We start from the raw sequence: 72,089 nt of genomic DNA on the forward strand, positions 1-72,089 counted from the left end.
AATGCACTGTCCCAAAATAGCATGTGAAGCAACTTCATTGACAACTTTCCAAAGAGAATTGGACTAACACTCGAAAATAGGAATATTTCTGCCACTTTCCCCAGTGTTTCCAGCACTGAAGCATTCATAGCTTTTGTCTTTCTCTCAGTGTCACTGCTGTCAATCCTCCCACCAACTACCAACCTCTAACATTTTATATCAGCATTGCGAAGAAATGACTGGGAATGTTTTTGACCTTCCTTAAACCAGCTCATTGAACATGATGTGCAATTTTGGGGATTAGATCAAGTATAAGATCAAGCCTTAACAATGAATAGTGGCACTTAAACTGTGCATAAGGCCATTAGGAACCAAATGGGGAAGGCACATTTACCCTGCTCAATATCATGTGGTCAGTGTTGGAAGAGAGTGCGGTGTTCTGTCAACTCCATACTAGGTGATACATTACAGGGAAAGGAGTAAAAGAAAGATGGGGAGAAGGAACAGACACACAAGAGAGAAATGAGATCTACAGATAGTGGAGCAAAATGGATGTGAATAAGGATGCAGGGAGGAGACTGAGAAGGGCACAGTAGGGCAAAGCTGCTGCCTCACAACTCCAGTGACTCAGGTTCAATCCTGACCTCCAGTATTGTCTGTGTGGAGATTGTATGTTCTCCACACAACCACATGGGTTTACCCCAAGTGCTCCAGTTTCCTCCCACATCCCAAAACAGTGCAGGTAGGGAGGTTAACTGGCCACTGTAAATCACCTCTGGTGCAGGTGGGTGGTAGGAGAATTAGGGCAAAGTGATGGACATTTGAAAGAGAACAGATTACAAGGAAATGGGTGGGGAAATGGGATTGGCTCCAAGAGCTGACCTAGACTCAGTGGGCCAAGTGGTCTCCTAATATGCCATTATGAATCACAATATTGGTAATTGGTTTACTATTGTAACAAGTACCCAGATACAGTGAAAAGCTTTTGTTTGCATGCCATCCAGACAGATCATTCCATACATAAGTACATCGAGGCAGTACAAAAGGGAAATAAACACAATGCAGAATAAAGTGTTACAGTTACTGAGAAAGTGCAGTGCGGGCAGACAATATGGTGCAAGGCCATAACGCGGTAGATTGTGAGGTCAAGAGTTCATCTTATCGTACTGGGGAACCATTCAATAGTCATATAACAGCGGGACAGAAGCTGTTCTTGAGCCTGGTGGTACGTGCTTTCAGGGTTTTGTGTCTTCTGCCCAAAGGGAAGGGGGTAAGATAGAATGAATGGGGTGGGAGGGATCCTTGATTACGTTGGCTGCTTTACCGAGGCGGCGTGATGTAGACAGATTCAATGGAGGGGAGGCTGGTTTGTGTGATGGACTGGGTTCCATTCATAACTCACTGCAATTTCTTGTGGTCTTGGTAAGAGCAGTTGCCATACCAAGCTGTGATCATCTGGATAGGATGCTTTCTGTGGTGCATCTGTAAAAATTGGTGAGGGTTATGATAAAACATTCAGCAAGAAGAGGGCAGAAAGCAAAGAAAATACTGCAGGAGTGGAGAGGGATGAAGGAGAGTAAGAATAACAGGAAGGAACCGAGACGAGAGAGTGAATGCGTATTCATGTAAAAGAGGAAGAAGGGCAAACTTGAGGAACAGCACCCCATTTTCCGTCTTGGAACCTTGCAGCCTAACGGCATGAACATTGAATTCTACCACTTTAAGTAACCCCCACCCCTCCACCATGCTTCTTCTCTTCTTCCTTTTCCTAGCGTCTCTCTCTTTTTCATACCCCCTTTTTTTTCTTTCTCTCCTTACCTTTGACCCATCCCCTGGTGGATCTACTCTCCCCTCCTCCCCTGCACAGGCCTATCACTATCCCTTACCTGCATCTATCTATCACCACATTGTGCCCACCCCGCCTCCCCTCTTTTGTCCACCTATCACTGCTCTGCTTTTCCCTCCTATATATTGGGCTTCCCCTTTTCCTATCTTCGGTCCTGAAGAAGGGTCCTGACCCAGAATGTTGGCTGCCTGCTTTTCTCCACAGATGCTGCCTGGCCTGCTGAGTTTGTCCAGCATCATATTGTTTGTCATCTAGATTCCAGCATCTGCAGTCCTTTGTTTCTCTATTAAGAAGTCAGGGTTGGAAGGAGAACTTGCACCGTTTCTGAGGGGGATTACCTCATGCACTGTTCTGGATGGATGAAGAATTAACTGGGACATGGAGGGAGATCTGTAATTCAGGATAATAATAGGGGAAAACAAAGAGATCTGTGAACACTTGAGCAAGTAAAGAGCAAAAACAACTGAGATACAGAGAGAAATCTGTATCCAGCTATCAACTCAGAGGAGAATTAACAAGGAAATGAAGAGAGATCTGTAATTGAGGAATTACAGTGAACTGGATTTACAGCCACATTAAGGGAGATCTAGATACCATAGACTAACAGGAAATGAGATTAAGTGAGATGCAGGGATCCATAATCCTTGGGCCAACGCACAGAGAAGGATTAACTAGTTTCAGAGAGAAATTAAAAATATAAGGACATAAGGAAAAAGAGCAGGCATGGGTCTATTGGCCATTGAGACTGCTCTACCATTCAATAAGATCATGGCTGATCCACTCGTGGCCTCAACCACATCCTCTGACTTCCTTGAAGTTTAAATATCTGCCAGTCTCATCCTTGAATACACTTAGTGACTCCGCCTCCACAGCTCTCTGGGGTCGAGAACTCCACACAGTCATGGTTCTCCGATGAAAGAAATTCCTCCACGTCTGTCTGAAATGGGCAACTCCTTATTCTGAAACTGTGGCCCCTGGTTCAAGATACCTCCATAAAGGGAACATTCTCTTAGATTGACACAAGGGAGAAATAATTGGGACCAAAAGAGACAATTCCTGATCACAGGCTACCATAAAAAAATAGTTAAGAGAAGAATAAAGTGCCACCTGGGGACAGCTGGAGGCATGAAACAGAGGAAGAATAGCTTGGATAGAGAGAAAATAGATTGGGATGCAAGATAATTAATTGGAACATGGAGAGTCATCTCTGAACCATGGACTGACACAAAGGGATAATTGGGAAAAGAAGAGAGAGGTTTCATCCAGGGACTGAATTTTCCAATTGGATGATAAATCTACTGGAATCAGGGAGATGAAGAAGTTTTTCTGGTTCCTCTGATATTTTCTGTAACTGGAACATGGCTAAAGATCTGTAAGGTGGGGTTTGACACGGAGGAGTATTGAGAGGTATGTAATTCAGGAATTGACATATAACTGGAGCATTCAGGGAGATTAACAATCCAGGGAGTAACATGGAAGGATTATAGTGAATGGAGAGAGAGCTGAAAATCAAATGTTCATTAAGAATGACCAATAATCCAGGAAATGGCATAGTCTGAAGCAGAAAGAGCCTATAATCGAGGGTCCAATAATTAGACATAGAACAAGATCTTTACTGCATTGCTGGACAGACAGATTATCAAAGACAGAGAGAGACCTGTAATCCATAAATTCCCACAGTGGTGTGCTACCTCTAATCCAGGAAGTAATACTAATCAGAATTAACTGGGGTCATGGAGATCTATTAAGTATAGATTGACCCAGGGGGATTAACTGTGACAGGGAGAGACTTCTGAAATACAGATAAAGACTAGGTAGGATATGGAAAAAGTAGCGATCCATGATATGGCACAGGAGAAGACTGAATGGGGCAAGGAGAGTGATCATTAATCCAGGACCAGATACAAATCAGAATTAACTGAGAAAACAGAAAGAAAACTGTCATTTGAGGATTAAGATGAAGAGATTAATGGGCACATGGGGGAAGATCTGGTATCCATGAAGTGAAGCGGATCAGGATTATTTGGGGCATAAAGGGATATGTGATATTGAGACAGAAAGCATTAACTAGGCACAAAGGAGGATTTACTGGGAAATGGAAATAAATTATTAATCCTTAGAGGAGGATTAACCAGGATAGAAGAGTGAGCTGTGAAAAATGGACTGAAAGAGAGTAACAAGAACTCTGACATGGAGGCCAATTTAACAGTCAGGAATAGACAGGAATATAAGAAATGTATTAGTCGATGTACATGTGACTAATAAAGATATCTTAAAGATAAAGATAAAATGTGCCATTGGGGAGCCAAACTAAAGGAAGAAAAATTGTGACTTGGCAGCAGTGGGTAGTTTGAAGGAGATTACGGGGATATGGAAGGTGGTTTGTAACTTCTGGATAAATACAATGGGATTAACAGAACATGAATGGAGATCTTTAATCCATGGTCCAGCACAAAATGAAGACTAGCTAGCACAAGGGAAGAAGTAGCTAATAGGGGGCACAGGTGAAAGTTAACTGGGACCTGAAAGCAGTCTGAAATACAAGGACAGGACCTGCAGCTGGAAGCAGCAGCGAATTGTATGTTCCAGGGTCTGACTCAAACAATGACTGTCGCACAAGAGGAAAACCATAATCCATGACAATAAGGGAGTGAGTGGGATATAGACAGTGCAGGTTACCTGGGACCTGAGCGGGGACAAACACCCAGGAAGATTAAACTATAGAGGAATAATGCCTGTAATCCCTGAGAGAAGAGAGTAACTGGGAGTCAGTGGGCAGTCAGAGAGGATGGTTACCCATGACAGAGAAAGATTAATGCAAGTAGAGAGGAATGTGTCATCTATTTTTTTAATCATCTTCAGTATCTGGCTGTCCCTGGGAAGGACAGCATTTATTGCCCATCCCTAATTGCCCTGGAGGAGGTGGTGAGGAATGAATTTCTTGAATCATTGCGATCCTTCTGGTGAAGGTGCATAAACAGTGCTTTTAGGGCAGGCAGTGCGGGATTTATACCCAGAAGGATGAAGGACCGGTGATCGATCCCCAAGTCAGGATGACGTACGACTTGTAGGGGAACCCACAAGTGGTGGCATTCCCATTCGCCTGCTGCCCATGTCCTTCTTGTGGTAGTGGCAGAAGGTTTGGTAAGTGCTGTAGGAATATCCTGGGGGTAAGTGGCAGAGTTTGCAAATCAGATATCTTATACATAACACAATCTACAGTCACAGTGTGCTGGTTAGTGGAGGGAGTGAATGTTTAGAGGAAATGAAACTATGAACCAAGATAAGGCAAAAGTTCTCTAGCCCATGGTCCAGCACAGAGGAAGTAATTGGAGCACGGAGTATCATCTCCAATGCAGGGACCACCATTGCAGAGGAGTAACTGGGGCATGAAAAAGATTTGCAATCAATTGAAGGGTTCATTGGGACACAGATAGGTGGCTGGCAGAGCTGCTGCTTCACAGTGCCAGAGATTTATGTTCAATCTTGACCTCTGGTGCTGTCTGGAGGGAGTTTTCACATTCTCCTTGTGACAGTGTGGGTTTCCCCCAGGTGCTCCGGTTTCCTCCCACATCCCAAACATGTGCGAGTTGGTAGGTCAATTGGCTGCTGTAAATTGCCCCCAGTACGTAGGTAAGTAGTAGAATCTGGAGGGAGTTGAGAATGTAAGGAGAATGAAAAGCGATTAGTGTTGGATTAGTGTAAGTAGGTGGTTGATGGTTGGACTTTGTAGGCTGACAGGCCTGTATCCGTGCTGTATCCCTCCATGAACCTCTGTATCGAACATGGAGTTCACTAGTCAGTGTGGACTGTTCCTGTGCTAAATGCTTCCCTGAGTCCAGAATTTCAAATTCTATTTTTATTCACTCCTCCTGCTACATTTCACCGACAATTCTTGCCTTATTTGTACTACCATGGTCTCAAGAAAAAAACTGCAAGCCCTCGAGAGTATAATGCTGGCACTTGCTGGAAAGGGGACGAATAGATACACCATGAGTTGAAAGTCTTCAGAACTTGCTGGTCCACTCCTCACTGAAATGGATTTTTGCCTTCAGGCTCCCTACTATTTTTAAGAATAGATTTGCCTACTAATTGCCCATTAAGCTCACCCTAGAAAGTTATGTCCAGTAATCATTAAACTGAATAATTATTACCAGTCCTCAATCAACCTCTCTGGCCCAGAAAGTGAATAATTTCAACCACGGGTTCATTCCTTCAGGTTATGAACAGTTGGAAGTTTTAAAAATGTCAGAAGTTTTTTTTAGTTTCTTTTTGCGCTCTCTTAAACCAGACATCCTTTCCCTCTTTCTTTCTTTTTGTCCCCAATTTGACATACCCCACCCCCACCCCCAGTCCTTCATTTCTCAATCATTAGTTAAGGAAATACACCGCTTGCCTTTATTTGTAAAGATCCCAGATTCCCTGTTGTCCATACTGCATCAATATCAGCTCACACTTTCTTACTACCACAGTCTGCTTATCATCACCATGCTGGCTTCCAGCAGAGCATTCCCTACCTGTCCCATCTCCCCCTCATATTTTCCTGGAACCTTTCTCTCTCTCACATGTATATTAACACCCACCACCCGCGCCCCCCCCCACCCACTCTTCCCCTTGTTCCCCTGCCACCCACCTACACAAGGAACAATTTATGGTAACCAATTAACTCTCAACCTGCACCTCTTTTTGGATGTGGGAGGAAACCAAAGCACCCGGAGGAAACTCTTGCCATCACAGAGAGAACATGCAAACTCCACGCAGACAGCATCTGAGATCAGGATGGAATCCGAGACGCTGAAGCTGTGAGGCAGGTTACAGTGGAAGAAGGTGTTGATTGGAGGGGCTCAGAGGGAGTTCTGATTACTGAGGTATTCAGCTCCAGCAAGATCAGACCCTGTTCTCCAACAGGGGCAGTAATCAGTCCCAGCCTAAAACTTCCGCATTGATCCATTTGCCTTAAACTAAAGCTTGCTGGCAAGATTCTCCCCAGGGAGGGGATGAATGATTGGGGAACTTACTTGTCAATCAAGCCTAGTGGCAACACCACTGTAAGTATGTAACCATGTATGGAACTATTCCCCACTCATTACAGGCTTTTGGAGAAATTAGACTGCTTTTACTGAGAGACGTTGCTGTAGCTTCCTGCTTTCTTAGAAAGTTGGCCTTGTTTATTGTACATAAAACTGTTTGCTCTGAGCTCACCTTACCTCATCTTCAACTCACTAGCCAACACACTGTTACCCCCTCACTATACCATTAGTCAGGGGCGCAGTCCTAGTTCATTGCAGAAAGGCACACTAAAAGCAGCACCAGACACACCTAGAGACGAGACACCAACAAGGTGAAGCTCCAGTACAGAACCACAGGCATGTTAAACAACATGCAACTGACAGATCTGAGCAATCCCACTGCCAACAGATTAGATCAAAGCTCTGCACACCACAAAGCACTCCTCCACCATCCAAAACATTCAGGGAATCAATGGATGTGGAGCTCGTGCAGGAAAGTGGTGCTGAGGTAAAAAATCAGCCATGATCTTACAGAATGGCAGAGCAAATAAGAGGCACTGAATAGCCAGGGTAAGTTACAACACCTCCCAAACATGCAACCTCTTCCACCAAGAAGCACATGTAGCAGGCACTTAGGAACACCACCACCTACAGATTCCCCTCCATGTCACACACCAACATAGAGTGAGGCTACTCAGACCAGACTCAAAAACACCTTTCTCACAGAGAAAGCAGTAAACATGTCAGGAAGTCTTTCCCTTAAAAACCTGTCTATGTACATTTTCCAGCCCGAGACTGATGGATATTTAGTTAGGAAAAATGTCAAAAGAAGATGGATTAGAGGCAGGTGAGCATACAGGGATCAGACAGCTGTGCATTGGTCAATAGGGTTGATGAGAAGAATTCCTTGTTCCTGCATCACTTGGTGTGAAAATATTGCCAGAGAAGGACTAAATACTTTTGGATCTGAAAAGAGGTAGTCATCACTCAAGCAGCTCTGAGGGGAAGTGTCACAATTTGGCTGCAAATTTCTGGGTGAAATTTAAATCTCAGTGGGCTTTTCATTTCATTATATTCTGCTAGCATGTATCTTGAGTATCTAACGCTCCCACCCACAGCCTGAATATCTGTCCTGAACCCACATTGTCTCACCAGAATAAAGAATGTACCACTCACCCGACTCAACTTTGTCCCACCTGAAAAACACTGTCCTGCCTGAACCAACACTGTTCTGCCTAACCCAACCCTGTCCCACCTGAACCAACACTGTCCTACCTAACCGAACCCTGTCCCACCTGAACCAACACTGTCCTACCTGAATCAACTCTGTCCCACCTGAACCAACACTGTCCCACCTGAACCAACACTCTACCGCCTGAACCAACACTGTCCCGCCTGAACCAACTGCATTCCCATCTGAACCAACAGTATCTTAATCAAACTAACATGGTCCCACCCAAACCAAAACTGTCCTACCCAAACTCTCACTATCTCACCCAAACCCTCACTGACCCAACCATAGATCTACCATCCCACCCGAGCCCCACCCATTCTTCACTGTTCCTCATTCATACTGCCTGTTCCTCACCCCAACCCCTCTGAGGCTCACTCCCTCACTCAGTGCTGGACCTGTGTTCCCATGTCACCATCTCACTTGTAGAGAAGCAAGCTGTGGGGTGAATGACTGATTGAAAACCCATGACTTTCACTGGTGAATCTGATGGCCGGCCACCATTCAGGGTGCTTACAGTTGATTATAATGTGCAGTCGGGAGCAAAACCAGCTGGCAGACCTCATTGGTTTGACCTCAACTTCCCCAGCTCATGGTTGCAGAGGGACCACCTCCCACAGCAACAAGCCCAACCCTACTTATATCACATGGGCATCTGAACGTCAGTCTACGTGTCACAAGGTGCAAGCTCCCATCAAATCCTTCAGTAAGATGTTCATTGGTCACAGGGCTATTCCAAAGACCTGGGAGGTAACTTATCCCATGCAATTTTTATTTCTTATTTCTTTTTAGTTTCAAGGTGAATTTTCTCCACGTTGCCTCCCATGCCTTCCCCAGTCTCAGCCAGCAGGATGATGGAACCTGCTCTGAACCCTCTGCTCAGGACCACACTCTATCCCGTGGAAGATATGCGGGATAGAGTGTGGTCCTGAGCAGAGAATCTCAGGACCACACTCTGCTCAGGGTGTGCAGAGCAGCGTCATCACTAAACCATAACGTCCAAGGGAATATGCTGCGTGATTTGGAGAGGAGCTTCTTCTGCTTGTGTTCCTCCTAGAGTTAAGTTGGTGAGCTTGTGCAGGACATTCAGCAGATAGATTATACCCACAGCCACATGGCACCGGTGGTAGAGGGAGTGGGCACTGACTCTTGTGTCACCATAGCATTGCCAGCTTGGGTTAGATATGCTGCGAGAGATACCATCATCTGGCCCCCTGCGCTCATACCTCTGACACAGGCTGCCTCAGATGTTAGTGCTCCACTGGTCCTTACAGTGTCAATGCTCTAAAGAGTCATCCTTGAGCAAGAGCACATAATGTTTTATGGTAGCATCAACACATTGTACTGTGCCTCCAAAATCCATTCCATTAAAGAACTGGAAGGCAGCATACAATACATTGAAGCAACTATACAGCATGCCTTCTCCTGGGTGGACCTCGAGGTGAGAGGGTCTTCATTGCCCACTTTGATGATTTTTGAAACTTCAAACAACTACCTTCTCACCCATGTGTGTTATTTTAATACTTAATGAACAGCAGTGTCTTTACTTCCTGAAAACTCCTGGAAGTTGACACCCCATGACGCCATCACCATTTAGTCAAATCATTTTGACTCGGCTGGAGTTTCCGACATTTTTTCCACATATCTGTGCCTAATTGCTATGTTTTCATGGAAGCCTCCTTATGTGTTCCCACAAAGATCATTAACCACATCCACTTTCCTTTAATCACTGTCACTGTATCCCTCTCCCTCATTAAGATGCTAGTTTATTAATTAACAGATTTAGTGGATCACTGGAATATAATAGCGGCTCATAAATCAGCTCTGAAACATCACTAATAGTCGCTAATATTGGTCTTTATCTTCATACATCAATGGCTGTAATGTTTGGAACCAACTGCTTGCCTCGCTGAGTCTGCATACGGTTTTGTAATGGATGGAAAGTCTTCCAACGATGTTCACTTGGGCATCCAGAGGAGTTAGTAACAAGCAGTTCTGATGTGATGTGGGCTTTTGAGCAGAGACAAAGTATGCTTCCCTATTTTAAGTACCTTGGCTTTGACCCTCCCCAATCCTGTAACTTCCTTAGGTCCTGCAATCTTCCAAGATATCTGCACTCTTCTAATTTTGTCTTCTTTCTCATGCCCAGTTCTAATTGCTCCATCGTTGACCAGCTAGGCCCTCACCTGTCTGGATCTTAAGTGCTTGAATTCATCCCCTTAATCTTTGTCACACTTCCTCCCTTTCCTCCTTAACAGCTTCCTCCGACAAAGCTTTTGGCTAATTGCTCTGATATCTCTATATATGGCTCTATCAAACTCAGCTTGATTACGATTGTGTGAATCTGCTTGCTATGCTATACAAGGTCAAAGGCAGCTTCTGACACTGACTTGAAAATGTGAACTGTGTTAAATGCAATTTTGTTTTAAGTGCAAAAAGCATCAGAATCAGGTTTACTATCACTGACTTATATGACATGAAATCTGTTGTTTTGCGCACCAGTACAGTGCGAAGACATAAAATTACTATAAATTACAAAATAAATAAATAGTGCAAAGAAAAGGAATAACAAGGTAGTATTCATGGGTTCATGGATCGTTCAGAAATATGATGGCGGAGGGGAACAAGCTGTTCCTAAATCGCTGAGTGTGGGCCTTCAGGCTCCTGTATATCTTTCCCGATGGTAGTAACGAGAAGAGGGCATGTCCAGAATAGATAGGTGAAGACCCAGTATGGAGAAAAGTGATAAACTTGACAAAGCGGCGAAAGAAAATGAGAACAAATTTTTGGCATCAGGCAGCATCAAACTTGGGTTTTAAAAGCCCAGTGAAGGTGGGGAGAACAGAGGGAGGTGAGGAATTTTGCAACTTAAAAACCCTGGAATAGAATGTGTGAGAGTCAGTTAGCACTGTGTCAAAACTATTTTTATAAACTGTTTCTCAGCCTTTCCTATTTACTATCACTATATGGTTTGAAAGAGATCATTTGAGACTAGGAACTACCTTCAAAGCGGCAACTGCCAGAAGTTCAGCTGCATTCTCCAGAGTAGATCAGTCAAGTTGATTTGTTAATAAAGAAAGAGCTAACTTGGTCTAGGTCTAATGTACCTGGTCCACCTTGGGTCAGAGTAGGCTCAGTCTCCCCTCCTTGTGTCTGATCCAAAATAGACAGGTACCCTGGACAATGTCTCAAATTAACAGTTAATCAACAACATCAGTAGCTAATGAGGACCAGCCGAGGTTTCGAGGCCTCTTATTGACCCTCCCAGCAAGCCTTTCTGAATATGTTTGTGGAGGTGGCCATTTACGACCTAAGCAGTAAATGAAAATCAAAAAAAAATGAAGATTCATACAGTGTCATCAGAATGAAGATACTTAAGATATCTTTATTGGTCACATGTACATCGAAACACACAGTGAAATGCATCTTTTTGCGTCAAGTGTTCTGGGGGCAGCCCACAAGTGTCACCACGCTTCCAGCACCAATATAGCATGCCCACAACTTCCTAACCCGTATGTCTTTGGAATGTGGGAGGAAAGTGGAGCACCCAGAGGAAACCCATGCAGTCACGGGGAGAACGTACAGACTCCTTACAGACAGTGGCCAGAATTGAGCCCGGGTCGCTGGCACTGTAATAGCATTACGCTAACCGCTATACTACATCTGTTTCTGTCTCTACAGGTGCTGCCTGACCAACCGAGTGTTTCTAGCATTTTCTGTTTTTATGATATGAGCAGATTCACAAGGGCTGAGAGGAGCATATGATGTGGGCAGTTCTATAATTCTAATCAGGCTACAGTTTTCAACAAATGGATATAAATACAGACAGATTACAGCAATTGGTATGAATTAATGATGAAGCAATTAGGGTTCCACTCCCAATAATATATCACTCTTAACATGAAGCATTGTCCCAAAGTTCTTCATTGAGGTACAATCAATTAACAGAAGTCAAATCAAGCAAAGAAATATTTGGAGATTGAGCTGGGGAGGCAGAAGAGTTTAGGAAGAGTTCTAAAGCACGGATTGTTAATGACATTGTCAACAGTGTTGGAACAAAGGAGAAATTGGATGATTTATAAGAGACTAGAGTGGAAGAAAGCAGAGTTTGGAGAGAGGCTGCAAAGGTAAGGGAGACAGACAATGATTTAAACAAAAGGTATTAAGAAGATTTTAAGCATTGATTGAGCACCAGGAACCAAAAAACAAGGACGGGAGTGAGAATCTTGACATGAATCCCTGGAGCATTTTCTGTCTGGAAGTCCCAATTCAAGTCTTTCCATATCATTTCCCTGATATATTCCTCCAAGGGATGTGGTGTGATTCTTCTTCATGGGAATGAAAGCCAATTTTATTGCTCAGTGGAGTGAAAATCCATTGCAGAACAAAAAAAACTGCAAAATACACCTGGGAGATATCAGTTGCACAGATGGCAACTGCAGGGAATGAGCTTGAATTAATTCAAGGCCCACCTAACATTTTCCAAGAAGCTTTCTCACCCATGGTGCAACAGAAGACTTAACACTTGCACGGACAAATTCCAGAGGGACTCTGAGTCACGAGTAACCTCAGAGATGTGGTGGGCAGGGATCACAGAAGAACAGGTGACTTTGGACTAATTGTTCCCTAAACCCGCCACCAATGCACTTTCCCACTGTCCTATCTAGGCCCTTTATAGGTTAATTGATAGAGAACAATTGTTGTGACCAGTCAACCATTCCAATATCATTGCATCAAGGAGTTAGAAAGTTAGAACTTGTTCCCTTCTCATCCAGCAGTTCCCATATTACCTCGGCAGCACCCATTTCCCTCCCACACCCAACACCCAGGCCTGAATTCAGTTCAGGCTGATAAGACAGAAGACTTTTCCCTCTGCTGTCTCTCAGGGTCCAATATTAAATGAGCTGGAGGCTGTCTCAAGATTCCTGTCGGAATTGCTGAATCGCCGAATCGCCAACAGAGATCCCAATCGGGGGCTGAGTTTTCAATGTGTCACCCTGGATAGTTTTAGTGGATGTAACCAAATGAATTGGAAGTTCAGCCACCAACACTTTATGCACATTGAGTACAAAATGGTGCAGCCAATTCCTCAGCTGTAATGGAGTGAGTTTTGAATTCTAGAGATGTCCTACATGAAAGTATGTGTGCAGATTGCTCTTATTGGACCACATCCCAGATATCAATGAAATTTAAAGCACCTTACACATGTTTCTCAGAGACACAAGAGATTCTGCAGATGCTGGAATCTGGAGCAACACTCAATATGCTGGAGGAACTCAGCAGGTCAGGCAGCATCTATGGAGGGAAATAAATAGTCCATGTTTCGGGTTGAGACCCTTCATCAGGACTGGAAAGGAAGAGGGTAGAAGCCAGAAATAAGAAGGATGAGGGAGAGGGAGGAACACAGGCTGGCAGGTGATAGGTGAGTCCAGGTGAGGGGGGAAGGTAGGTGGGTGGGGGAGGGGGGGTGAAAGGGAGTGATGTAAGAAGCTGAGAGGTGATAGGTAGAAGAGGCAAACGGCTGAAGAAGGAATCCACTAGGAGAAGGCAGTAGACCATTGGAAGATAGGGAAGGAGGTGGGGAATAGATCAGCATGTCATGAGGGTGGGGGAGGGGAAAGAGAAGGGGTGAGGAGGCCACAGGAGTGAGTGAAGACAAAGGAAAATGAGGGTTGGTTGGTTGGAGGAACAACACCTCATATTCCACCTTGGTAGTCTCCAAGCTGACAGCCTCAACATTAATTTCCCTAACTTCCGGTAACCCCTCCCCTCTTCACCCCCACAACCCCCCCATCTTCACTCATTCCTGTGGCCCCCCCCCTCACCACTTCTCTTTTCCCTCCCCCCACCCTCATGACCTGGCCATCTATTCCCCACCTCCTTCCCTTTTTTCCAATGGCCTACTGCCCTCTTCAACCAGATTTCTTCGTCTTCAGCCCTTTGCCTCTTCTATCGCCTCTCAGCTTCTTGCATCACTCCCTTTCATCCCCTCTCTCCCACCCACCTACCCTCCCCCTCTCACCTGGACTCACCTTTCAGCTGCTAGCCTGTGCTCCTCCCCCTCCCCGACCTTCTTATTCTGGCTTCTGCCCTCTTCCTCTCCAGTCCTGACGAAGGGTCACAACCCAAAACATCAACTTTTTATTTCCCTCCACAGATGCTGCCTGACCTGCTGAGTTCCTCCAGCATTTTGTGTGTGTTACACATGTTCCTCTTTGGGCACAAGCCCACAGCACTGGAGCTGTTCCCACCTTGTTCAGGACAGATGTTTTCTCCCCCCCCACCACCCACCAACCTACATTTACAATGGGTCAGTCAATCTCAATGTCACGAAGTTACAGAACATTATTACTTGACAAAATACCCTTCTGTGAATAAACTGTCCCTCCAAACACACCAGAGTTTCAGTTGAAGCAGCTATTTGTTTGCATAGTTGGAGTAATAGAGTCACACAGCATGGAAACAGGCCCTTCGGCCCACTGAGTCCATGCTGATCATCAACCACTGATCCTACATTAATCCTATTTTCATTCTCCCCACATTCTCATCAACCCCACCCAGATTCTACCTCTCACCAACACTCTGAAGTAATTTACCAACAAATCTACCAACCCAGACGTCTTTGGGATGTGGGAGAAATCCGAAGCACCCAGAGAAAACACACGCAGTCACAGGGAGAATGTGCAAATGCCAAGCAGACAGTACCAGAGGTCAAGACTGAACCCGTGCCTCTGGCTCTCTGGGGCAGTAGTTCTCCTAGTTATTTCACTGTGCCACTCTTGAACACTAAAAGTATTCTTCAAGTGTTTTTATAATTCAACTGCTTTTGACCATTTGGCATTTGCACAGGTTGTGAGGAAAACTAGACATTTATATAAGATCAATTTATGAATTTATAGTTTTTATAGACAGTCAATAACCATAGGAGATCAGAGAAGAAGAGGTGATTAAAGGCATTGATAAAATCCTTGTACATTCGCAGAACATTTGGTTCTCCCATGACCTGCTGGAGTATTAAATTTTGGTCAACTTTTGGATATTTGGCACAAACTGATTTTAATGTCCACAAACCCAATTCCATTAATGCAGCACAAGCAGAGAAATTGCTGGAAGCACACAGCAGGTCATGCAGGTGCTGTGTGGAAAGAGAAGCTGTTAACATTTCAAGTCCATGACCCTTTGTCAGAGTTCATTAATGCAGGTATGGTTTGAAATATTTCTTCAGTGGATATACTGCATTTATCAATAGAGCAATGTGCTGTGCATCAGGACTAATGATTCTTATACACACCACATTCTGACCTTAAAACCAGTAAAAGTGCTTGCAAGCAAACAAGTGTGCAAATTTGGAGGCAGGCACGAGCAAGGCAATTTTGTCATGTAAAAGCCATAAGTTCTGTTGGTCAACGAGGTTTTGTGAAAGGTTTGTGTGTCTGGGGTCAGACAACTTAAATAACATCAAAACTTCCAAGAAAACTTAATTTTAATTTGGGAGGCAGAATGAAACAGGTCCCAAAAAAATCACAAAAAATAGGGTCAGAAACCAAGCTATTTTTGTCAGGAGTTTAAGAACAGTATTCCTTACATCCCATGCCTTAACACCCACATCACTACCTCCTCCCCTAAACCACATATGCAGTCTTTTTCAAGTTTATTTCCTATAATAAAGATGGCACACTGGTGGGCATAGTTGCAATCCTGACCCTGGGAGCTGTCTGTGTGGAATTTGCACGTTCTCCCTGTGATCACATGCATTTCCTCTGGGTGCTCTGGTTTCCTCCCACATCCCAAAGATATGCGGGTTGGTAGGCTAATGGGCCACTGTAAATTGCCTCTAGTGTGTAGGTGACTGGTGGACTCTGGGGGAAGTTGATGAGAATGTGGGGAGACAAAAATGGAATTAATGTGGGATTAGCATAATTGGGTGGTCGATGGTCAATGCAGACTCGGTGGGATAAAGGGCCAGTCTCCCTGCTGTACCTCTCTATGACTCTATTAACAGCTTAGGTGACTGTGACTTGATGTAAATTCCCTCCTCAAATCTCTCTGCTGTTCTCCACTGAGCCACAACATTCTCCACTGAATTACAACGTTCTCCACTGAATTACAACCATTGTTGCAAACTACTTCTTTGCCCAGGCTTTTAGTCACATCTCAAACTTTGTCTTGTTACATTACCGTGAAGTGCCTTGGGACAGGTCCACTCTATAAATGAAAGTTGTTTGGTTGGAAGTGGGATTCTATAACTCGCTTTGGGGCCCAACTCCAGTTCACCCAACTCCCAACCAAGTCAATGAAAGAGTCAGCCCGAGTTCCCCTTCTGACCATCCCTGTGTGGTCACAAGAGGCTATAAGGTCAAGACAAGGTAAGACTAAAATTAATCTAAGCCCATACCACAAAGCCAGCTCATAACAAATTGGAAGTAAAAGGGCAAGGATAAAGTATAAATGGGGCAGTTGGTTACAACAAGCCCTTAGCATGTCGAGTGCATCAACCAATGGAACCTCGGCCCAATCTCCACTCAGATGCCCAGGGTAATCCACTGACACCCATTGCTTGGTCTTGCAAATGGCCGACTGGGAGCACAGGGCTGTTGTTGTCCATGGAACAGTGTCACAGGACCATGGAGAGTAAGGGAGAGTACTGGATAATAACCAGCTCCAGGGAGACCTCTGCTCTCTTGTGTGATAAGATGAACTCTTGACCTCACCATCTACCTTCTTATGGCCTTGCTCCTTATTGTCTGCCTACACGGCATTTTCTCTGTAACTGTAACACTTCATTCTGCATTCTGTTATTGCTTTCCCTTGTACTACCTCAACGTACTGATGTGATGAAATGATCTGTATGGATGGCATGCAAAACAAAGTTTTTCTCTGTACCTCACTATGTGTGACAATAATAAACCAATTTACCAATGTTCAAAATGTCAATGCATTTCACTCCCAGGAACACTTGTGTCATAAATACCAGCCTGGTTCCTACTTATAAAACCTTGCCCAACAACATTACAAGTGACTGAGTGGAAAACTCTCCTTTCTCCAACAGTAATGTCACCCCAGACATTCATTGCACTCTTTTGATATATTGCCTCCATTAAATAGCAGATAAATGAGGAGGATAAAGTCCCATTCACTCTGAGTTACTGTCAAACATGGAATAGCAGTTGGAAGTATTTGGATGTCCCTGGGCTGTAGCTTGAACTGTCACAGACGATTAAGGTATAAAAGGAGCCAAACGGCCAATAAACTGCTCATTTCATCCCCCTCATTCTATTTCTCTTTCTCAATCACTCTGTCTCTCTTTGTCTGTCTCTCAGTCTGCATGCCTCTCTATCTCTCCCTCTCTTTCTCACTGTCTCTCACACACAATCTCTCCTTCTTGCTTTCATTCTCTCTCTCCATATATCTCTATCTATCATCTTAGCTCTGATTGTAACTCAGAGCTTGAGTGCAGTAGTGCAGGGAGAAAGGTGAAAGGTGAAGAACAAACATGTATGTCAAGAACTGGGCTATTTAGCCCCCTGGGCCATCTTTACCAGGAGTTCCACAGCCAGAATCACCACCTGCCTATCCAAAGCAACCCCAAAACACATACTTGGGGAGCAACTGCTCGGCCATTAGAATCAAGTGTCATGAGACTAAGTGAAAATCAAAAAACAAACTGCAGATGCTGGAAATCTAAAATAAAACCAGAAAATGCTGGAAACACTCAGCAGGTCAGAACACATCTGTGGGAAGAGAAATAGAGATAGGTTTTCAGGTTGAATACTCTTTATCAGACCTGGGAAGGAGAGAGAAAGAAGCTTGTTAAGGGAGGGTGGAAGAGAGGAGATGTCTCTGATAGGGTAAAACCTGGGTGACCATGGGAATAAGCTGTAAACAGGTTATGTGGTCAATGAGTGAGTGGGAGCAGTTAGAGAGCAAGAACATGGACGAAAGAATGTCGTGGTTGCAAAATGCAGAGCAGGAAGACATGCCTGGTAGGTCAGGTTGAGCATGCCCTCCACTCCCAGAGGGAAAAAAAGGGCAAATATAAACAAACTGAGCTAAGGAATTGCAGGGTTAGTACAGGAGGCGCTGCCTCAAGAAAGCAACATCCATCACCAAAGATCCCCACTATTCGGGCCATGCCATCTTCTCACAGCTACCATTGCGCAGGAGGTACAGAAGCCTGAAGTCCCACACCAACAGGTTCAAGAACAGCTACTTCCCTTCTACCACTTGGTTCTTGAACCGATCGGCACAACCCTAATCACTGGAGTTTAGCAACACTATGATCACTTTGCACTCAAATGGACTTTTCTTTGTCCTAATTGTGTTCTTTCTTGTAAAAATCATGTGTAATTTATGTTTAATTTAAGTTTTGCCTGTGAATGCTGCTTATATGATGCTATGTGCCTGTTATGGTGTTGCAAGCAAGTCTTTCATTGCACCTGTGCATACATGTACTTGTGCATATGACAATAAACTCGACTTTGACTTTAGCCTGGAGAGACACCACTGATCTCTAGTTAGCAAAGTAAGATCTTAGCAGGCTGGTCCTCTTCTTGTTGTGGGTGCTGCTTCCAGTAGCCTTTGACCAAGCAGAGAAGTTGACCTTGCTTTGCCCTGCCCAGGGCTCAGAGGAAGCCCTGATGTTATTTATCAGTGTCATAGAGTCCCTCAGTGGGGCAATTCCATAGACCCTATCTAACCTTCAGTAGCTCCAGGCGAACGTTTCCTTTCTCACCCAGCCCAGCACTCCGCTCCTCCCCTCCAAACATCAGCTGCAAGGAGGCCGACAAGTTCAGGCACCCCACCTCAGTGCTTGCTTTCTGTGCAGTGTCTCTGGCCCTGTGCAGAAGGGAAACGTGGCTGGACCCTCTGTACTGCACTGAGTCAGCCTGTCCAAACCTCTGGGACTTGAGTCCAACACACTTCCAACTCATTGCTGAAAGTGCTACCTATCGAGGTAAGTCTGACATCCATGGGTGTAGGAGTGCACCTCAAGGAGTTCTTAATGCCAACAGATGTGGGTGATACACAGGACTGCATCCCACCACACAGCTCCAGAGACCCAGGTTCAATACTGACTTCAGGTGCTGTCCGTGTGGGGTTTGCACGTTCCCCCTTTGACCGCGTGGGATTCCTCTGGGTGCTCCGGTTTCCTCCCATGTCCCAATGACGTTCCATAGATTAATTGGCCAACATAAATTACCCCTCACTGTACCTAAGGGGCAAAAGGAGAGTTGATGGACATGTGAGGGAGTAATGGGGGAATGGAACTGGTGGGATTGCTCTGCTGAGAGCCAGCATGGACTTGATGAGCCAAATGGCCTTCTTCTGCACTGCAATAAGTAAATGTTGCAGTCTTTCTCTGGATTTTAGAGTGCATTTGGAAAGACAAAATTCTGGCTGGATCAGATTCCAAACTCTTTGCCAATGACATGAAAATAGGTGGAAGGGCAAGATGTGACGATGGTATTGTGACTCTGCAATGGGATATAGATAAATTGAGAGGCTGGGCGAAAATCTGCTAAATAGAGTTCAATGTGGGTAAGTGTGAGGTCATACACTTCAGTAAAAGAATTCAAAAGGCAGATTATTATCTGAATGGAGAGAGACTACAATGCATGAAGTTCAGTGGGATCTAGCTGTTCCTGTGCACGATTTACAAAAAGTTAGCAGGCAGGTGCAGCAAGGAGTTAACAGGGCAAGTGGCATATTGGTCTTTTATTGCAAAGGGACTGGGGTTTAGAAATGGGGTTTTGTTACAGTTGTGCGGGATATAGGTGAGACCACACCTGGAGTGCTGCACACTGTTCTGGGGCCATTCGGCTGACTCGCGACGGTGACTGCCTGCATGTCCCTGTGTTTCCACTTGAAAGACGGACAGATCAGCAAAGTGGCTAACCAATCAGCCAGCTGCCCGCTTTCCCACTGCCCACTCCCTGATGAAGCCAGCCCCTTGCCGCTCCCTCCGGGAGGTGAGACCTCTTGGCCTTTGCATCAGTGGGCAGCCCTGGACATTCGTGACCCAACTCCACCAAGATGCTTTGGTGCAACTCGGCAGCTGAAAGGCAGCTGGCCTCTAACTGAGCTGGTCCTTCCCAACATCCCTGGCTCAGTTTGGAACCCCGGGCTTGGAGGGGTGAGAGTGTGGGTGGGGGTAGGGGCCAGGCCACCAACACATTTGGCAAACACTTCTCATATAATTGTTTGCTCTAAGCACCAGCCAACATGCAGAGGTGCGTTGGGTAAACAATTAAATGAAGACATATGCTGGCCCCAATTTTATTTTAATATTGCCAGTGACGGCTCTCAACTGTGATCCTTTTTGGGGTGGGGGGCAGAATATGAAGCTGCACCCCACCCCGAAACAGCACACGGCCAAGACGCTTTGGCGAGTTTTCCACGTCAGTCACTTGTGAAGCAAAAACACCGATGTCATCAGTGCAAGTAAGGGCTGATCATGGGACTTCCGCCGATGAACCATGAGTGGTGCAGTGGGCATCAGGGATGGGGGAGGGGGCAGTGGGCCTGCCAATCGCGTTCAGGAGCTCAACAGGCCCAAAGCCACACATTACCAGCGGCTCACAGGCAAGTGTCCCATCAAACAAACTGTCCCAACACCCGACCCACAAACTGATCCACCGATGGGATACCATTCCCCCACCCTCACCCCTCGCAGTTCCTGAGATTGTCCAATTTTTGACACGATTATCATTTATCAAAGCCAGTGGCATTTTAGAAAGAAGTCAAATGGGATCAAAAGGTAGAGAGGGAGATGTTACAGAACTTCATTTGCAAGTAAAAAGACGCTCTAATATTAGTCTCACATTGAGAAGGTTGCACTGCTCATTGGCTATTTTTAGCCTGTGATGCACAGCACTTTGCATGGCATGTCTGTTGTTGCCATAAAATCTGCAGATCTTGAGTAAAATGATATTGCACAGGACAACCAAAGGAAGGAAAACTGACCTGCAGATGTGGGTCTGTTTAACATTCACTGTTTGCAGTCGAGTACAGAGAAGGAAGTTTGAAATGGAATTCAAGAAGTGATTGTTTCAAGCACCAGAACTAAATCTTCAAACAGAAGAATGCTTTCCCATTGTGATTTTTCTCCTTTTGCTTCTGACATGCAACCAACACTTGAGGGCCAAAGGTCCAAACGGAGTCAGAGTGCTTGCATCAGACAGGGGTGGTCAACACTGCTAACCAGCTGACAAAAATAATTGAAAATGTAAATGAATGAGCTCATGGGGATATTAAGCATTATGAACAACTTGCCCTTTGTTTGGGATGCTGGATTTAGACTTAGTTACTGCCTGCTGCACAGAAAGAGGCCACACAGCCCATTGCATCCATGCTGGCTCCCAGCGGTGCAAACAAAGGCTGTGGATGACTGCTCAGCTGGTGGAGGAAGAGGTGGAAATTCCAAGGTGTCTCAAGCTCTGATGATGCGTGACTGTAGCTTGGGGTCAGTTTTCAGTTCATGTGCAATCTCCACTTATGCTTAACAATACAATGAATAGGAATGTTGAGAGAGAGCAGGGCATTGACTTCAGGAAGTGTGACAGTGCACACATTCCTGTTTACATCAAGGGCGCTGAGGTCAAGAGGGTTGAGAGCTTCAAGTTCCCAGGAGTGAACATCACCAATAGCCTGTCCTGGTCCAACCACATAGACGCCATGGCCAAGAAAGCTCACCAGCACCTCTACTTCCTCAGGAGTCTAAAGAAATTCAGCATGTCCCCTTTGACCCTCACCAATATTTATAGATGCATTATTAAAAGTATCCTATCCGGATGCATCACAGCTTGGTATGGCAACTGCTCTGCCTGGGATCGCAATTAACTATAGAGAATTGTGGACACAGCTCAGCACATCACGAAAACCAGCCTCTCCTCCATGGACACTTCTCTCTGCCTTGGAAAAGCAGCCAATATAATCAAAGACCTCTCCCACCCCAGACATTCTCTCTTCTCCCCCCTCCCATTGGGCAGAAGATACAAAAGCCTGAAAGTGCCTTTCACTAGGCTCAAGGATAGCTTCTATCCCGCTGTTATAAGACTATTAAACAAACCTCTTGTACAGTAAGATGGATTCTTGACCTCAGAATCTACCTCGTCATGGCCTTGCACCTTCTTGTCTGCCTGTACTGCACCTTCTCCGTAACTATAACACTGTACTCTGCATTATGTTATTGCTTTCCCTTGTACTACCCTGATGCACTGTTGTGATGAAATGATCTGTTTGGATGGTGTGCATCACAAAGTATTTCACTGTACCTTGCTACATGTGGCAATAATAAACCAATTTACTAATTCTCTAGATTAGCAGGGGGCAAGGAACAGGGTTTGGTTGAACTCAGCAAGGATCACATTACAGTGAGATTCATTTCAATTTCTTTTGCATTATCCACACAATGGTAAACAATGGAGATTATAGCAGAGATTACAGTAAGTAAGTTATTGTGGTTGCATCAGAGGGAGGTTTATTTCAATTATCAGAGAAAGAAAAAGATATAATGTTGTTGCAGCTGATAAATCTCAACATGAAAAGCAGCATTCCACTCCTTGTATTGTGAGATTCTCAGATAGAGTCATAGAGCCTTAGCGTAATACAGCATGGAAACAGGCCCTTCAGTCCAACCGGTCCATGCCAACCAAGGTGCCCACCTAAACTAGTCCCATTTGTCCCCATTAGGCCTGTATGCCTCTAAACATTTCTTATCCATACACTTATCCAAATGTTTCTTAAAAGTTGTTACTATAGCTGCCTCAACTACTTTCTCTGGCAGCTCATTCCATATACGCACCACCCTCTGCATGAAGTTGCCCCTCAGCACCCTTTTAAATCTTTCCCCTCTCACCTTAAATCCATGCCCTCCAGTTTTTGAGTCTCTTTCTTAGTTCATAAACTCCCAAATATCCATCTCAGCAGAGAGATCTCACTGGAAGAAGGAGCCCGTACTGACTGTGCCAGCAGGATACTGAGAGAATGTTATGGGATGGGAGCTGTACCCATATTTCAAACAATAGCTGCTCTCCAGCTAGTCCAGATTGGGTCTGGACAAGAGTCTACAGTTTAATCATAGGATTTCAGTAGGAAACATGGATAGGCAGTTAGGTTTAAAATGGAACCAACTGTGTAGGAACTCATACTTAAAAACAAGAAAGCCACTTCCATGTGTGGCATCCACTTCAGAACATCTCTCTCCCAGTAGTTCCATCTTTCAGATGCAAAGCTGGATTTACAGCTCTGAGTGATTTTTCCTTGCTTTTACCCAGCATGAGAGAATTCCAAAAATCCCACAGGTCTGCAATATCATTCTGGGGTGAGAACCAGAACAAGAGGAAGGAAATCAATGAGGAACAGAGACCAGAGTCTATTGATGATATAGAACCACAGGAGGCTACAGATATTGGAATCTGGATCAACAGACAATCTGCTGGAGGAACTCAGCAGGTCAAGGTGCATCTGCGGGGGGAAAGGAATTGTCCACAATTCCTTTCCCCCCCCAACAGATGCTGCTTGACCCGCTGAGTTCCTCCAGCAGTTTGTTTATTGCTCTATTAATGACATTCCTGTTGATGGCATGTCTACACACCATTGAAGGGTGCTGAATCAATCATATTTATACCCCATTGTAAATCCTTGTCTGGCTCTCATAGCTATGCACATCAGTGATATTTGGCAGAGTCACAGCATGTGTAGCAGGGCTGACATCCCTGCCCCTGAGGCAGCAGTCCTTCAGAATGGACAAGTGGTCTCCTGTAACAACAACACACAAAATGCTGAAGAAACCAGCAGGTCAGGCAGCATCCATGAAGAGAAATAAACAATGGACGTTTCAGGTCGAGACCCTTCATCAGGACCGGAAGGGAAGAGGGCAAAGCCAGAATAAGAAGGTCAGGGGAGGAGGAAGAGCACACGCAGGCAGGTGATTGGTGAGTTCAGGTGATAGGTGAGTCCAGGTGAGGGAGGACATGTAAGAAGCTGAGAGGTGATAGGTAGAAGAGGCAAAGAACTGAAGAAGAAGGAATCCAATAGGAGAGGGCAGCAGACCATGGACTAAAGGGAAGGAGGTGGAGAATAAATGGGCAGGTCATGAGGGTGGGGGGAGGGGAAAGAGAAGGGGTGAGGGGGCCACAGGAATGAAGGAAGACAAAGGAAGGGGAAAGAAAGGAATAAAAAGGGGGGGGGAGAAGAGGGGAGGGGTTACTGGAAGTTAGAGAAATCAGTGTTGAGGCCTTTAGGTTGGAGACTCCCAAGGCAGAATATGAGGTGTTGTTTCTCCAACCTACATCTGGCGTCAACGTGTCAATAGAGGAGGCAATGGAGAGACATGTCAGTATGGGAGTGGGATGTGGAATTGGCGTGGCCGGCCACCAGGAGATCCTTGCTTTTGGGGCGGACGGAGCGAAGGTGTTCAACGAAACAGTCACCCAATCTGCGTCAGGTTTCACCAATGCAGAGGAGACTGCACCGGGAGCACCGGATACAATAAATAGCACCCTTGGATTTACAGGTGAAGCGCTGCCTCACCTGGAAGGACTGTCTAGGGCCCCTCAGATTCACAGGTGAAGTGGTCTCCTGCACCCTACAGTTGGGTACCCAGGAAGAGATCAGGTCCTTGTATCTCACATGCAACCTGGTTGGTTTGTCAACAAATCACCCCCCAGGACCTCTGTGGTTTCTCACTGCAAATCAGAATGTATCTGATGGTGAGGGTGATGGCAAGGATTATTTGCGAACTCTAAGAAGGGAACAGGATAAAGGAGGGATGGAGAAAAGAACTGGACTTGGGGGAGGCAGACTAGAACAAGAGAGAGAGAGAGAATGTGACAATATGGTAAGTGAAGGACATAAAAAAAAACTTGGGGAAGAAGAAGAGAGTGAGAAATATAAAAAAGAGGCAGTGTTCATGTCCCATGTGAGGCATCGATTGGGTGGTGCCTGAGATGGTGTTTGATGCAGAGCAGTGTGAGAATCAGTGCACTAGATCAAGATAGATTTCACTCAGCCCTGTAAAAACACCATTAAATTGTATGTGAGGTTAATAGCTGTTCCACTGACTTTTGAAGGAATCATTTTATTTGCTTAGTATCTCATGGCAGTTGGTAATTCATTTTTCCCATTTTATGTTCTTTGATACAAATTATATTATTCATCTCTTAAAAAACACAAGTCAAATATTTTATTTCAGATTTAAATCTCAGGATTTAGTGCTGTTGAGATACAACTGTGATAAATGCAGTAACATTTGAAGTTAGCAGGAAATGTCATGTGATCAAGGTCATGTGATTGAGTATCACCTGAGTGGTGAGATGCAACTGAATGGCATGTGTTCAAATATCCAGGGACTCCAAGTCAAACAGAGTTGGCAGCCAATGTGCTAAAACAACTCATTTCTCAATTCTCAGTGTATAATGTCCCCTTAAATAATTGCTGCAAACATCCGATCATGCAGTCAGTTTTCAAACTCCTGAAAGTAACAAATTTTCATTTATAAAGCACTTTTTGCAAACCCAGGATATACTAAAGAGCTTCACGGTCTATGAAATGTTTTCACTGTTCTGACATAGGATGACAACTGTCCAGCAGAATTTAGGTTTGAATTCCACTGAAGCTACACCTGGACTTTATCCACATTCCTTCACTGCTCCGTTTACTTCCATATTTCCTTACAACATAGAAGCCAGCCACTTGGTTCTTTGAATCCATGATAGCTCACAGAACAATCCCATTGCCCCATTGATTTTTCCTGTAACCTATTCACCCACATTCCCACCTACCCTACCCCCATTTGTCATTGACAAACAGCCGGTGCGAGTGAAGTTGGGAATGAGCAACAGCTAGGATGTACAGAAGGGCTGCAGAAATAACCATTGGGGCACTGAGCGACAGTTTATATTGTAGCCAGCCCCAATTATATCGATTGACCTAACATAAGAGGACAGAGGGAGCAATGAGACACCTTCACCGGACAGTGACCTCCTGTGATCTGAGACTGAGCTTAACTGGGACAGGTGCTCGATCAACTTAAGCTAGATTTCACTCGCTGTGGGAATACCTACTGTTGCCAATGTTCTGTTCTGCCTCATCTTGCTGAGCGAATACACATGATTGTTGTCATCTCCTTAAAGACCAAATGTCAACTGAGGATACTCACCTGTGTGCAGACAGGAACTGGTTTTTGCACTGAGCAAGGCATTTCCATTATCTAGCTGTCTCACACAGATTGACCATACTGAGCGGAACTCGAGCCTGAATGTTTCCCTTTGCATGGATGTGTATAAAATGCATATCTGCTATGTACAGGTCACACTGAAGGATGTCTTACAACTGATCCTAAACCCTTTATCTTTCAGGGACTGGAAGAAAGAGGTAAAGAGAGAGAGAGATAAACAGTCTTTCTGCATTCAATATCGACAACTCAAGACCCTGATGTAAAAAAAGACAAGACACAATATCACTGTTCGAATGTGAGTTTTTTTGTTTCCTGGCATTTAAATATTGGTGTCACAGACCAAGCCTTGCATCAATCCCCTTCACCCTGGGCAGGCATTAGACCCCATTGTGTCCATCCCTGTTTATTCCTGGCCCAGTATTCTATCCCACCATTGTTTCCTTATTTTGACATGTGTTGCTGATGTAGTTCCCAGTAGTGATGTATTATTGGTATTGGTTTATTATTGTCACTTGTACCGAGGTACAGTGAAAAGCTTGTCTTACATACTGATCGTACAGGTCAATTCATTACACAGTGCAGTTACATTGAGATAGTAGAAAGTGCATTGATGTAGTACAGGTAGAAACAGTAACAGTACAGAGTAAAGTGTCACAGCTACAGAGAAAGTGCAGTGCAACAAGGTGCAAGGCCACAACAAGGTAGATCGTGAGGTCGTAGTCCATCTCATTGTATAAGGGAACCGTTCAATAGTCTTATCACAGTGGGGAAGAAGCTGTCCTTAAGTCTGGTGGTACGTGCCCTCAGGCTCCTGTATCTTCTACCCGATGGAAGAGGAGAGAAGAGAGAATGTCCTGGGTGGGTGGGGTCTTTGATTATGCTGGCTGCTACACCAAGACAACGAGAGGTAAAGACAGAGTCCAAGGAGGGGAGGCTGGTGTCCGTGATGCGCTGGACTGTGTCCACAACTCTCTGCAGCTTCTTGGGGTCCTGGGCGGAGCAGTTGCCCTACCAAGCTGTGATACATCCAGATAGGATGCTTTCTTTGGTGCATTGGTAAAAGTTGGTGAGAGTCAAAGGGGACAAACCCAATTTCTTTAGCCTCCTGAGGAAGTAGAGGTGCTGGTGAGCTTTCTTGGCCGTGGCATCTACGTGATTTGACCAGGACAGGCTGTTGGTGATGTTCACTCCCAGGAACTTGAAGCTCTCAACCCTCTCGACCTCAGCACCATTGACGTAGACAGGTGCATGTACACCGCCCCCTTTCCTGAAGTCAATGACCAGCTCTTGATGTGATCCTTGTCGTGACGTGATTCCCCCCTGGGAAACTAGTGGTTTGAAGCAAGCAGCTGGGGAGAAGCAGATGCCTGTGGTGGGCTCTCACAGTGAATCCCTGACCTGGACAAGCCAGCTGCCACCTTCACAATGTCTCCATGATGTGCTGGAGCTTAGGGTGGCTGGTGCGTGGGGCACAATAGTTGGTGAACCGGTGGTGAGAGAAGAAGTGCAGACATTGGGAGGGAGGCAGCACTCTCATTGCCCACAACGTCAGTCCAACTCCCTTGGGCTGTGCATCTGCCATTACCCAGACTGCACAACTGATGGTAAAGCCTTCAGACCCAAACCGACACCAACAACAAATCAGATGATACAGCCATCTGTTCTCTGACGGCTTCAGAGTTCTCCCATTTGTCAGTTCTCAGCACTGTACATCAATCTTCTCGCAGAGGAGGCCAATCTGCTCCCAGGTGGCATCCCTCTGTTCTTTCATGACAGCAATCTGCTCCTGGGCTGCAGTAAGCAGAGCTTCAATTGTAAAGGCTGAGGTGCCTCAGAGTACGAAGACATTGAATGGCTTCCATGGAAATGGAACCTGCCCAATCTGCTCATGTAATGCACTGGTTCCACAGTGACTCTGTCAATGCCTCTTATAATTTTATAAACCTCTACCAGGTCACCTCTCAGCCTCCTTCACTCCAAGGAAAACAAGCCCAGCCTATCCAATCTCTTCCCATAACTAAAGTCCTCCAATCCAAGCAACATCCTATTTACTATATATGTCATATTCCTATTCAACTTCCATCACCTCACATTTGTTGGGATTAAGTTCCATCCAATCTATATCCTGATGTAGCCTTAGACAACCTTCCTAACTATCCACAGCACCATCAATTTTCGTGTCATCTGCAAACTTAATAATCATACCTCCTACATTCATATCCATGTTATTAACATATATGACAAACAAAAGGTCCCAGCACCAAGCCCTGCGGTACACCAGGGGCACTGACTTCCAATCAGAAAAGCAACCTTCCGCCACCACTCTCTGTCTAACATCACCAAATCAATTTTGGATCCAATTTGCCAGCTTGCCTTGGATCCCATGTGCCTTAACGTTCTGGACAAACCTACAATGTGGAATCTTGTCAAATGCCTTACTAATGTCCACGTAGACAATGTCTACCACCCTACTTTCATTAATTTTCTTGGTTACCTCAAGAAGTTGATATGGCCCTGCCAGCTTCTGCCAAATCCCTTCATAGTCCTCGCCCAAGTCCTCCAGGCAACCTTACCCTAACGCTCCGATTCAGAAGTGAAAGAATCCCAGCCAACCGAGCTCCATTTGATCAGCAGCAGCCAAGTTATTACGAGCCTTCCGACTCACCAGAAGAGCCAGCAGCTGTCTCCACCTTCACCTCCCCTCCACCCACCTGGTTCCATCTACCCATCATTCTCACTCCTCCTCCATCCACCTATCACCTACCGACCCCTGTCTCACCACATCCCCTCTCCTCTTTATATGGGCTATCTCCCCTCTCCGTTCTAAGTCCTGATGCAGGGTCTCAGCCAGGGACATCAACAATTCCTCCCCCAACCCCCATAGATGCTGCTCGACACGCTGAGTTCCTCCAGCAAGTTGTTTTTTGAACCATGACCTCTTCAGCATTGGTAAATGCATCATCGTGTTTGCTATTGGGTACAAAATAGCACCATGACTTCACACTGACACCAGTTCCAACAGGTAGACTCCCCTGTACACTAGTGCCACCTCAAGTGAAAAGCAAGAACTGAGAGCAAACAGATTTCACACCAGTTGATATCATATCAAGCCTGTAATCTGGCGTCAATGGATATCATGGATGGTAGTTCAGGGACAGGTGGTACACAGTGGACTGGATGCCTCTGAGCGTTTTGCAGAGCTGGTTGGTAGTACACATTAGTCTCTGCCTTTCCAAGCATTACATTGAGCTGAGGGGAGCCGAGATTTTCTCAGGTACTTCGGATAGGGAACTGAAGTGAGGCTGTAAAATGGAACTGTTCCTTGTACACTGACATGTGCTCATATGAATTCTTAATGAATTAAAGGCCTCAGGGCAATGGAGATTGACTTTAAAATAAGCACCTTGATTTTAAATGCAGTTTCTGTGTGTTGAATACAGGGTGAACGGTATTACTGGACAATCAGAAGTGATCTTTCAGAAATAAACAATTAGTTACACTTGCATGAGTCACTGCTTCTCAAGTTGAGAGGATCAAATGAACCGTAATACATAAATATAAATAAAATATTCATGTAAAGCCTCAATACACAGTAGTCTCTGCCCTGCAGGCATTATTAAAGACAGGCTGTGAACAATAGGAGGAAGATAGAAAGACTTGTATTTGTATAGCAGCTTCCATGGCCCCAGAATGTCCAATGTGCTTTTCAGGCAGCCGACTGCTGTTGCCACATAGGGAATTCAAGATCCAGTGTGTTATAGACACAACAGGCTGCGGATGCTGGAACCTGGAGCAGAAAGCAAACTGCTGGAGGAACTCAGTAGGTCAGGCAGCACTTATGGAGGCAGAGCGATGGTTGGCGTTTCGGGTCGAGACCCTGTGTCAGGACTCCAATTTGTTGTGCATGGCAAGATCCCACCATCAGGATAATGGACAGATCACCTGTTTTAATGCTTTTGGTTGGGAATTGACTATTTGGTGGTGTACAGGAGAGAACTGCCCTACTCTTCACTGAAATGGTGTTGTGGAATCTTCCATATCCAGCTGAACAGGCTGCAGGGCTCTCAGTTTAACTGATGCAAATGATGGTGACCCTCATGCTGCAGCACTGCTTCAGTAAGTTCCTACATGGGGACAAACTGGAGATGAAATCTTTCACCTTGAGGGGAGTAGCTGGTATAAACCTTTCTACATTTCTCCATCTCAATTGTTATGCACAGCACAGTGGCACAGCGTTGGGGTTCAACCCTGACCCTTGGTGCCGTCTGTGTGGAGTCTGCACGTTCTCCCTGTGACCACCTGGGTTTCCTTTGGGTCTTCCTGCTCCCTCCCACGTCCTTAAGGTGTGTGGATTGGTAGGTGAGTTGGCCACTGTAAATTGCCCCTGGCGTGTAGGTGAGCGGTGGAATCCTAAGATAGTTGATGAGAACGTCGGGAGAATGAAATGGGATTAATGTAGGGTTAGTGTAAATGGGTGGTTGACGGTCAGCACGGACTTGGTGGGCCAAAGGGCCTTCCTGGTATTGGTATTGGTTTATTATTGTCACTTGTACCGAGGTACAGTGAAAAGCTTGTCTTACAAACCAATCGTACAGGTCAGTTTGAGTGCTGTACCTCTCTATGGCTCCCAGGCTCTAGTATAGAGTTGCTGGTCAGTGCACAGTCCGGGAGCAGTTGATGGGAATATTGAGCGAATAAAATAGGATTAGCGTAGGATTGGTGTAAATGGGCGTAAATAGGTAGTCAATGCAGACACAGTGGCTGAAGGGTCTTTAATGTGCTGTATGACTCCGTGACTCTACTCATTAATGCTATTTCACTTATTTTGATTACTAAGGGTATATCATGTATGGGTCTCCATGTGTTACCCTGGATATCATTTTAAATTAAAAGCCACACAATGCTCCCATATACATTGTAACACCGTACAAACCTGTTGATAGTTCCAGTATCTAGTTTGCTGCTACCTCGCCTTCTCTTGACAAACCAAGAAAGAAAGACATCAAGGTGAGAAAAGGGAGAGTTCATAGGAACACCAGGTTGAACAGGAGATTGTGATTAGGTGAGGCCGAGTTTACATTTTAAAAGTCGAAGCATTTTTCGGGGTTGAAAGAAAAACTGGGATCTACAGTTTGAGATCCTGTGCAATGTGTTTGCCTTTCAATAGAGCAGCAAGAAACATAACATGGCGCATTTACAACTTAGGGAGGTGTGCAGCTCAATGTGTATCGACAGCAGAGAAGGTGAGAGAGAAATTGGTCATTAGATGACAACATCTCTTGTATCCTGCTCAGTAAAGTGTCAGATCCTCCCCACAGGCAGAAACAATAATTAAACCTTAGAAGGACGAGGGAAGTATCACTGAGGAAAACAGCAGTCAGAAATACACTCTGTGAGGGCACCTCTATCGATGGAGGACACTTTGGATTGAGGTCAGAAGAGATGGTGAATCCAAGAACATTAATATACGCAAGAGGTGGTGTAAGGGACTGCCATTTTAATTAAAGCAACGGTCTTCTGAAGAATGAGAGAATCAGGATTTTTATTGATGGGAGTAGTTCACTGAGGCAGCAAAAGAATTCAAAAGACTTTCCTCTTTAAGAAAAAGAACAATGTTCCAAGTAGGGTAGAAAATATGGACAAAGGATCAGAGAGGGGTGAGGAAGCACAGCTTGAACTTTACTTCAGTAAATTAGAATCATGTTAAGTTCCAAGCAGAGATAAATTAGGCCATGATGTTTCACACTGTGAAAGACAGCAGAAAAACAGACACAGTTGGGACAAACTGTAGTACCAGAAATGACAAGAGGAAATAGTGAGGCACAAACCCTTCCATGTCAACTAGAAGGACATCAGTTACTCCACAGACAGCAGGGGACGGACCTGAAGGCTGAAAACGACTGGACCGACGAAAGGTAGCAGAGGGTTTTCACTCTGACTCAGTTTACACATGGTAGGCCAGTTTGCAGACTGATCTGTTGCAAGATATTCTGGAAGACATACAATCTTCACTCTTAGTAAGAACATACAACAGAAGAAGTAGAAGTAGGAGCAGGGCATTCAGACCCTCTTGCCTGTTTCTAACTTTCATTAAGAATATCTTTTACTTCAGTGGCATTTTCCTGCACTAACCCTATTCCCTTTATATCAAGGACTCTATCAGTCTCTGTCTCGAATATACTCATCAGCTAAGCTTTCCTGGTCCAAATCACTGACATGATAATAAAAAGCTGGGCCCCAGCACCTATTCCCATAGCACCACACTGTTCACAAGGTCCAAACACAAAAAATACCAATTTATTCCTTTTCTCTGTACTCTTGTTCAATTCTCCATCCACACCAATCCAGTGTGTATTATCTCCCCCAAATCAATGAGCTACAATTTTGTTCAATAACCTCTTGTGTGGCACTTTATCTGGAAGTCCAAATCCACCTGCTGGTTCCCCCTTTTTCTATTCTAGTTGCACACTCAAAAAAAACTAACAGATTTGTCAAACAAGATTTTGCTTTTCAAAATCCATGTTGACTCTGCCCTTCCAAGTTCCACTTCTGTTATAATAGGTTTTGGCATTTTCCCCATTACCAATGCCAGACTCGCTGCTTCATAGTTCCCCGTTTTCTCTCTCCCTTCTGTTTTTTTAATAGTGTAGTTACATTTGCTACCTTGCAATCTACAAGAACTGTTCTAGAACAGGTGGAATTTTGGAAGATGATAACCAGTGTATCCACCGTCTTCATTGCAACCTCCTTCAAAAGTCTCAGATCACCAGGTCCTCAGTCCCATTAATTTCTTCAAGACCTTTTTTATTTCAAACAAACCCTCATTTAACCCCTCTTTCATTCTTCTGTTCTGTGCAATTCCCAGGAGATTTTCAGTCTTAATTTTCATGAAAGCAAGTGCAAAATATTTGTTTAATTTTTTCTGTCATTTCCTCATTCCCCTGTATAATTTCTCCTGCCTCCATCTTCAAAGGTAGGCAGGGAGGTGAGGAAGGCATTTGCCATAATTCCCTTCATCTGTTTGGGGCATTGAGGACAAGAGTTGGGACATCATGTTACAACTGCTCAAGATGCTGGTGAGACCACACTTGGAGTACTGTGTGCAGTTCTGGTTGCCTGGCTACAGGAAGGATGTCATTAACTGGAAAGGGTGCAGAAGAGATTTACAAGGCTGTTGCTGGGACTGGAGAGCTTGAGTTCGAGGGACAGACCTGATAGGCTGGGGCTTTTTTTCTCTGGAGTGTAGGAGACTGAGGGATGACCTTATAGAGGTTTATAAGATCATGAGTGGCATAGATAAGATGACTGGTCATAGTCTTTTTGCCAGGATAGGGGAGTCTAAAACTAGAGGGCAGAGGTTTAAAGCGAGAGGGGAACGATTTAAAGGGGAGCTGAGGAGCATCTTTTTCATGCAGAGGGTGATGTGTATCTGGAACGAGCTGCCAGAGGAAGTATTAGAGGCAGGTACATTTACAATGTTTAAAAGGCATTTAGACAAGTACATGAATAGTAAAGGTTAGAGGGATATGGACATATGGGAACCTCTCCAGTGCAGTCATATCCTTCCTACAGTGAGCTAACCAGAATGACACAGAGTATTCCAGTTACGTCCCAGCTAACGTTTTATACAGTTGTACCATAAGGTCCCTGATCTTATGTTCTATGCCCTGGCTAATAAAGGTAAGTATCCTGTCTGCCTTCTTCACACACATTCTCTCCCACATGCCCACAACTCCCTTTTGTTGATCCTCTTGGCATTACTGATAATTTACAGAAGCCAATTAATCTGGAGGAAACCCATGTGTTTACAAGGAAAATGTGCAAACTCCACGTAGACAGCACTAGAGGTCAGGATCAAAGTCGAATCTCTGAAGCTGTGAGGCCACAAGAGTACCTTGTGAATCCCCAATTTCTTTCAATATTAATTTAAAATTTGATCATATTATGATCACTGTTCCCTTCAGGGTCATGAACGACCACATTATAAACCCTTTCTCAATAAAAGATCTAAAACAGCCTGTTCCTTCTTTCATCCTTCCACACACTGATCTAGGAAATCAACTCTTAAGCACTTCATAAAACTGCCCTCTGTGCTATTAGTGTGAATTTGTTTGCCCAGTCTGTATGGGGTTTAATGTCCCGCACAATTGTTGTTTATTCTTGCTACATGTGCCTCCAGTTGCTTGATTTCTGCTCTGCCATTTGTTACTCCTGCTGTTTAGGAAATACAGACAACTCCCACCAATGTTTCCTGCTTTTTGCTGTTTCCCAGCTCCAGACAGTTGATTCTGCACTTTGACTTTCCAATGTAAGACCCTTCATCTCTACTGCCTTTATCCTATCCCCACTCCCTCTTCATTTTGCCCATCTCTTCTGAAACTTAAGTATGCTGGAACATTTAATTCCTAACCTTAGGCACTTTGCAACCAGGTCTCCATAATGGTCATTTCCATCTGTGCCACTATTTTATCTGTCTTGGTACCAACATTGGATGCATTCACATAAAGAGCTTTATCTTTCTCACTATCTTTCCTGCTCTGGCTCTAATTGGAGGGATCTCTGTATGTTTGAAAGCTCTGTCCCTTTCTGGCAGATTCTGGTTCAGTTACTCATGACACTACCTTACACTATCACTCTTGTCTATTCTTTTTAATTTTCCAAATATACCCTCTCCAGAACCCATTTCCATCCCAAACTCTGAGACCCGGGACTCAACACCTCCCTTTGCAACTAGATCCTTGACTTCCTGACCAACAGACCGCAATCAGTAAGGATCGGCAGCAACACCTCCGACACAATCATTCTCAACACTGGTGCCCCTCAAGGCTGCGTCCTCAACCCCCTACTCTACTCTCTGTACACTCATGACTGCGTGGTCAGATTCTGCTCTGATGCCATCTACAAATTTGCAGATGATACTACCGTAGTGGGCCACATCTCAAATAACAATGAGTCAGAGTACAGGAAGGAAATAGACAGCTCAGTGACATGGTATCATGACAACAACCTTTCCCTCAATGTCAGCAAAACAAAAGAGCTGGTCATTGACTTCAGGAAGGAGGGCAGTGCACATGCTCCTGTCAACATCACCGATAGCCTGTCCTGGTCCAACCACGTAGATGCCATGGCCAAAAAAGCTCACCAGCCCCTCTACTTCCTCAGGAAGCTAAAGAAATTTGGCATGTCCCCCTTGACACTCACTAACTTTTATCAATGCACCATAGAAAGCATCCTATCCGGGTGCATCATGGCTTGGTATGGCAACTGCTCTGCCCGGGACCACAAGAAACTGCAGAGAGTTGTGGACACAGCTCAGCACATCACGGAAACCAGCCTCCCCTCCATGGACTCTGTCTATACTTCTCGCTGCCTCAGTAAAGCAGCCAGCATGATCAAAGACCCCACCCACCCAGGACATTCCCTCCTCCCCTTTCCCATCAGGGAGAAGATACAAAAGCCTGAAAGCACATACCACCAGGTGTACTACCAAGAGAGGCAACTGAGATGATGGGGGTTGGGAGAGGGAGAGGGAGAGGGAGAGGGAGAGGGAGGGAGGGAGGGAGGGAGGGAGGGAGGGAGGGAGGGAGGGAGGGAGGGAGGGAGGGAGAGAGAGAGAGAGAGAGAGAGAGAGAGAGAGAGAGAGAGAGAGAGAGAGAGAGAGAGAGAGAGAGAGAGAGAGAGAGAGAGAGAGAGAGAGAGAGAGAGAGAGAGAAGGAAACCAAAGACATTATCAAAAGTATTTACTGTGAGCAGCAGAGCAAATATATTGGGGTGGTGGTGGTGGGGTTACATTCTACCAGATGTAAGATAGATAAAGATACAGTAACTGCAGCAAATTAGGTTTCCCAGGCAAAGAACTGAGGAGGTGTGAATGGAGATGGAAATGGATTGCTGAGACAAGTGGAGACGCAGCAAAAGTGAAGGTTAAAGTAGGGACAAGTGTCTTGGTTTAAGTGTTTCGGAGACAGGAAGATATAAACCACTAGGTGGACTTTGCTTATGTTGTTGATGGAGACAATCTGGTGTTGAGGGCAGAAACCAACCTAGTCTGAGGGGGACGTGGGTCACATATGCTGTCTCAATGATCTTAAATAGAACTGTTCTCCATCAGGAAAGAGTAGAGGAGGAAGTGGGAAGGGAGCAGAAAGAGCAGCATACTGACAGGTGTGGAAGAGCAATGAGGAGGAAGACTAAGGGAGTACTGTTGATAAAATCCGATGAGATAGTTTGCTATAAAGCTGGCACAAGGGAACAGGAAGAGCATGTAAAACTAATGAACCCTGATGACACAGCAAAAACAATAGAACAGGAAGGGAGGTTTATGGCAAATGTCAAGATACCATTATTAAACAGGAAGATTATGGAAAGTCCAGACTGGGGAAACTGGGAAGGCAGATATTGCTGGCTCTGAGACCGGAAGCAGAAGGCAATAGTCAATGGGTATTTTCAAGATGAAAACTAATTTAAAATGGTGGTTTGGGACCATTCCTCTTTTCAATTTCTATCCAGACTCGGATATCAGGAGCAGCAATACAAATTCCTCCCCAAGTATTAAATCTGGCAAATTAAATGATGGTGATTAAAGTAATTGTAAACTTTGCAATGGCATGGACAGGGTGCTGACATGGGCAGATGCAGTAACAAATGTTTCCACAAATAGCACAAATGTAGATGAACAGGAAGGGACTGTGGTGTTCACTGAGCTGAGAGACGGCACATCAAGTTCATGAAGCAGCAATATCCAAGTTACTTTGGTTTATAAACAGAAGAACAGACTGCCAACCAAAGAGATGGTGCTAGTATTTTATAAATAACTAGCAGGCCCTCAAGTGGAATATTGTGGACAAGTCTGGGGACCAACTTCAAGGAAAATATAAATGCCTCTGAAAAGGTGTGTAGGAGGTTTCCCTGGAGTGAGGGGAGTGGATGAAGGTTAAAACTGTTAAGACAGGAGGTTATGAGGTGACGTTAGAGAGGCTCTCAAGGTGATGAGTGGTTTTGACAGAGAAGGTAAAAGTCTTTCTTCTGATGAGAGATTCAATCACCATAGATTTAAAATTCTTGACAGAAAATCCAGAGAGGAGCTGAAAGGAAATGTGTTTGCTTGGAGTTTTTAAGATCTGGAACACCACCAGAAAAGAAACTGGAAGATGAATCCATAACTAACTTTAAAAGGAAGTTGGATGGGTACTTGGCAAAAGGCAACAAGCAGTTATTACTCCAGGATCTTTTATCAGTGTCAATGCATAGCCCAGATGGCCAAAGCCTAATAAAATCAGGTATTTTGAGTGTATTATTATTCCTATACTATTGTTATATAACTTCAGCTGTTGTTACATTACTGCAGAACTGCAGTAATTTTTGTTTGCATCTTTAACTTCCGGCTTGCACTCCAAAATTTCAAATTCCTGATGACATTGCATTTTTAATCAAGAGAGATCCTTCCCAGTTTCCAGTTGCTTATGACATTGTGCGAACAGCCTCATACAACCAAGGCCTTTGTGCACCTGGCTCCCAACTGGTGCCCATACCGCCACCGTCAGGTGCTCCATGGTACTGCGGAGCTCAGCCAACAACATGATTGACAAAATCACATCAGCACGGAGAAACTCACCTCCCACAACCAAACATTTAGAATCATCGCTTTTTTTCTCTCCAAAATTACTGCAATGTAAAATCATAGAATTATAAAAGAATTTACAACACTAAAGGATGACATTCAACCCATCATTGTCTGTGCTGGTCCAGAAACAACTGTCCGGCCTAATGCCACTTTCAGTTCACATCTAAGTACTGTTTAAATTTGAGGAGGGTTTCTGCCTCCACCGTTCTTTCAGATCCCTTCCCTCCTCTGGATGAAACTGTATGTCCACATCTCCTCTCTGATCGTTCCACCAATCACTTTAACTCTATGCCCCCCACCCCTGCCCCGTTTTTGACCCCTCTCCTTTGGGAGATATTGGTATTGGTTTATTATTGTCACTTGTACCAAGGTACAGTGAAAAACTTGTCTTGCATACCGATCGTACGGGTCAATTCATTACACAGTACAGTTACATTGAGTTAGTACAGAGTGCATTGCTCACTTACTCTGTCTAGGCTCATCATTGCTTTTACACATTTCCATTAAGTCTACCCTCAGCCTTCCTCTGTTGCTCACAACCCCAGCTTATCGAATCTCTCCTCATAATTGCAAATCTCCAATCCTGGCAACATCCTCGTCAATGGCCTCTACACCCTCTCCCGTGATTCCACATCTTTCCTGTGACATGGTGACCAGCAGTGTACGAATTAGCTCACAGGAAAGAAGGAAGAAATTATTCTTCAACCCTGCCCACACCCATTAGTGAAGAAAACCTGGTGTTAAATAAAATTAGAGAATAACTTTATTTAACATAATAACATCAGTGAATAAAACTTGGTGTTAAATGTAATTGCATTTATGTAGCATTTTCACAATCTTGAGATGTCCTGAAGCTCTTCAGAGCCAATAAATTCCTTTAAATTGCAGCAACCACTTTTCTGCATTGCCAGATCCACAAACATGGATGTGACAATATCTGATCATCAGTTCCACAGTCGTTGATTGAGGGATACTGAGGAGGAGTCTTTTGTACCATGAAGTAAGCAAAGAAACATTGAATAAAAGGCCATTTGGCCCCTCAAGCTTCCTCCACCATTCAATATTATAGAACAGTACAGCACAATACAGGCCCTTCGGCCCACAATGTTGTGCCGACCTTTAAACCTCGCCTAAGACTATCTAACCCCTTCCCCCCACATATCCCTCTATTTTAAATTCTTCCATATGCTTATCTAGCAATCTCTTGAAGTTGACCAATGTACCTGCCTCCACCACCGCCCCAGGCAGCGTATTCCATGCCCCAACCACTCTCTGGGTAAAAAAACCTTCCTCTGATATCTCCCTTGAACTTCCCCCCCCATTACTTTAAAGCCATGCCCTCTTGTATTGAGCATTGGTGCCCTGGGAAAGAGGCACTGGCTGTCTATTCTATCTATTCCTCTTAATATTTTGTATACCTCTATCATGTCTCCTCTCATCCTTCTTCTCTCCAAAGAGTAAAGCCCTAGCTCCCTTAGTCTCTCCTCATAATGCATACTCTCTAAACCAGGCAGCATCCTGGTAAATCTCCTAATGATCTTGGCTGATCCTCTATCCCAATACCAAATTCCTGCTCTCTCCCTGTATCTCTTGACGTCTTTAGTGTCCAGAAATCTATCTGTCTCCTTCAGTGACTTGGTATTGTAAAACAGATTTGGGGTCTCAAAAGGCAAGGACTCTGAACACAGTCTAGCAATAAATGATTTATTTACAGAGACAAGTGGGGAAAATGGAAACGGGAATAACACACACACGCACACACACACACGGTTTATAGCAAGCGTGGGAAAATCGCAACGGGGGTAAAATACACACACACGCAACAAACTAGGGACAGACAATCAAGGAAAAGCAATACGATACCTGCCACCCCTTGACTCAGTGCAGGCATGGCGCTATACTACTAGAGACACTAACTAAAATGCTCCCAACCCTTAAACAGTGCACACCTCACCAATGATTTCTCCAGCGCCGTTCCACAGTACTTGGCCTGGAGTGAAGCAGGGTGGTCCCTCGAAGGTTGCAAAGAGAGAGAGCCGAGCACATGTGGTGCCCTTTATAGTGCTGGAGGGCTGGAGGATCCAGCCCAGGTAATTTACAAAGGCCAACGGCCCGGTGCCAGCAAGGACTAATGGATTACAAAGGCCAATGGTTAGGTGTGTGCTGATGGGTGGGGCGGGGCCAAACGTTGAATAGCAGTGGTGTGTCTTCCGACCAGGTAGGGGGCAGTGCTGTCACGTGACAGCCACGACCCTCCACAATACGCTTGGCCTCCACAGCTTTCCACAAAGAATTCCATAGTTCACCATCCCTGAGTGAAGATATTTCTGTTTATTTTAGTCCCAAATGTCTTACCAAGTATCCTGATACTGAGATCCCTTATTTCCCCCAATCAGGGGAAGTATCCTACCCCATCAAGTCTGTCAAGCCCTGTTAGAATTCTCAATGTTTCAGGATGAAACCCTGCAACAGGACTGATGTAGGGTTTCAACCCAAAATGTTGACAATTCTTTTCCCCCCACAGATGCTGCTCGACACGCTGAGTTCATCCAGCAGATAGTTTGTTGCTCCAGATTTCAGCATCTGCAGACTCTTGTGTCAAAATTCTTATTGTTTCAATGAGATCTCCTCTCAGTCTGTTGAACTTCTGTGAACACTGGCCAGAAAACCTAATCTTTCCTCATGCAGCTTTCCCACCCACCCAGGTGAATCTTTACTGCAGTCTATCAGAAATATATCTTTTCCAAAGTAAGGAGACCAAAACTGGACACAATAGTTCAGGGACAGAAGAGATTCTGCAGATGCTGGAATCTGGAGAACACACACAAAATGCTGGAGGGACTCAGCAGGTCAGGCAGCATCTATGGAGGGAAATAAACAGTCGATGTTTCGGGCCAAGACCCTTCAATCAGGACTGGAGAGGAAGAGGGACAAAGCCAGATTAAGAAGGTCGGGAAGGGGGAGGAGCACAGGCTGGCAGGCGATAGGCGAGTCCAGGTGAGAGGAGAAGGTAGATGGATGGGGGAGGGGGAGATGTAAGAAGCTGAGAGGTGACAGGTAGAAGAGAGAAGGGGCTGAAGAAGAAGGAATCCAGTAGGAGAGGATAGTAGACCACGGAATAAAGGGAAGGAGGTGGGGAATAGATGGGCAGGTCATGAGGGCAGGGGAGGGAAAAGGGGTGAGGGGGGCCACAGGAATGAAGGAAAATAAATGGGGGGGTGGGGGGTAAGTTCAGGTGTGGTCTCACTAAGGCCCTGTATAATTACAGCAAGGCATCTTTGCTCCTATACCCAAAACCTATTGGTATTGGCTTATTGTTGTCACATGTACTGACATACAGTGAAAAACTTAGTTTTGCAAGCCATCATACAGGCCATTTCAAAACATTGCGGTACCACACAGGAGAAAGCAATAACAGAATGCAGAATATAGTGTTACAGTTACAGAGAAAGTGCAGTGCAGGCAGACAATAAGGTGCAAGGGCCATGATTGTGAGTACAAGAGTTCACCTTTAACTCCTTCAGTATTGTGACCTTTACCTTGCAATGAAGGCCAACATACTTTTTGTCTTCTTACTGTTTGCTGCACTTGCATGTTTGTTTACAGTGATGGTGTACAAGGACACACAAGTCCCTCTGTTCACCAACATTTCACAAGTCTATCACCATTTAAATAACAGAGACACAAGAGACTGCAGATGCTGGAAATCTGGAGCAACACAAAAAGCTGGAGGAACTCAGCAGGTCAGGCAGCATCTATGGAGAGAAATGGACAGTCTGTGTTTCGGGTCAAGATGCTTCATCAGGACTGGAAAGAGGGGTGATAGCCAGTATAAAGAGGTGGAGGAAAGGGGTGGAGCAGGAGCTGTTGGGTGATAGGTGGATCCAGGTGAGGGGGTGAGTGATAGGCAAGTGGGGGGGAGGGGGGAGAGTGGGAATGATGTAAGAAGCTGGGAGATGATAGGTGGAAGTTACAAAGGGTTGAAGATGATGGAATCTGATAGGAGAGGACAGTGGACCATGGAATGGAGGTGGGGAGGGGAACTGCTGGGAGATGGGTAGATCGAAAGGGTGAGGGAGGGGAAAGAGACGGAGTGATGGGGGCCTGAGGAGATAAGGAAAAAGAAAAGAGACAGAGGGGAGTGTTACCGGAAATGAGAGAAATCGATGTTCACGCTGTCAGGTTGGAGACTACCAAGGCGGAATATGTGGTGCTGTTCCTCTGATCTTCATCTAGCCTCAATTTGGCAACAGAGGAGGGCATGGACAGGCATGTTGGTGTGGGGATGGGAACTGAAATTAAGTTGGCTGGCCACCGGGAGATCCTGGCTGTTCCGGCAGAAGCAGCGAAGGTGCTCAATGAAGCAATCCCCCAATCTGCATCCGGTCTCACCGATGTAGAGGAGGCCGCACCGGATGCAATAAATGACACATGTATTGATTCACATGTGAAGGACTGCCTCACCTGGAAGGACTGTTTAGGGCACTGAATGGTGGTGAGGGCGGAGGTGTAGGGGCAGGTGTAACGCTTAGCGTGGTTGTGGGGATAAGTGCCAGGAGGGTGATTTGATGGGGAGAGACAAGTGGATAAGGGAGTCGTGGAGAGAGCGATCCATGCGGAAAGCGGAAAAGGGAGCGGAGGGGGAATATGTGCCTGGTGGTTGGATCCCATTGGAGATGCCAGAAGTTGCGGGGAATGATACATTAGATGCGTAGGCTCGTGGGGTGGTCGGTGAGGACGAGGGGAACTCTATCCCTGTTATATCTGGGAGGGGATGAGGCAAGGGCAGAAGAGATGGTATGGTGCAGTAAAGGAAATAGAAGAGATGCAGGTGAGGGCTCCATTGATAGCAGTGGACCCCATTTTCTGAAAAAGGACATCTCAGATGTCCTGGAGTGGAAGGCCTCATCACGGTAACAGATGCGGCAGAGATGGAGGAACTGAGAGAAGGGAATTACGTCCTTGGAAGCAACAGGTGGGAAGAGGCGAAGTCGAGATTTAAAACCATTTAAATAACACTGGTTTATTGCCATCATGGAGAGCATCACAATTACCCATGTTATATTACAGGACCATGGGACATCTCACATTCAACCAAGGGAACAGACAGAAGCCCTCACTACAACCAGTCCTGCTTTTTTACCCCCATAAAGTTCCTGCAGGTTATTTTGACAGTTATTTACCCAGTTCACTTCTTTTAAGAAAGTGAACTAACACAGTAATCAGTGCAGCTGATAAAAAGGCTCACATTTATATTGTGACTGTAATTTTGCTCCAAGGAGGTCCCAAAATGTTTTACAGCCATTGAGGTACTTTTGAACTATAGTGACTATCGTAATGTAGCAAAAACAGCGGTAAATTTATGCACAGTAAGATCCCACAAATAATGATGTGCTGATAACCCAAATAATGCTTTTCAGTGGTTTTGAAGGAGAAATAAATATTGACCAGAACACCAGTGGGACTTACCTTGTTGTTTTATGAAATAGTGCCTTAGGATCTTCTACGTCCAACAGAGCAGAAATGGCCTTGTTTTATTGGCTCATCTGAAAGATAGTGGTACAATACCCCCTGAACACCATCCAAGAACATTGCTCCCATGTCTCCGGAATGGGATCTCAACCCACAAGCTCCCAAAACATCTTTGTGAATTTGAGACAGTAACACTGTACTCCTTCCCCCTCACCAGCACAGTAAGCAGTATGGTGCCCAGTGTGACATTAAGCTGCAGCAGTGCACAGCCAATGGCTGCACAGCAGTAGAGACATCGCAACTGGTCCGAGTCACCAGTAGTCCTAGTGTACTGGGCTAGAAGCAGCCCAGTGACAGCTCCTGACTGCCAACCAGGGCCCAATGACTTCAAGCGTGTCACTATTGCTCAAATAGTTGAGGCAATGTGATCTAAGCTGCCTGCAGAGTTCCGAAAGGAACAATGCTTATCAACACTCAACTTCTGGCAAGACACACTGACAAACGACAATAAATCTTTATCTAGGATCTGAATCTCTATTTATTTTGTCAAATGATGTTGCATGGAGAATCTGCAAAGACTTGCAACAGAAAATACACCATAGATAAAAAGAGTTTCAATGTTACAATGACCTCAGGGCAGAGGTATCTAACGCCAGGAGGGCATAGGTTTGGTGTAATTAGTTTAGAGGGGATCACTGGTTGGAATCTGCACTGCCTGAGTGAGTGATGGAAGTAGAGACTTCCACAATATCTAGACGAGCACTTGAATTGTCAAGCCACAGAAGGAAGAGGACCAAGTGCTGGTAAATGGAATGAGTACTGATGGGTACAATGGTCCGCATGGAATCAGTGGGCTGGAGGGGGCCTGTTACTGTGCCGACTAAATGGGTTGGTGCATTGCCATTGAAGAGATGGGTTAAACCCACCCCTGCCTGACTCTAAAGGTCATTAGTATTCAAACAAGTCAGTCACAATCAAGGGCAGAGCTTTGCAGTGAAAGATACACAGCTTCAGTTCCACTTGGAGCTTGCAATCTCACTCCATGAGGATGCCTAATCGAGGAACCAGAGCAATTGACAGTGGTGCAGGGTACAACGCTGCTCTTCTCTCTTTTCCTCCTCCACTTCTGTTTTGGATTCCATTTTGCAGATGGAACCCCTCAGCATGCTCCCCATTCAGCCCCAAGAAGTGAGCTGTGGAAGGTTCAGATCCCTGCAGGTCCCCTCCCTCTCTACGTTGCCTACGTCAATGCGAATGGTCTCGCACTCAGAGCCAGTAGCAGCAGAGGAATTAACTTGTTCAAGCACAGGCTACGCTTCCACATGAAGCCCCAACCATCACAGAGTGGGAGGCCGCTTGACAGATAAACTCATCTTCCCTGCTCAAGTGATTTTGTATGTTCGTAATTCAGACTGAACCATGCTTCCTGCCAGTTGTTTTTTACTGCCCAGTAATTCAGTCACTGAACCTTGTTTATGCCAGCATTATGCAGTTCAAAATTCTTTTTTTCTGAGGTAAAATATTATTTTGCATTAATTTTTAAAAATGAATTAGGAGCAGGAGAGTTCTGTTTGGCCCCTCTAATCAGTCCACATTTCAGTAAGATCATGGCTTTTGTGATTGTAACCCCAACTCCACACTAAGGGATCTGCCTGCTGAACTTGTACCAGTCAGACCCAGGGCAGGGACAGCGCCCATTAACTTGAATGGAGAGGAAGGGCTGCAAAGAAGAAGGGTAGGTATAAGGTTATTAACATTTTTTGAATTACTTGAGTCTGCTTTAATGTTTTTAATTGTTTAAAGGTATTTTTGAACAACTTAATATTTTTATTTGATCACATTTTTAGAGATTGTAATCAATTGACTTTCAACAATGTTTCAACACTTCTGAATGTCAAGGACATTCAGGAATATTCCTAGTAATGGACAGCCAGCAAAGCCTTGGGGGTGTGGCTTAGCCGGTTGTCAAGGCTCTTCGGCTGTTTCACAGGCCAGCCTTGGTCTGGCCCATCCATCTCTTGTTATGAGCTCATTCAAGACCTGCCACCACACAGCACCTCACCATTCAGGATGGAAGCAGCTCTTAGAAGCAAATCTAGATTGGGAGATTCTCAGTAAAGGCAAGTCCCTGCAATTTCCATGTGACCACTCAGTGCTGACGACAAGTTCTGATCCACTAAGAGTCACTCAACAATGCCTTCATTTTATAAATCTTATCGCCGCATTTATTACCTGTCCCTAAATGTCCTTGAGAAAGTGATGACAAGTTGATACCTCAAACCAGTCCAGTCCTTCTGGTGAAGGTGCTCCCACAGAGATGTGGGACAGAGTCCCAGTATTTACAGCCTGGGACAATGAAGGAATGCCAATATATTTCCAAATCAGGATTAGGAAATCCTGGCGGTGGTGTTCCCATGTGCCCACAGAGGTAGAAGTTGTGGGTTTGGGAGGTGCTTGTTGAAAGGAGGATGGGTGAACGTATGCAAATGTGTCTTTAGAATGAGCTTGCCCTTCCATCCTCCCCCCCACCCAACCATACATTCACACCCCCTCTAGTCCTTCCAATCTCACATCTTCTCTTTGCTTTTCCAGGGTTTGATGGAGAACTGGTCGGATGACAGCTGGAACTGTTGTTATCACTGGTGGAATACTAGCAACAGTGATACTGCTTTGTATCATAGGTGTGCTCTGTTACTGTAGACTCCAGGTGAGTTAGTAAGTGTCACTAACACAGGGCTTGGATAACAGAATAACTAATGAATACAAATGCACTTGTTGTTTCTGAATTATGGGCCACTGCTTTGTAAAACATTCCTTCCTGATTGCTGGCAAGACAATGTTTATGTTCAGAACAGGACTGTGGCACAGTTGGTAGAGCTGTTGCCTTACAGCTCCAGTGACCCAGGTTTAATCCTGACCTCTAGTGCTGTGTATTGTGGGGTTTGCATGTTCTCTCTGGATAGTCTGATTTCCTTCCACATCCCAAAGGCATGCGGGTTGGTAGTTTCACTAGTTGCTGTAAATTGTCCCTAGTATGTAGGTGAGTAGTGGAATTTGGGGGGGGGGGGGGGGGGGGGAGTTGATGAGAACATGGGGAGGATAGGTCATCGGGAAAATTATTGGGAATGGGATTGTATCCTTCTATATTGTATGGAAATATACAGAAAATAGATTGACCGTGTGACCAGTGATCCAATTCTTGCTATACTTATACATATGTAAGCATATTTAAGTCTCAGGATATGCCAAAGTGCTTCACAGTGATGGTGAGCAGCCATGTTTTACTGTAGGATGATAATTAGGCAGTCATTCTGCATACAGCCACCTCCCACAAACAGCAATAAGGTAAATAACTCCAGTTTTAGTGATATTGGTTAAGGAATCTTGTCAGGACTCCTACAACTTCTTCAAGATAACACTGTGATTTCCTTCACTGAGTCCACCTGAAAGGACAGACAGGCCCTCAATTTAATGTCCAGCCCAGAGGACATCAACCCTGCGGCACTCCTGCACAGGAAGCGAGTGGCAGCCTGGACTGAACACTGAAACGCCAGAGGTGAACCCACAACATCTGACACAGAGGCGCAAGAACTGCTGACACTTGCCCATTGCAGAGATCTGCAGTCATTTTGAGCTGATTTCAGACAAATGTGAGACTTCTGGTGCATTTCTAGTTTGCAGGACAATGGTTTGTGTCTCAGTCGTCACCTCCATGTTGAACATTCAGAGAGCACCATTTACAATGTCTGTAGGAATGATATTGGGAGTTATTAAAAGCAGGTGACCAAGAAGTTGGGCAAAATGGTTATAGGCAGCTTCTTTTCAAAGAGTGTGGTTGAGAGGCATAGGGAAGGAACTCCAGGGCACACAGCATGGCCAGTGAGGGAAATCAGACTCCTCAGGAGGCAACTTTGGAGGACAACAGAAAACATGGGAGGGCTGCAGGACATCCCAGTGACAAAGTGAGAGGAGCAGAAGCACAGAAGGCAGAGAATGAAGGCAACCCGGTGATGCTGCTCCAAGCAAGTTTTCCATTGTACCTGCTCCTCATCATACTCGTGCACATGACAATATGACTTGAATGGAGGCATAGCTAGCCTGACAATAAATGTAACCCAGCAAATACAAGGATGATTAGTGGGTGCCCCTTTGGATCTGGGTTGCAGAGTCTAGGATCTTGGACTTTATTTGGGGTGCAAGGCAAAATATTGGCTGGAAGATAATCAGAGGGCAGTATAGAACATAGAACAGTATAGCACAGGAACAGGCCCTTCATCCCTCAATGTCAGTGCCAAACACAAAGCCAAATTAAACTAAATCTCTTCTGCCCGTACATGATCCATGTTCTGCCAACCCTGCATATTCCTGAGTCTAACAGCCTTTTAAACACCTCCATCCTATCTGCTTCCACCACTACCCCTGGTAACCAGTTCCAGGCACCCACCATTCTCTGTGTAAAAAAGCTTGCCCTGCATATCCCTTTTAAACTTTCCCCCCTTCACCTTAAATGCACGTCCTCTGGTATTTGACATTTCCACCCTGGGAGAAAGATTCTGACTGTCTGCCCTATCGATGCCGCTCATAATTTTTAAAACTCCTATCAGGTCTCCGATGCTCCAGAGAAAACAATCCAAGTTTGTCCAACCTCTCCTTATAATTCCTACCCTCTAATCCAGGCGGCATCCTGATAAACCTCTTGTGCGCCCTTTCCAAAGCCTCCACATCCTTCCTGTACTGGGGTGACCAGAACTGCACACAATACTCCAAGTGCAGCCTAACCCAAGTTTTACATAGCTGCAACATGACTTCCTTACTCTTAGACTCAATGCCTAAACCAATGAAGGCAAGCATGCCATACGCCTTCTTTACCACCCTATCTAGTTGTGTTGCCACTTTCAGAGAGCTATGGACTTGGACCCCAAGATACCTCTGTACATCAGTGCTGTTAAGGGTCCTGCCATGCACAATATACTGTCCCTGGCTTGGCCACTGTGTGCTTTCTACTGGTTTGCTTCCAGTTTCTGAGTCCTGTCTCCTTCGCGTTTCTTTTTGTTTTTTCCGCCAGTATTATTGTTGCAAAAAGGGCGAATCGGACGATGAGGAGGAAGACTCAGACCTGTACGCTCACCCGCGCTTTGCTTGCAACGCCTGCAACGCGCACTTTGTGGACGGATTGCTCACTCAGCTGCCCGCGCCGGTGGAGCCGAGCCAGGCGGCCGCGGGGGGTTCGTGCCCCAACTGCTCCCCTCGCCGCTCCCCTTTTTACATACGGACCGCCGAGGAGATGCGGAACGGAGGCGAACGCGTCGCCTACACCCCGGCCCGCTACAAAGAGCCGGGGCCACCCTTCAAGATGTCCTCGCTCCAAGGTTTCCCGGTGATCCGCCAAAACACGGTGCGGGAGACACTTGCAAGCGTCAGGGCTATAAGCACTGAGGTGTGAACTTGGGGTCGGGGTCGGGGGCGTGGGATAGGGCGGGCGGGGGGAAGGGGTGGGGTGGGGGGAGCTGAAGGAGAAGGCTATATTTTTCCAATGCCAGGAAAGGGAAAATAAAGTCTGCAAAAAAAATCTTTGAACAATAGGTTGCAGTAAAGGAATTGTACCTTTCCCAATTGTCAGTGAATGGAGAGCATCTGTCCTGCAGGAATACAGTCTGAGCACCTGGTTTCTTTTCTCTGAGATAAGACATAAAACTAGCCCTCGCTTTACTCCTCTTGGCAATCTCACTTGTGTTTTTATGAACTTTGTGCAGGAATTTTCCAACACAAGGAGAAAGCAAATCAGTCCTCGATTTTCCAGAGGTAAAGGTCATTGCATTTTCCATCACGAGATTTGGAGATGGGATTAACAAAATGGAGTGGGATTTAAGCATTTGAAAACAGAAAATGCCACTTTTCCTTAACTGCCAATTCAGCCCATTTCAAATCACTGTGTTGATGCTTCAGTGCGTGGGAGCATGGATTACATTCTGCGTCCGCTCATTGGTCCGTTCTGCACAGCTGCTCACTCATGACTGCACCTCCAGGATCCTCTCATTGGCTGCGTTCCACCTTGGTGACATTCCTCTCATCTCAGCCAATGAACGTAGCCAACGCGCCTCCAACAGCGAGCATCGTGTCAGCCCCGGTGACCGACTCTGTGCACTCTTTACAATCTCACGCAGTTTGCCTTGTTTTTCTTCCTACCTGACCCACATCTTGCACAAGCGCAGACACCAAGGCATGGTCCCACTTCTCTCCTGCCATGAAGCAACACTGGTCCTATAGACCAAGAGTTTAATCCCGCGTTGGTGTTGGGGCATCTGATCTCAGCCGGGTGACTCCTGGCCTTGACAAGTGCAGAGAGTGTTTGCCAAAAATTTAAGATTGCCCTAGCCACTCTAGTTTAAAGCTTAATCACCTGGAAAGGAAGGTGGAAAATCTCAATGTTAACAACATTTTTATTTCGTTTGTTTTGAACAATTTCGTTAATTAGTCATTAAACTATAGGAGATTCAGAAAGGGGAGGAACTTGGTTTTTATCACGTAATGAAACATCTAGCATTATGTGCTTGAAAAATTGAGAGCAGGGGTGGTGAGTGCAAGTGGGTGAGAAGGGCAATCTCCCTCCTATGTAGGGGTTTCTGGAGAGGACAGGGTCAGGGATGGTGGTGATTGCTTTCTCTTGTTAGCTGAACTGCTGGCGATCACTGCCTGGGTTTACAACTGGGGGAGATACTTCAGATCTGCCCCTAGGTGAGATTCGGTGCCTGATGCAGGGAATAACAGGTGGTTATCAGATGTCCGGGAAGTGGATGAAATCCCAATGCCCTGTGAAAGTTAAACCAGCATAGGACTTATACAATGAATGGTAGGGCACGAAGGAGTGTAATGGAACAGAGGGAGCTTGGAGTACAAGTTCATAGTTCGTTGAAAGTGACGTCACAGGTGGACAGGGTGGAGAAAAAGGCATTCAGCATGCCGATCTTCATCAGTCAGGGGACTGAGTATAGGAGTTGAGACATTATGTTGCAGTTGTACAAGTCATTGGTGAGGCCGCACTTGGAGTACTGTGTACAGTTTTGGTCACCCTGTTACAGGAAGGGTGTGGTTAAACTGGAAAGAGTGCAGAAAAGATTTACGAGGATGTTGCCAGGACGAGAGGGCCTGAGTTCTAGGGAGAGGTTGGCCAGGCTGGGTCTTTATTCCTTGGAATGCAGGAGAATGAGGGGCGACCTTATACAGCTGTTTAAAATTATGAGAGGCATAGATAAGGTGGGTGGTAACAGTCTTTTCCCCAGGGTAGGGGGGTCCAAAGCTGGGGGCATAGGTTTAGGGCAAGAGGGGAAAGATTTAACATGGATCTAAGGGGCAACTTTTTCACACAGAGTGTGGTGAGTATATGGAACGAGCTGCCAGAGGAAGTGGTTGAGGCAGGTATAATAGTATAATTTAAGAACCACTTGGATAGCTACATGGAGGGGCAGGGCTAAGAGGGATATGGGCCAAATGCAAGAAATTGGGCCTAGCTGGGTGTGCACTGTGGTCAGCACAGACTGGTTGGACCAAAAGGGCCTGAATCCATGCTGCATTGCTCGATGACTCTATGACTCCAAAACACAAATATTCAAGCCTTACAGGATTCAGTGGTGGGAAGGCAAGGGAAAGGAATTTTGAAATAAGTAAGGCTTCAGATATGAGGTGTTGATAAAGGGTATTCACCACGATCTATTCCCTGACAACAGAGGAGATCGCCCATACTAAAGAAACACTCAGGAGTCGGAATACTCAGGACCCCTGATGCTCAGAATCCCCCTTTGCACCATGATACACAGGATCCTTTCATTAGGTTCCTCCCTCTCCCTTTGGACCAAAAAAACTAAACTTTTTGAAACATGGTCTAATTGCCGAAGTGTGGTTTGATCTATTAAGCTGGTCTGGTTGGTATGTTCACATGACACTGATAATCACATCTGTGTAAACCACTCACGTTTCCTGCTGATCACCACACTTGCCTTCCCGACAGTGTGCAATGTGCTGAAATTCCACCCCTTCCTAATGTCAGGAATTCTCAAAGCAAAAGTACTTCTGTGCATAGTAGTTTTTAACAATAATGAACATGAGGTGGCTTTGCTGCCTTGGAAGTTATAAAACAAGCAACAAATATAATCTGTGAAATGAATGGTAGTTTTCAACAATGGGGAAACACACAATACTGGTATCTCTGAGAACTATACTCAGTATTTAACTTCTAAAAACACCTCCTCCTTTTGATTTAAAAGATACGTCAGCTCCCTCTGTACTTCCCTGAGCTCATGCTGTGTCTGTTTATGGATGAACATCCATATAATGGTATCAGCCTCTTTACATCTGCTGAGGTAGGGCAGGTTTCAGAGAGACATGAAGAATTGGCATGTGGACTAAATCTTGGTCCAGGATTTAATCTAGTCTTCACTAACAGCAAGGACATCTCTGTTTGGTAGCTAAAAGGTTCCTAAGCAGAAGCACGTTGGTGGTACTCCATCCAGGCCTTTCCTGTCTGCTGATGATTCTGCACAAAGTAACAAGTTAGGAACAAGAGAGACCTACCATAATGGGAATTGGAGAAGTTATATCAGTGGGTTGGAGGCTCCTGTGAGGTTAAAAGATGTTGTTGGTACAGAGCAAAGGAAGCTGTAATATTTAGCATTTAAAGAGTGTTGTCCCCGGTGACCTCATTGTATTCTGATCTGGCTGCGATATTGGCATTGATTGAGCAATATCTTTACTCTTTCAGAAGTACCCAGACCTCAGCACAAGCTATGTAAGCTTTTGCCACATCAGTGAAATGATAATTTGGTAAAAAAAACACTACCATTATCAATGGGGTTCAAACTGTACAAGGTTTGAAGTTACAATTAATTACTAGTCATGGTAAGTTAATGGAATGGCTTGTGTGATGGTGATGAAGATGGCTTCTTGTCACATAATACCCAATACCCATTTGCAATGTTCTCTTCATCAGCACTCCAGGGACTCAAATAGTGCTTTCAGGTGAGACAGAGATTCACCTGGACCTCCCTTAATATCATCTACTGCATTCGGTGCTCCAAGTGTGGCTTCCTCTACATTGGTGAGACCAAACGCAGACGAGGTGACTGTTTCGTAGAGCACCTGCACTCCATCCATAACCGCGATCTGCATCTCCCCGTTGCCAGTCACTTCAACTCCCCCTCCCACACTATCGCTGATATGTCAGTCCTCAGCCTCCTCCACTGCCAGGAGAAGTCCAAGCACAAAGTGGAGGAACAGCACTTCATTTTCCATCTTGAGACCTTACAGCCTAACGGCATGAACATCGAATTCTCCCACTTTAAGTAACCCCCACCCAAGCCTCTTGTTTTCTTTTCTTCCAGTTCCTAGTCTACCTCTCCTCTTTCTCCTCACCTATTTTTTTCTCCTCTCCTCCCCTCCCCCTGTGCCACCTGCCTCCATACGTTTGACCCATCCCCTGGTGGATCTGCTCTCCCCTCCTCCCCCTCATCTGCCTATCACTATCTCTTACCAGCATCTATCTATCACACCTTGTGCCCACCCTGCCTCCCCTCTTTTGTCCACCTATCACTGCTATGCTCCCCACCCCTCATTTATTGGGCTCCCCTTTTTCTATCTTCAGTCCTGAAGAAAGGTCCTGTCCCAAAACGTTGACCATCTGTTTTTCTCCATGGATGCTGCCTGGCCTGCTGACTTCCTCCAGCATCTTGTTGTTTTTTCATCTGGAATCAGTCATCACCCACTAAGGTTCATGCACTGGATTTGTGATGCTTCCATCTGGCAGTCAAATCCTCTGTTGTCTTTAAAAAGAGATGTTTTCAGTTTCAAGGACAAGACTTTACAGTCTCTTTCAAGGTGGAATCGATTATAATGAATAGTTCCTGCTTCAAAAGCTTATACACAGAAATATGTGTTGGCTCTAGCTGAGGAAAGCAAAATGGGCCTTAATGGTCAGAACAGATACTGGCAGTTTGCCTCAGATCACATCACCTCACCTCCAACAAGTACGCAAGGTCACCTGTGTCCATTTGCCAGGTAAGTCACCAGAGACGTGATACAATGATTGCACTAACTATCCCGCGCCACCTTCCTCTCACTATAATTCCTTCCGTTCACTGTCCTCTTCCCTTTCTGCCTGTTTATTTCTATACCTTCCCCAAACAAATTTCTCTTCTTTCTCCCACTCTCACTTCCCTCTCCTCCACTAATTTCTCACTTGCTCCATGAACCAGATCTTTAACCTACTCTGCTTCTCCCTCTCTTCAGCCACTTTCTCCCAAACAACTGGACTAGCTCATATTCTGTGAGGACTTTTCCTTCCAGTCCCTGCCCTCTGAACGTATAAGAAACAGCAACATCTGGGCTCCATATAGAGAGGGAGGAATAGGTCTGTATTCACCAATTTTGAAAATGAAAAATGAACAGGATTTCAGGAACCTGATCTTACAGAACACTCCTGAATGTAATACAAAAGTGTGTGGTAACTGCAATGAAGTAAGGTGTTACTCAGGCTATCCCTTGCAAAACTAAGCATCCTTAATTGTAAATCTCATGTCAAAAGTCTGTTGAGGTCCTCTATGCAAATTTCACACATTAGCTACATTTTATTAACCAGAAACCTTTAATGAATTCAATTGGAACCATGGGATGTCCAAAGTAATTCGTCCAATAAGGCTGGCAACAAAGCATTAGTAGCTGTTAGCTTTGGGAGGGCAAGGTCAGCATGAGAATATTGTTAATCCTGAGTATCCTTCCAAGTCACACACCGTTCACATCTGGAGAATTGGGAGCATTGCTTCACGATCACTGGGTCAAAATGTTGACACTCTGCACCTAAAAGGACCTTCACCGCATGGACCGCAGTGTTTTAAGGCAAAGGACATGGTCACACTGCATTGGCTCACCACCACCAAGGTTAATTAGAGATGGCATCTTTCCACTGACACTCTACCCCAAGAATGATTAGTGTTTAACAAAGATATATAGCATTTTATCTCCATGCAACCTCTTGAACTAGTGTAATGTTTGGTTTTAATTTAGCTGTGGTGATGCCAGCTCCATTGAGTCATAGAGAATGGAAAGTGGCCATTCAGCCCATCAAGTCCATACTGAGCATAAAGCACCCACTAACACCAATCCCATTTTATTATCCCCACATTCCCAACAACTTAGCCCAGACTCTACCACTCACTCAGACTAAGGTTGACTAATTTTATGAGGTATTTTACCAGCTAATGGGTAATTTGGGGGGTGGGGTGGAAATCACACCAATATTAGCCAACGTTTTGAAGGGGTGGGTGGACACAGGTCCCGATCCCTCTATCCTCCTCCGTTGATCACTGACAGCCTCGTGGCTGCCTTGGTAGTCCTGAAAGGTTGATCCTGAAGACACTCTCTAAGGAGACTGCAGAGAAAAATCACCAGAACACAAGTAAAGCAGTGCGAGTTTTCTTCATTCTTTCTCTGAGCAGTTTTGCTTATTAGTTAGAAAGGTATCTTACTGGAAAGAGGGCCTGGCTGAAAATTGTCTGATCATGCACTAAGGATGCTGCATTGTGATGCTGCTGCAAGTAAGTTTTTCATTGCACCTGTGCATATGACAATAAACCCGACTTTGACTTTGCTCCTCCTTTCTTCCCAGTCAGTCGTGAGTAATGCCTTGGAAGACCGATGGTGGGGCACAGCAACAGGACCCTGGAGGTCAGGTACATCCAGGCACACTTTGCACTCCAACTGCTATGTGGAAGTGACAATCACAGTCCCACAGTCCACACAGTAGTCGGCCCCCCCCCATTCCCACCTCAGCTTTTGATCGTCCCCACAGCAGATGTCTACAACTAGAGGGTGTGGGTGTAGGGTGAGGGGTAAGAGACTTAAAGGGGATCTGAGGAACTACTGATTCACCTGGAGGGTAGTAAGAATCTGGAACACACTGAGATGGTGATGGAGGCAGAAATTCTCACAACATTCATTAAATACTTTGATGAGCATTTGAATCACCAAAGTATTGAAGGCTACGATCCAAGTGCTGGTAAATGGGATTACTATAGATGGGTATTTGATGGTCAGTATGGACATGGTGGGCTGAAGGGCCTGTTTCTGTGTTCTATGACTCCATGTAGCATTATCAGCTCTGTTAAGCCTGCTATAAGTGACAGTGCTTGCCCCAATGTTATAAGTGGAGACACAAGAGACTGCCGATGCTGGAATCTAGAGCAAAAACTGCTGGAGGAACTCAGTGGGTCAGGCAGCATCTGTGGAGGGAAATGGACAGTCAACGATTCGGGTCAAGACCTTCATCTGGACTGAAAGAGTAGTGTGGAGATAGTATAAAGAGGTGAAGGGAAGGGGTGGAGCAAGAGCTGGCAAGCAATAGGTAGATTCAGGTGAGTAGGGGTGATATGTAAATGGAGGGGAGAGTGGGAATAGTGACAGAGGCTGGGAGATGATAGGTGGAGGTGACAAAGGGCTGCAGATGATGGAATCTGCTATGTGGATTAATAATCATATGGTAACTAGGTGGTACCTTATATTTGTCAACTTCAGAAAGTATTTGAAAGCTCAGGATACTTCCCTTGAGACTGAAAGAAGTGACGGATTGGAGCAGGGTTGTCAACCCTCCAGACCCGGCCTGATCCCCAGGAGGACGATAAGTCCCCAAATTGCTGTCTCGAGCAATCCCAGAGAAAACTCATGAGCACCACATGAAGCAAATGTAGTGGTTTCCATTTTCTCTGACCATATTTGTCTTCAAAATCTTGGCGATGGAGGGAAGGGTCTGGGAAGATTCATCCATGCTGATAACAAGAGGGTCTGTTTCCTTCCTGGGAAGTGTCCAGGGACAACAGGAGAGGGCAAGGTTTCTTGCAGTCATGCTATGAAGCCTATAGAGATAGCAGAGATGTGCTGGGAACGTTGTACACATAGGCACCCACATTAATTTATTAGACCTTTTGATGCATGGAGCCAGCTTATAGTTTAGTCAGGCAACACTCAACATGTACTGTACCACGGAACTCCTCTCCTGCCTGGCGTCCACCTCACCTCTACCCGTCATTCCCCATCAACGACTTCTCAACTTCAGCCCTGAGCCATTGTGACAAGCCAAGAGCATGTCTTCCCCAAACCCCAGAAATCAAGAAGAAGGAGGGAGGGAAAAACTGAGGAAGTCCAAGTATCTCAGACAGATGTTTGGTTTGAGGGTGGAATTGGGTCAGGGCTCTCCCATTGGCTATTTGCTACAAGGCTGAGCTGGGAATGGGAAGTTGAAATAGTAAATTGGAAATTAATGAACTAAACCACATGGATCAACAGGAAACAAGAACCTGGGTGAAATACTCTTATGAATGATATATTCATTACATACTCTAATGTACAGGGATTCTGTGTGAAAATTCCCTAACATCACCACAGCCATGCATGTTTCCTTAGTTTGTACTGGAAAGGGCTGGATGTACCCTGCTAACTGGATTTTGAGAGTAAATTGTATTTATTTAAATAAAATAATAAAATGATATGGCTTCAAGTTGCCGAGCATCTGCTGTGAACTGTGTCTCTACATTACGTTTGAATTTCACTCTTTGGGCATGTTAATGAGTTACCAGCATCTTTTAGACTAAGTTAAGGGCTTTTACCTCTTGTCAAGACTCAAACCAGATGACTAGATCAGCAGTAAAGGGCGGGCCTTAGCATTTGGGAAAACGGGGCTTCAGAAATGTTCACTAATCGGCTATTCGACCTATCATGTGCATGCCAACACTAATCCAACATTAAACTCACTGTCTGGGTTCTTCCCGAAGTCCATACACTTCCTTTACGGTGTCAATAATTTCCCTGGGAAGGAGGGCAAATCCACAGGAGAGATTAGGCTGCTGATCTGAATCAACAATTTCAAACCTGTGTAGCCAGATCTCAAGTTGTGATCACTGCCATATCTCTTCCTCTAAAACCTCGGCAAAGTTAAAGAGTTAACGTTGGATACAAAATTAGAATCCATAAACACTGCAGAAGGCAATGGCATAACCTGGGATCTGGAAGAGGAGTTTGGGATGTAGTAACTCAGAAAAGGAGTCCTGAAAATGTGGTTACACTGCTTCAGGGTTGGGGCAGGCCAAGAACATGGGATCAGGCTGTATTTTGGATGGGGTGGACAGATTTGGGAATACTGGAGAGGGGGATTCCTGGAATCTGGAGGTCCCCACAATGGGAAAGGAATCTGGAAGACCCCACATGCTCCCAAGGTTGGGGAGATTTCTGGTAGTATTGAGATCTGGCTGCACACTTCCCCAGCAGAAAAGATGAACTTGCCCCTTCATCCTCTGCTATGTTTTTATAAACAAGTTATAAATTATTATAAATTATAAACAAGTACAAGATTCAGAACAGAATGATTCATCTAATCAGGTAACCGTAGGGTCTGTTCATCTCCTCCTGTGACGAGAAGGCAGCGCACCATGAAAGGGGATGGGGCTCATAGGATTCAGAACAAAGGAAGGATCTGAGCTCTGATTGCACCTTCAAGAGGAGTGATTGGCAGTAAAAGGAAGTCATGTGGCTCACTAAAACCTCAGCACCTCATGGGAATGTGGGGAGAATAGGTGAAGGGAAAATTAATGGGGAATGGGATTACTCTCTGAGCCAGCAGACTTAATGGGCTGAAATGTCTTCCTTGAAAGTTGTATGGAAATATGGAATAAGGAAAGTCAGAAGCCTGGAGTTCAATAGATGAACGATTTTGATCTGAACATTTGTTTTCCTTGTCAATTAACACGGCTAACAGAGCTTAATGTTTCAGGAAGCAAATCACTGCTTTAAAGCTGAAATGCAAGCAACTGAAGCAAGAATAACTAGCCTGATGGAGCCTCTCTCTCACTGGAATTAGAAGTATAAACTTCATGAAAATTTGATGAGAAACTCCCTCAAAAAGCATCCAAACCTGATCACTCTGTTGTCAAGCCACCTGGAAAATTCCATGCAAAGACTTCAATTCCTAAATATGGATCATTGGGGAATCTGAATATATTCAAAGGGGAAGGAAGTAAAGAGCACAGCAAACACAATTTATTGCACTTTCACAGTCACTTGCACACCTGGAGTGCACACAGACAGAAGTGCTCAGAATAGGTTTGCTTCACTGCACCTAGAAGCTTAACACCATACAGGACATAGCAGCCTGCTTGATAGGCACCCCATCCACAACCATTCACTCACTCCACCACCGACAGACAGGAGCAGCAATTTCTACAGGACACACTGCAACAACTCACCGAGACTCCTTCCAAACCCACGACCTCTATCAGCTAGGACAACAGCAGCAAAAGCATGGGAACACCACCACCCGAAAGTTGCCCTCCAAGTCACATGCCATCCTGACTTGGAAATATATATGACTGTTCTTTCACTGTAACTAGATCAAAATCCTGGAAATCCCTTCCTAACAGCACTGTGAGTATATTCACATCTCAAGGACTGCAGTGGTTCAAGAAGGCAGCTCACCACCACCTTCTCAAGGGCAACTAGGGACAGGCAATTAGATGCTGACTCAGCCTAAGAAGCCCACATCCCTTGAATGAATTTTAAAGAATTAGATAACCCAATGAGTATGCTCTGAAATTTACTGGGGGAGGAATTCTGGTTGGTGGGAGTGTAGGGAGGACCATTGCATCCATAAATACTACGGAGTTTTCCCCCAGGTTCCCAGTTTCGGGCAGACTGATTCACAGATTTGGCTGTCTCCTGTGGGAGTAAAGCTCTGGAGAAGGCACAGTAGGGGAGAAAGAACATTTAGGGGTGTGGATGGACTGTAGGAAGTGGGCTTGGTGAGGAGCAATCGGAGTAGCCCATGGAAGTAAGGGAGGCTGGTGGGGGAGCTGGAATTTGTTGGGAGGTGTGGGAGTGGTGGAAACTGGTAAGTGGAGGGGCAAGGATGTTAGTTAAAGGTGAACCAGAGGAGCCAAGCAAGACTGACAGATGATGACAGCTACTTCCCTTCAACTGTTCAGTTCTTGAACCAACTGGCACAACCATAATCACTACAGTTTAGCAACACCATGACCACTTTGATCACTGCACTAACATGGACTTCTTTTTGTTCTAATTGTGTTCTTTCTTGTAAAAATCGTGTAGAATTTATGTTTGTTTTTCTTGTGAATGCTGCTTATATGATGCTATGTGCCTGTGATGCTACTCCAAGTAAGTTTTTCATTACACTTGTTCATACATGTACCTGTGTGTATGACAACAAACTCAACTTTGACTTTGATGGGGACTGAATCAGACAGAGCAGGTCAGTGAATGGGGATGGGGGGTGGGGGTTGGCAGGACATTGTTCAGTGGAGTTTATTGTGTAGAATTGTGTATAATTTATGTTTAATTTATGTTTCTCTTGTGAATGCTGCTTATCTGATGCTACAGTATATGCCTGTGATGCTACTGCAACTAAGTTTTTCATTGCACCTGTGCAGACATGTACATATGACAATAAACTCGACTTTGACTTTATTGAGTGAGTCTGTTGGGGAAGGAAGAGACCCCTACTCCTCTGGCTCACAGCATATCCCCACCCTCTCTCCTCCTTTTTGCCTATTTCCCAAAGCCCAGAAATATCTGTCCTAGGCAGTAAAAGATTACAATATTACTAGAATAAATTCATGCAGCCTCCTTACAAGGTTGCAATGGCCTTCCCAGCACCTGGGAGTAGACAAGACTGCCCGTCCCTTGTCCTGCCTCCAACAGAACCAGAGAAGGCAGGTTAAGCTGAACTTTTCACCTGGCTCAGTTTTAGAGTTAAAATTATCCTCTCAATGTCACTCATGAAGGAGTAACACAAAACTTCACTGATGGATAATGCTGAGGCAGTTTGGGAAATACTACCCACTGAACATGCTCAGACTCAGGGAGCCAGAGTACATCAGGTATAGCTGCAGCCATGAGCCTTACTAATGAGAAAAAAATCCCAGGAGCAAATCATAGCCACAAGCCCAACACCAATCTATGCCAAACCCACTTATAAGATAAGATTTCTTCATTAGTCACACGTACATCGAAACACACAGTGAAATGCATCTTTTGCGTAGTGTTCTGGGGGCAGCCCACAAGTGTCACCACGCTCCCAGCGCCAACGTAGCATGCCCACAACTTCCTAACCCCTACGCCTTTAGAATGTGGGAGGAAACCGAAGCACCCGGAGGAAACCCACGCAGACACGGGGAGAACGTACAAACTTCTTACAGACAGCGGGTGGAATTGAACCCGGGTCGCTGGCGCTGTAAAGCGTTACGCTAACCGCTACACTACCATGCCCACCCTGATCCACATTATCCACTTATCCACATTAGGTCAACAGCCTTCTTTGTCTTGGCAATTTAAGTGCCTATCTAGATGTTTCTTAAATGTTATGAGTCTCTCTGCTTCCACCATCTTCTCATGCAGAGCATTCCAGATTCCAACCACCCTCTGTGTGAGAAAATTCCTCCTCAGACCCCCTCCCAATCTCCTACCTCACACTTTAACCCCCCTCGTCTTAGACACCCCCACATGGGAAAAAAAGTTTCTTAATATCTACCCTATCTATCCCCCTCACAATTTTGTATACCTCTAACAGATCACTCCTCACCCCAAGGAAAACAAACACTATCCAGTCTGATGAACTCCTCTCAACCTTCACAGTATCTTGCTGAATCCCATTTCCATTCATTGACCTGCTCTGTCTGGCTCGGTCCCCATCATCTGTCGGTCTTGCTGACTCCTCTGGTTTATCTCCAACCAGCCTCCTTGCCCCCTTCACTTACCAGTTTCCATCACCCCTGCAACCACTCCCACTCCTCCCAACAAACACCGACTCCCCCCCCACCAACTTCCCTAACTCCCATAGAGCCTCTCCAATCACTCCTGTCCAAGCCCAGGCTGGAATCTGGAGCAAAAACAATCTGCTGGAGGAACTCAGCAGGTCGAGCAGCAGCTGTGGGAGGAAAGGAATCGTCGACATTTCGGGTCAAAACCCTGCATCAGGACCACTCGACCCGCTAAGTTTCTCCAACAAGTTGTTTGTAGTTGCGTTGACCTATTCCGAAGTTGTGTTGACCTCTACAATCTATTTGCTTCTCCTTTCAACCATGGTTCTTATTTTGGGGTCAGACAGTTACAAATTCATCCTGAATGCAATAAATGCACCGTACGAATTCTGATGATGTATCATTGACTACAGATGCTGCCTGAACTGCTGAGTGTTTCTGGCACTTTGTTTTTATTTCAGATTCCCAACATCTGCAGTATTTTGCTTTGCCATTATGGGTTCAGATCCCATTCTTTGAGCACAAAATACTAGTAGATTCCAGAGCAGGACCAAGGGAGTGCCACATTGTTGGAGGTACTGTCCTTTGGCCAACAGTCCCTCAGTCTGGAGCTCACTTATGAGTAAGTTTAAAGGTTCTCTTGACATTATTTCAAAGGTCAATGCCTTCAAATTAACTTTTGTTGAAGCATTAAGTACTGTCGTTATCTCAAAATAGGGTTGTTTTGGCCATGAAGCACTTCAAGACATCTTGAACTCAATAAAGATGTTATATGAATGCAAGTTTTTTTGTACACAACAAATAATGTAAACAGCAAATAAGTAGACACTTTACTGATAGTAGAGATCAACCCATCCCTCCCAGCACCAATGATGAATGGAAAATACTGTTGTGTCCTCCAGTTTTGAAAGTTAATGTAATATCAGAGCCGAGTTTAAACCAGCCTTTTTTCATCCTGACTATATATACCTTTCATGTCGTCACACACACACAATGCAATCATTTTCATAGTGGAGAACATCTGGTGAATAATAACAATTATTCCAAACAATTTTCAATTCAGGGGGTATTTGCAATGATCGTAACACATGAAGGGGGTATAAATTAACAAGAATGCTCTCAGTCCAGCCTTGGATCCAGACAAGTCAACCCATTATACCCAGACTCAACATACCAAAATACCCAGACCTACAATTTCCACTCTCAAATGAATTCATGTATGTTAATAGTCCTCAATCTATACTGCTTGCAAGAGTAGCAATAAAGTACCGGGAATCCATAAAATTCCACATTAAACTCACAAAATATGAACGTGTATAATAATTTCTCCAGATGCACACAGAAGTATTAACGCCACTTCTTCCTTCCTTTCCCTTATAAGGTCAGATCTCCTTGCTTAACGACAACTGAGCTGAGGTTGACCGAGCTCATTTGTTTCCGGGATGTTTAGCAGCTGGAGGGAGCTGGCTCTCTTCCCACTAGTCTGGGACACGTTCCAAACTGCGTAATAGAGAGGTGAAAGGCTAATGCTCTAACCCACTGTGCCACCTGCTCCTTCTGTCTCCTACAGTTAGGGGCCAACAACATTTAGCAGCCCCTGAGTTTCAGTTAGTGTTATCTGGGTCAAGTGAAAGAATTGTTTCATTGCTTCTGACCCATACCGTGCTTTCAATGGACTCTAGAGAAGGGGGGGGAGCATAATTAGTATCTTTGCAAATTATTACAAGTGACATGCCTTCTGAAGTGTAAAATGTCTAAATGTCTTTACCTTCTGAGTACTTACTTACTTGTAACAACACAGGAGACCATTTGGGCCCTCAGGTCCATGTCATCTCCTAGGGAGGCAGTGCCAGTGCTGCTAGGATTATTACGTTCCTCACAGGGAAGTTTTCATGGTGATTAGTATATAGAGGTCTTAAATGCATGTAGTTTTGTCAAGTTCTAATTTTGAGTTCACGGTAGAGAGACGATGGAATGCTTTACTTCAGTCATTAGAAATGTTGTATCAGTGCAGAAGGGAACACTTTTCTGAGGCTGGTCCAGACATACTAGTGGAGGGAGGTTTGCTCTGCTTTTAACTGGTACTCACCCAGCAGTGTATGATGTCACCATCCGGTGCTGTAAATGAAAACTGAATTTCAAGTGTCGACCCAAGAGACTGCAGATGCTGGAATCTGGAGGAACTAACTGGGGAAAGGAATGATTGACGTTTTGGGTCAAAACCTTTCATCAGGACTGGTGATGTTTCTCACCCCCACAGATGTTTCTCAACCTGCTGAGTTCCTCCAGCAGATTGTTGCTCCACATTTTGAGTGTCATCAGCTCTTACTTGGATTAATTCAAATCAAACAGAAAAAGAGAAAGGGTAGAGATCTGTAGGAACAAGATTGGGTCATTCAGTTCATCAGGTCTGTTCCACTACTTAATTAGGTGCTGGATAATCTGTAATTTGGCACAGTGGTGCAGCTAGTAGAGCCACTGCTTCACAGCACCAGAGACCCAGGTTCAATCTTCACCTTGGCTGCTGCCCATGTGGAGTTTGCATGTTCTCCCTATGACTATGTGTGTTTCCTCCAGGTGCTCCAGTTTCCTCCCACATCCCAGAGAAGTGCAATTTGTCAGGTTAATTGGCCACAGTAAATTACCCCAAGTGTGTAGGTGGAGGGGGAAGTTGATGACAATGCGGGAATAATAAAAAATAGGATTAATGCAGGATATGTCTAAGTGGGTGGTCCAATGGTTGGTGTGGTCTCGGTGGGTCGAAGGGCCTGTTTCCGTGCTGTACCTCTCCATAATTCCATGATTCCATTTATTTCCATCTCTCCTTATTCTAATGCTGGCTAATGTTTATCCTGCAAACAATGTCACTGAAATGGATTATTTGATCATTATCGAACTGAAGTTGTGGGACCTTGCAATGCACATCTTTAAATTGGCTACAAAGAAATTTACAAAAACCTTAGGTTATGAAAGGTATAAGCGCAAATCTTGCTTCTCTTTCATATTCTTTAATTCTTTAGTATCTTCACCGAACAAATATCTGTCACTGAAAAGCAAAAACCCTGCAGGTGCTGTGGATCTGAAATAAAACCAGAAAATGTTAGGGATACTCAGCATGTCAGGCAGCATCTGTGGAGAGGGAAACAGAATCAACATTTCAGGTCAATGATCACTGTCATATTTGAAATGTTCAGTTGACCTGGACTTTAAAGCTGTTTAGAGTGAAGTTCCAGATTGCCAACACCACATGAGTGAAGCAATATTTCACAATCTCACCCCCAAACAGCCAACTAATTTTAAAGTTATGATCCGTTACTCTGGTCTCTATTGCCAGAGGAAATAGCTTCTCTCCTTCTACCTAATCAATTCTGTTTAAACACCTCAATTAGGTACCTTTAAAAATAATAGACTACAACCTGCTGAAGAGTGGGAGTTGATTGCTGGGATCACTATTGTTCACAATTTATATCAATAATTTGGAATCAAGAATAGGGAATGCAATTTCAGAACTTACACACAGCATCAAATTAGGCAGTACAGTTAAAACAATGCAAGAAGCTTACAAAATACAGGAAAACATTAATAAACTGGCAGAACTGGGATGTAATTGGCATCTAAACAGCCAATCATTAAACATGAGGACATGTATTTTGGTTGAAGAATACATAAATGCCTGAATAATGAGTCTAAATGGTGTAGATGTGGCAAGGGATCCAGATACACAAATCACTACAAGTAGCAAGCCAAGTTAATATGGCTATAAAAACAGCAAACTAAAGTTCATTTCAGGAGGCTGAGAATGGAAGAGCAGAAAGGTTATATTTGTAATGGTTGGTAAAGCATGAAAAATGTTATTTCCTCTGTATATACGCGAGTGTTTATACTGTGATCTTATCGAATGACAGAGCCATGCTTCTCAATAACGTAACATGGTCATAGACAATTTCACAGGCTTTCCGGACTGAGGAATGACTTGGTTCCACTCCAGTTCTGTGGGTTCTGAGGCAGCTGATGAGGCCATTGTGGGACGCGCAGACTCTGCCCCAGGTGGGGTAAGAGCTGCTTGGTGGGGTGGGTATTTAGGGAGGTGCTGCACTCCTCTACCTTTAAACTGGGATTCTGTGTGCTCCTGATGAAGGGGCTTGAGGGTCTCAGCACCATCCTAAATGCTGCTTCTCCATTTGGAACCACTACGGGCCAAGTGAGTCAATGACGATGTTACACTTTGAACTGCTTCCTCCATCGACCTATTAACCTCTCGTCAAGACAGTGCTTGGAGTGGTCTGGTGTCATACATGCAAATGACACAGCCTGTCCATCAGATCCAGCTGTGTCTGAGCAGGGCTTCATTGCTGGGAACAGGGACCTAGGAGAGGACACTATTGGTGGCTTCCTTATCCTGCCAGTGGATGTGAAGGGATCTGTGGAACTATCGTTGGTGGTACCTCTTCAGTGTAGGTCTTGTCCAGTGTGCCTCTTGATGGGCAGAATCCACACCGTGACTTGCAGACAGTTCTGCAACCACTGGGAGGAGGTGGTTGTGGAGGAACCTGCTGATGACTTCCCCCGACAGACAGCGGGGAGACCCGAATGAAATCACCGTAAATGGACTGATCTCCTTCTTTTAAGACGGTCACAATTACGGTACCTGAGGATCCCTGACATGTTCTCCTCTTCTCAGTTGTGAGAGCTGTAGAACATCAAAGGGACACCATCTGCTCCTGTGGCATTGTTGTTCTGTGTCGAGTAGCACAGTACAGCTGCTGCCTCATGGCTCCAGCGATTGGGGTCAATCCTGACCTCGGATGCTGTCTGTGTGGGGTTTGCACATTCTCGTGATCACATGGGTTTCCTCCGGGTGCTCCAGTTTCCTCCCATGTACCAGAGACATGCAGGTTGGTAGATTAATTTACCACTGTGAATTAAGCCTAGAGTGTAGGTGGGTGACAGGGGAATCAGGGGAGTTGATGGGCAATATGTTACAGGGAAAAAGAGGGGGAATAGGATTGATGCAAATGTTCTGACAACCGACACAGACTCAATGGGCCAAATGGCCTTCTATGTCATAAAAAATACAAAAATTTTGAAATATGAAATACAAGATGTAGACTTTTCAACCTCTTATTGGTCTGGAATGGCAGCAAAGCTGTGGCAAGGAGTTATGGATACTCACGTCAAGGACAGAGTCATGGATCAGCACTTCTTCAGAACACTCCTTCCAGTGAATACTAACTGCCTCTCTAACCTTGGTCCTCAGTAGAGAGGGTCGTAGATGGTTCCGATAGCAATAAAGAATCCTCCCATGTTAAGACAGGCTCTCACAGCCATTCAGTTTAGCACCAAATTCTTAGAGAGTTAACATGTAAACATAAGCAACTCTAACCCTCTATCTTGTTGGACAAGTCTTTGTTTTGTCTCAATGGATTCCATAGGGTCTACAATATTTATCCAATCAAATTTTGGTTAAAGCCACACTTGGAATACAGAACATATTTGTGCGCTGCGTCTTACAAGAGAAATTCCGAGCCACTAGAGATGCTGTAAGGAAAGTTCGCAGAGATGACGACAGCAATATAGGGATAAGTAATGAGATTTTTTTTACTGTCACATATACAGAGGTACAGTGAAAAGCTTTTGTTTTGCAGGCCATCCATTCAGATCATGTCATACATAATTACACTAAGGTAGTAAAAAGAAAACAGAATGCAGAATGTAGTGTTGCAGTTCCAGAGAAAGTGCAGTGCAGGTAGACAAATAAAGTGCAAAGGCCACGGCGATGTAGATTGGGAGATCAAGAGTTCATCTTAAATCACCTATATAATTATCAGGATCATGGATGAAGTGATTGAGGTCTTCAAGATAATAAGAAGAAATAATGGGTGCAAAGAAAATGTTTCTGCTCATGGGGAGATCAAAACTAGACTGCTTAAATGTGGTAACATTGAACCTAATGGGTAATCCAGGAAAAACTCCATCCAAAAATCAACATGGAACACACTACTACACAGATAGCTGGGTGAGGAGCAAAAATGTATTGAAAGGGAAGCCTCAGGTAAGCACATGGAAGTGGAAATACTATTGCTATCTGCTGATAGTGTGAGATGAGATGGGGGAAGGGGACTGTTTCTGTACTGTACACACTGTAACTTCAGTGAAGAGCTCCACATACTTTGCACAGTAATATGTGTCAGCTTAAAGTTATACTGCCACTTGTACAAGCCTCCACTCAATAGGTCGCAAGGTTAGGAAAGGACAATTTGCAAAAAATAAGGTTATTATTCCAAATAGGAACCTCAGCTCCTACTGCTATATGACTATTGAACGGTCCCCCAGTATGATAAGATGGACCCTTTACCTCACAATCTACCCCACCATGGCCTTGCACCTTATTGTCTGCCTGCACTTTCTCTGTAACACCTTATTCTGCATTCTGTTATTGCACTTCCCTTGTATTACCTCAATGTACTGATGTGATAAAATGATCTGTATGGATGGTATGTAAAACAATGTTTTTCACTGTACCTCAGTACATGTGACAATAATAAACCAATTTACCAACTGGTTTCCAATTTTTATTAAAATCTGAAGAGAGAAAATTGAAATAAAAACATCTCTCTGTATTAGATGCCTTGAGTTCTGCAGATCTGAAGGGCCTCCAGTGGAACTCAAGGTTACTCCAATTAGATAAATGGATGGTTACACAGAGGTAGTCAAATGGGATCTTGGGAAGGATGCACAATGGGAAACCAGTGGACAACTGAACCAGGCTGCTCATGATCTTGATATCATGTATTGAAGTGAACCTGGGACAGCAGATCCATGCCATAAGAAAGAATGCCTCCATATATCTCTTTATTGTCATTTGCCTCAGTTCAACAGGTGCTGAAGTCTACACCTAGGCTCTTGTTGCCCTTATAGATTTAGCTATTCCAATAATGTCCTGCCTACAGTCCTCATCTAAAACCCATTCTTCAGCTTGTGCCGAGCTCCATTCACCCAGTACCTCGGTGTTTGTTGAGCTACATTAGTTATGTGGTACCACTGTTTAAAGGTCTTACCCTTGTGTTCGGTCCTTTCCATAGATCCACATCCTTCACACCCACCCACCTAACTCTGTTTATACCTTACCCACCCACCTCTATAATCTCCTCTGGCCCTACAACCCTTTGAGCTGTCTGTACTGCTCCAATTCTGGCTAGTCGAGCAGCACTAACTTTACAATTGCTTAATTCCATTCACGACTCCTCAGAAAACAAAGCAGCCCATGCCTGCATGCAGCTAAACTGCAACAACATTCAGGCATGGGACGTGACTTCAGTTCCTTGAATTCCCTCCCAACACCTTTCCACTTCTCTCGATCTCATCACTCCTTTAAGACATTCCTTAAAAGCTACAGCTTTGACAAAGCTCTGCCGCATTGTCCCCTTCTCACATCAAACCCTGTTTGATGAAGTACCCTTGAAGGTCTTTAGCTGGTAGCGAGTGAGCCAACTCAAGGGACAAACCTCCCTGACCTCCTCCTCCTGTTGGAATCAAAATATTGCAATACTGAACGATCTGTTAACAGGAGTGAAAAGGAGCAGAAAGAACTGGGCTGTGGTTTTTATAGACCTTGCTCAGGCCTTTGACTCTGTGGGATAAAGCTTATTATTAAGTCTCTTGGCCATATGGTGGTAATTATCCATTTTATCAATCATACTGCAGACATATTTTAACCCATCCATTTTTATTACCTAAAAATGGGATACCAGCATGACAAAGTTGTAACACAAGCATGTTAATCAGCAAAGCTAAAAACCAACAACTGACTGATCAACTCAAAACTCTGTAGGGCTACCACCCACCGTCGTGAATAAGGAATATACAAAACATTCAGTCTCATGACTACCCTGCCATTCAATATGCTTGTGACAAATTTTTCATCTTAGAGGTATAGAGTCATAAAGCAATACAGCACAGATACAGACCCTTTGGCCCAATGAGTCCATGCTGACCACAGTGCCCACCTAGTCACAATTTCCTGCATTTGGCCCATATCCCTCTAAGTCCTGCCCCTCCATGTACCTATCCAAGTGCTTGTTAAATGATACTATTGTACCTGCCTCAACAGCTTCCTCTAGCAAACCGTTCCATATACTCACCACCCTGTGTGTGAAAAAGTTGCCCCTCAAGTCCATTTTCAATCTTTCCTCTCTCACCTTAAATCTATGCCCTCTAGTTTTGGACTCCCCTACCCTGGGAAAAAGACTGCTGCCATACACCTTATTTATGCCCCGCGTGATTTTATAAGCTTCTATAAGATCACCCCTCAATCTCCTGCATTCCAAGGAATAAAGACCCAGCCTGGCCAACCTCTCCCTATAACTCAGGCCCTCTAGTCCTGGCAACATTCTCGTAAATCTTTTCTGCACTCTTTCCAGTTTAACCACGTCTTTCTTATTTCAGGGCGACCAAAACAATACACAATACTCTAAGTGCAGCCTCATCAATGATTTATACAACTGCAACATAATGCCCCAACTCCTATACTCAGTGCCCTGACTGATGAAGGCTAGCATGCTAAATGCCTTTTTCACCACCCTGTCTACCTGTGACACCGCTTTCAATAAACTATGTATGCACTTGTACTCCTAGGTCCCTCTGTTCCCTTACACTCCCTAGTGCCCTACAAGTCCTACGCTGGTTTGACTTTCCAAAGTGGAACGCCAATCTTAGTGGGATCTCCTGTACTAACTCCTTATCACTTGATTCCCTTAAGAATTTTTTGATTGCGGTCTTAAATATTCTGAGCAACTGTGTTGCTCAGTCTGCATAGGGAGAGAATTCCAAAAATTTGTTACCCCCTGGGTGAAGAAATCTCTCCTCATCTCTATCCACAATGTACAGCCCATATCTTTGAGATTTGATCCCTCGCTCAAGACGACTGATTCCAGGGAAATATTACCCCTGTATCCATCCTACATTTTGTTGAGATCATCCCTCATAATTCCCAGGTATGCTCCATAGTCCTAGTCTGCTCATTGGACAAACCTCCCAGCCCCAGAAATTAATCTGGTGCACTCAATCATGAGTATATCTTTCCTGAGGCAGGGAGAGAAGACCCATACAGAATACTTCAGGTGCAGTCTCACCTATATTAATCCATTTGACATCTTTAATTTTGTACTCAAATCCTTTTGCAACGATGGCCAACATACCATTTGCCTTCCTAATTACTTGTGGGGAAAGTTCAACAGCTAACGCAAGGGAGAAATCCACGAACATCCCCATCCTTAACAATGATCGGGCCCAGCACGCAAGTACTCGAGACAAGGCTGAAGCATTCACAACCACGTTTGGCCACACTTTACACAAAGGAAAATGGTTGTGGTTGTTGGAGGTCAATCATCCCAACCGCAGGACATCAATGCAGGAGTTCCTCAGGACAGTGTTCCAGGGACAACCACTTCAGCTGTGTCATTATCTTCCATCACCAATGGGATCTTCCCTGATGGTTTATTCCATTCACAACTCCTCAGAAAATGAAGCAGTCCATGCCTGTGTGCAGTGGGACCAAGACAACATTCAGGCACGGGCTGGTAAGTGACAAGTTACATTCATACTACACAAGGCCAGTTAATGAACATCTCCAACATGAGAGAGCCTGACCACCTACCCTTGATATTCAATGGTACCTCCACTGCCAGGGCCCCATCATCAACATCCTGGGGCTGCCACTGACAAGAATCTTAACTGGGCCCGCAATATAAAACGATGGCTACAAAAACAGGTCAGAGGCTGGGTATCCTGTCGACTCTCCTCCTGACACCCAAACATCTTTCCACAAGTCAGAAACATGATGGAATGCTCTCCACTTGCCTGGATAAGTACATCTCCACACTCAACATCATCCATATGATTGGCACCCAATCAAAGCTAAACATACACCATGGCTGCATTGTGTCCCATTGCACTGCAATTATTCACCTGGACTACTCCAATGACCAGTCCCATCAGGAAGGACAAGGGCTTCCAATGAACATGACCACCACTAGTGTGGGACACTACAAATGATGCCAAAAAAAAATTAAAAGTTGGGGGTTTCAGTAGCCTAAAGCCTGATTTTCAAGGTCTTTCTTTTAACAGGTTGAAAGCCTTAGACATGAAGGCAAATGGTATGTTGGCCATCATTGCAAAAGAATTTGAGTACAAAATTAAAAATGTCAGTGGATTGATATGTGTTCTTAAGACAGCTTTTTTTGTAAAAACATCAAAGCTAGAAAGCAAAAGACCAAAGGAGTACACTGTTCAGAAGCTGTTCTCAATTCCATTCCATCATCGGACTCTCTTGTTAACTCCACTGGACCACCAGTCCACCTCACCATGACCTCATTGCAGCCCTCTGGTCAAATACATTTCTCAGTCCTTGGACACTCACCTCAATTGCACTACAGGACTTGCTTAGAACACAAGAAATAACCCCAAGTCTGCTCTGTCATTCGATAAGATCATGGCTGATCTAATCTTTGGCCTCAATTCCGCTTCCCTGCCTGAACCCTTGATTCTGGTTTTTCCCTCAAACTTTCTCTCAGCTGTGAATACATTCTGGGATTCAGCCTCCACAAGCCTCCAGGGTAGAGAATTCCAAAAATTTCTGATCGTCCAAGAGACAAAAATCTTTCTCATTTCCATCTTGAGTGGTTGATCTGTTATACTAAGACTATGCACCCCCCTCCCAAGTTCTAAAATTTGCCCCACTAGGGGAAACACCTTATCATCATTTACCCAACAAACCCCTCGAAATCTTATACATTTCAATGACATCACCTCTCATTCTTCTGAACTTTTTTTTAAAATTTTATTTACAGCGTGGTAACAGGCCCTTCCGGCCCAACGAGTCCGCGCCGCCCATTTTTAAACCCAAATTAACCTACCCGTACGTCTTTGGAATGTGGGAGGAAACCGGAG

At 44.9% G+C, this 72,089-nt stretch overlaps 1 protein-coding gene across 1 annotated transcript; it reads left to right on the forward strand.

Moving 5' to 3' along the window:
* Window positions 1-45,952: 45,952 nt before the first annotated feature.
* On the forward strand, window positions 45,953-58,231 carry LOC127567957 (protein FAM163A-like). Its single transcript, XM_052011200.1, has 3 exons — window positions 45,953-46,045; window positions 48,404-48,733; window positions 58,145-58,231. Exons 1-3 carry the CDS (start codon window positions 45,953-45,955, stop codon window positions 58,229-58,231), a joined length of 510 nt encoding a protein of 169 aa, XP_051867160.1.
* Window positions 58,232-72,089: the final 13,858 nt, after the last annotated feature.

This window comes from Pristis pectinata, chromosome 3 (genome assembly GCF_009764475.1).
Source record: "Pristis pectinata isolate sPriPec2 chromosome 3, sPriPec2.1.pri, whole genome shotgun sequence".
Lineage (NCBI taxonomy): Eukaryota > Metazoa > Chordata > Chondrichthyes > Rhinopristiformes > Pristidae > Pristis > Pristis pectinata.

What these genes read in the sequence shown, in the direction of transcription:
- LOC127567957 (XM_052011200.1), top strand. Translation starts at nt 45,953, where the DNA reads ATGACAGCTGGAACTGTTGTTATCACTGGTGGAATACTAGCAACAGTG. An exon ending in TCTGTTACTGTAGACTCCAG is followed by an intron (nt 46,046 to 48,403) that starts GTGAGTTAGTAA and finishes TTTTTCCGCCAG; the next exon opens with TATTATTGTTGCAAAAAGGG. An exon ending in CGGTGATCCGCCAAAACACG is followed by an intron (nt 48,734 to 58,144) that starts GTGCGGGAGACA and finishes TTAATGTTTCAG; the next exon opens with GAAGCAAATCACTGCTTTAA.